General features: G+C 43.9%; 6 protein-coding genes across 6 annotated transcripts; 3 read left to right on the forward strand and 3 right to left on the reverse strand.

The window, feature by feature from the left end:
• Nucleotides 1-21008: 21008 nt before the first annotated feature.
• Nucleotides 21009-26254, reverse strand: LOC101782974 (putative disease resistance protein RGA3). Its single transcript, XM_022826135.1, has 4 exons — nucleotides 26206-26254; nucleotides 23766-25524; nucleotides 21174-22923; nucleotides 21009-21131 (listed from the first exon to the last, which is right to left on the reverse strand). Exons 1-4 carry the CDS (start codon nucleotides 26252-26254, stop codon nucleotides 21009-21011), a joined length of 3681 nt encoding a protein of 1226 aa, XP_022681870.1.
• Nucleotides 26255-33470: 7216 nt separating this feature from the next.
• LOC101769881 lies at nucleotides 33471-34749 on the forward strand. The gene has a single exon (XM_004965818.2). It carries the CDS (start codon nucleotides 33862-33864, stop codon nucleotides 34408-34410), a length of 549 nt encoding a protein of 182 aa, XP_004965875.1. The 5' UTR covers nucleotides 33471-33861; the 3' UTR covers nucleotides 34411-34749.
• A 3205-nt stretch (nucleotides 34750-37954) lies between these two features.
• LOC101770284 lies at nucleotides 37955-40646 on the reverse strand. Its single transcript, XM_004965819.3, has 3 exons — nucleotides 40407-40646; nucleotides 40158-40323; nucleotides 37955-38415 (listed from the first exon to the last, which is right to left on the reverse strand). Exons 1-2 carry the CDS (start codon nucleotides 40515-40517, stop codon nucleotides 40201-40203), a joined length of 234 nt encoding a protein of 77 aa, XP_004965876.1. The 5' UTR covers nucleotides 40518-40646; the 3' UTR covers nucleotides 37955-38415; nucleotides 40158-40200.
• A 3901-nt stretch (nucleotides 40647-44547) lies between these two features.
• On the forward strand, nucleotides 44548-48591 carry LOC101770691 (protein N-terminal asparagine amidohydrolase). Its single transcript, XM_004965820.4, has 9 exons — nucleotides 44548-44776; nucleotides 44872-45048; nucleotides 46002-46066; nucleotides 46203-46296; nucleotides 46379-46417; nucleotides 46526-46711; nucleotides 47043-47221; nucleotides 47781-47900; nucleotides 48129-48591. The coding sequence occupies exons 1-9, from the start codon at nucleotides 44717-44719 to the stop codon at nucleotides 48235-48237; spliced, it is 1029 nt and encodes a 342-aa protein (XP_004965877.1). The 5' UTR covers nucleotides 44548-44716; the 3' UTR covers nucleotides 48238-48591.
• Nucleotides 48592-50062: 1471 nt separating this feature from the next.
• On the forward strand, nucleotides 50063-52833 carry LOC101771089 (zinc finger CCCH domain-containing protein 44). Its single transcript, XM_004965821.2, has 3 exons — nucleotides 50063-50311; nucleotides 50974-51034; nucleotides 51721-52833. Exons 1-3 carry the CDS (start codon nucleotides 50239-50241, stop codon nucleotides 52493-52495), a joined length of 909 nt encoding a protein of 302 aa, XP_004965878.1. The 5' UTR covers nucleotides 50063-50238; the 3' UTR covers nucleotides 52496-52833.
• A 664-nt stretch (nucleotides 52834-53497) lies between these two features.
• On the reverse strand, nucleotides 53498-57331 carry LOC101783379 (non-structural maintenance of chromosomes element 4 homolog A). The gene is made up of 7 exons (XM_014805076.2): nucleotides 57040-57331; nucleotides 56866-56946; nucleotides 55781-56021; nucleotides 55603-55696; nucleotides 54750-54966; nucleotides 54557-54648; nucleotides 53498-54137 (listed from the first exon to the last, which is right to left on the reverse strand). The coding sequence occupies exons 1-7, from the start codon at nucleotides 57215-57217 to the stop codon at nucleotides 53736-53738; spliced, it is 1305 nt and encodes a 434-aa protein (XP_014660562.2). The 5' UTR covers nucleotides 57218-57331; the 3' UTR covers nucleotides 53498-53735.
• Between the last annotated feature and the right edge of the window lie 13649 nt (nucleotides 57332-70980).

Here is a 70980-nt window from a genome sequence, read left to right on the forward strand (position 1 = left end):
ATCCCTTTGTTGGAGGATTCTGCTTGACCATTGGCTTGGGCGTAATACGGAGAAGAATTTAACAATTTGATTCCCATATCGGTCGTAAACTCCTCAAATTCCCCCGATGTGAACATTGTTCCTTGATCGGTTGTTATAGTTTGAGGGATGCCGAATCGGTAGACGATGTGGTCCCTTACGAAGTCGGCCATGATAGCCGATGTCACGGCTCTCAACGGGATTGCCTCCACCCATTTGGTGAAGTAATCAGTAGCCACCAGAATAAATTTGTGCCCCTTGCTTGACGGTGGGTAAATTTGGCCGATAAGGTCTATTCCCCACCCCCTGAACGGCCATGGCTTGATGATGGGATTCATGGCCGATGCGGGTGCACGTTGGACATTTCCAAACTTTTGACACTCCTGACAACCTTTATAATATTTGAAACAGTCTTCGAGGATCGTAGGCCAATAGTACCCGTTGTTCCTGATCATCCACTTCATCTTATGTGCCGATTGGTGTGCTCCACATACCCCTTCATGGATTTCTCCCATTAGAGTCTTGGCCTCTTCTGTCCCAAGGCATTTGAGAAGGACTCCGTCAATCGTTCGGTAGAACAGATCATCTTCGAGCAGTACGTATTTGGTGGCATGAAAGCGTACTCGTCGCTCCACCTTTTTGGACGGATCCTTCAGGTAATCGGCAATCTCTTTACGCCAGTCGTCGGCTGCGAGTTCTAAAGCCATAGCGCCCAGAATCGGCCGATACCCAGATGCATGCTGGGCGAGTTTGTTTGCTTCTTCGTTGCGGTCCCTTGGAACATGTTCGATTACTGCCGATCTGAATTCTTTTAAGAGCTGTAAGCAATCTTCGTAATAAATTCTTAATACGTCATCTTTGCACTCAGCCCTTCCGGTCAGTTGATCCACAATAAGCATAGAATCTCCGAAGACCTCAACAGACTCGGCCTTGACTTCTCTCAATAATTGTAACCCTTTTAATACAGCTCTGTACTCCGCTTGATTGTTAGTAGCAGCGGTTTCTATCGGCAGAGAAAAATCATAGCTTGCCCCCCGAGGCGATATGAGAACGATGCCGATTCCCGATCCGACCCCGCATGACGACCCGTCGAAAAATAATCGCCAAGGTGCCAGTTCCACGAGGGCGATCTGTGATCCACAGTGCTGGGTGATGAAATCGGCCATGACTTGGCCCTTGACGGCTTTTGCCGATTCATACCGCAGGTCAAATTTTGATAGAGCTAATATCCATTTGCCGATTCGTCCTTTCAATATCGGCAGCGACAGCATGTATTTTACCACGTCGTCTTTGCATACGACTACACATTCTGCCGACAGTAGATAGTGCCTGAGTTTGGTGCATGAGAAGAAAAGACACAAGCACAAACGCTCTACTGGAGGATATCTTGTTTCAGCATCCAGGAGTCTTCTACTGACGTAATAAATTACCCGCTCTTTGCCTTCAAACTCCTGGACTAGAGCCGACCCAATAGCTTTTTCATCGGCTGATAAATACAGTTTAAACGGCTTACCAGTTTGAGGGGGAACCAAGACTGGTGGTGAGACCAAGTATTGCTTGATATCTTCTAACGCCTTGCGCTGTTCTTCTCCCCATACAAATTCCTGGTCTGGCTTTAACTTCAGAAGTGGTGTGAACGCTTGAATCCGTCCAGATAGATTAGATATAAATCTTCTGATGAAGTTCACCTTGCCGATTAGAGACTGCAGTTCGGTTTTGTTCTGTGGGGCCACGACTTTGTTGATGGCCGCTATGGTCTTCCGATTGACCTCTATGCCTCGTTCGTGTACCATGAATCCTAAGAACTGTCCGGCGGATACGCCAAAAGCACATTTATTGGGATTCATCTTAAGACCGTGCTTTTTGGTACACTCTAGCACTTTTCGCAAATCGGCCAGATGTTCTTCGTGACTTTTGGACTTGACCACAACATCATCGATGTAGATTTCTACCAGGAGGCCAATGAGTTTGTGAAAAATGTAGTTCATGGCTCTCTGATATGTAGCGCCAGCATTTTTCAAGCCGAAAGTCATCACCACCCACTCGAACAAACCAAGATGGCCTGGGCATCTGAAGGCCGTTTTGGGTATATCCTCTTCGGCCATAAGTATTTGATTGTATCCGGCGTTTCCGTCCATGAAGCTAATGATTTTATGTCCCGCGGCAGCGTCGATCAGTACATCGGCCGTTGGCATGGGGTAGCCATCCATCGGTGTGGCCTGATTAAGATTCCTGAAATCAACGCAAACGCGTAACTTCCCATTTTTCTTGTACACTGGTACGATGTTAGAAATCCACTCGGCATAACGACATTGTCGAATAAATTTTGCTTCGATTAGCCGAGTTATTTCAGCTTTTATGTCTGGTAAAATTTTAGGATTGCAACGCCGTGCGGGTTGTTGGTACGGCCGATACCCTGGTTTTATGGGTAGCCGATGTTCAACAATGGATTGGTCTAAACCTGGCATCTCGTGATACTCCCAAGCAAAACAATCCTTGAATTCTCTTAACAAATTTGTCAATTTACACTTGTATTCTGGATCTAAATTTGCACTAATAAAAGTCGGCCTTGGTTTGGTTCCATCACCTAAGTCTATCATCTCTAAAAAATCGGCCAACGTCAACCCGTGCCCTAGCTTCCCATCTTCTCGGGCGAACTGATCCATCTATTCTGAGTCCTCGGAGCCGACTGCTCGGATCGGCTGTAGGCCAAAATCGGTGACCTTCAGAAAATCGGTCTCCCATACCCTACCTGATATGCACCTGACGGTTTCGCAGCTCCACTGCTGCATGTCGGCTGCTGCAATGCTGTACGCGGAGTCGGCTTTGACCACCTCGATGTTATCGCCGACCCATTGTACGAGGCACTGATGCATAGTTGACGGGATGCAACAGTTTGCGTGTATCCAGTCTCGGCCAAGTAGCATATTGTAGGATCCCTTGCCATTAATAATGAAGAATGTGGTAGGGAGGGTCTTACTGCCGATGGTGAGGTCGACGCAGAGAGCACCGCGAGCGTTTGACACCTTGCCTTCGAAGTCCTTGAGCATCATGTCCGTCTTGGTCAGGTCGTCGTCGCTTTTCCCCAGCTTCCGGAGCATGGCATACGGCATGATGTTGACAGCAGCTCCTCCGTCGACCATTAATCTAGTAAGGGGGCGACCGTCAACATGCCCTTTAAGGAACAATGCCTTCATATGTTGTCGTTCGTCATCTTCGGGTTTTTCGAACGTGGCCATCATTGGCTCCAAAGCCAACTGCGCTGTCTGTTCTCCTATCGCCGATACGTCCTATTGATCGGCGGGAGTCATGAATTCCATCGGCAAAATGAAAACCATAACGATCTCGGCTGCCGATTCGTCACCCGCCGACTCACCGTCTCCTTTATCGTTTCTTTTGGGGCGCCACACCCGAGGCCTTCCTTCCTTCTTGTCCGTCGCGCTTTCCTCTTCGTGCTGTTCCCATTGGCGGAGACGTTAGATTCTTCGTTTTTGAGACTTGGTCAATCCATCGGGACACCACCTGGGGTTTATTGGTCTTCCCCCTGACCTGGCGCGTTCCCACTCTGGTTCGCGTCCTAACGGGTTTTCATCTATCACCCGAGCATCGGCCATCTCTTCGAGCCGGCTGTGGACGCTGGCCTTGTTATCTGATTGGTTATGCCGATCAGTCCTGCCCCCCTGCCTATCATGGCGTTTATCTTCCGACCGATCATATCGGTCACTTCTGCCCCCCAGCCGATCACGTACGGGAGGGCGCTGGTCATCTTGGTTGCGCCAATTCCTGCTGATCGGTTCTGGCTTTCTGTCTCTGGAGCGAGACCTGTTGAACGGCCGATTGCCACGATACGGACCGTTGCATTCTGGGCAAGTATCGGCCGAGGGTAGCCTGAGGTTATTTTCCCAACAATGAATGAAGAACGGGCATCTCCAGTGCTCCTCGTGCCGACGCATCGCTTCTTCTCGGGACCTTGAGCGTTCATGCTGACGTTGGTACTTCTGGAGCAGGAACTGGGAAGTGATGCGTGGTCCTTCTGACTCCCCATCATCGTCTTCCATCCGCCGCTTCCCCTTGACATCTTCAGGCGTAGCTTAATTTCTGGGATCAACGGCGCCACTCTTTTTGGCCGATTCAGACGTCAGCACTTTTGTTTGGAGTGAATTCTTCCCCGTATCAACCATGTTGGTAGGAAAGGGGTGTTGGTCGATCTTCATTGGTTTGGCCGATTTTGCCGGCACTTCAAATTTAAGTCTGCCTTGCTCAATGGCCGACTGTATCTGTTGCCTGAAGATCTTGCACTCGTTGGTATCGTGTGACGTGGCATTGTGCCACTTGCAATACTTCATCTTTTTTAATTGTTCGGCAGAAGGTATTGTATGGTATGGTGAGAGTTTAATCTGCCCTTCCTGGAGAAGAAGATCGAAGATTTTATCGGCCTTAGTTGTGTCAAAACCGAATGCTTCCGGCTCCTTTTTGCCGAATGGGCATGATATTGGCTTCTTCCCCTTGATCCACTCCGCAAGTCCGACTTCGACATCTTCTTCATCCTCTAACTCTTCCAGGAACGCCACTTTCTTTTGGAAATTCCTCCGCGGATCGAAAGAACGCACCTCCTGTCCTGACAATCGGTGAACAATCTGGCTCAGACTCTCAAACTCCTGTGAAGCATACCTTTCTTTGATGTGAGGCAGAAGGCCTTGGAAAGCTATATCGGCCAACTGCGCATCGGTTAGAGCCAGGGAGTAGCACTTGTTTCTGATTTCCCGAAACCTCTGTATATACGAGGGTATCGGCTCATCACTCCTCTGCCGGAGGCTGGTCAAATCGGACAGCTTCATCTCATGCACCCCGGCATAGAAGTACTTGTGGAACTGTCTTTCTAAATCGGCCCATGTGATAATTGAGTTTGGCGGCAAAGTCGTGAACCATTGAAAGGCCGAACCAGACAGAGATGACGAGAACAACCGTACCCGTAGGGCATCTTGCGTAGCTGCTTCTCTGCATTGGATGATGAATCTATTCACATGCTCCACGGTCGAAGTATCATCCATCCCCGAAAATTTAGTAAAATCCGGAACTTTATACCGATGGGGGAACGGCAATAGGTCATATGTGGGTGGGTATAGGTATAAGTTTGCATTTTCGGCTTCAAGCCGAATTGTTCTTGCATCACCTCCGCAATCCGTGCCGACCAATCTGGTTGTTGCTGATGAACTGTCGGCTGAGGTATCGGCACGTGCTGATAAATCGGAGGCTGAATAAAAGGAGACTGATGAAAAGGTGGTATCTGAGTGTAAGCCGGCGGTGTAGTAAAGGTCGGCTGTTTGAATGAACCACTCGTTTCATCATATAGCATGAGCTCTGCTGTCTTGTTGACCTCCGGAGCGACAGGCTGGTATGGTGGTATGATCGGCCGAATGGCCGCCTGGGAGGATGCCTGGAACGGAGGGTTTCCTTGACTGGCCGATTGATTCAGACCGGCCGTGGCTGAAGGTGCCCCCCAGGGTGATGGGCTGACTGGAGGGAATGGTGCACAAGAAAGCTGGATGGAACCATATCCCAAAGGAGTTGATGATGCAGACGCGCCTGCACTTCCGACAGGAAATTGAATCGACTGTGAAGCCGAATGCGGATAAGCCTGATTTGGTGGAATCGGCTGAAAATATGTCGGTCCCCTGTATCCTTGGGGTATGCCTCCGGTGAAGGAGTTGACAACGGCGTTGTGCACCATGTTTGAAAGCACCGGGGACTGGTCGATGAAGGCGTGATGAATAGATTGTTGAATCATATCGGACATTTTATCCGAATCTTCAGAAATCGTGATCTGGCGGGGAGCAGGGAATGGAGTCTTCTTGATGGTCTCCCCGCTTCTGGAGCGACTGAAAGACTTCAGGCAAGTTTTCCGGAACTGTGCCATATACTTGTCCAGATCTTCCTTCTGGTCGTCCTTCAGATCTGCTTCCGACACGGCGTGCCAAAAGTGTGTTGGCGCTAGAAATCGGTCAACCGAATCCCAGCGACCGACACACGACCCGGGAGAATCTGCTTAGTTCCTGTTCGGGTGAATGCCCTGGTGCGGTTCACGTGGCGTGCCAGCCAATCTGACCTGTTGATTGGCAAGGAAGAATACGTGTCAGGTTCAGAAATCGCGATCGGCTATGTTCCGATCTCGAGAGAGTTTATCAGCGAATCAGCCGATTTACTATGATAACGAAATCGGCTATGAGACAGCCCGATCTCTGTAGCCTTGTAGACAGGAGATTGCTAAAGTAATCGGTACAAAGCTATGATAACAACACTAGGAACAGGTCTAATCGGCAATAGATGAATTTAATAGCAAAATATGGAAAGAGCCGAGACTACCGATTCCTAGCTGGATAATTAGTGATAAAGACTAGAAAAAACAGGTAAAAACCTATGAATCTAGCAAATATCGATAACTGGTGAATAAATCTAAACGAAACAACAGCGATACGCCCGAAGTTAAAGCTTAGATATTACTCGATAAACGGAACTTACAGAATCGGCCGGAGATCAAGATGATGCAGCCCTGCCAACCCGCACGAACTCGTGAAAGGAGAAAAGTGATGGCGAAGTCGCCTGCTCGAAAGTAAGTACGAAGAAAAAGTAGCTTGTTGTATTGATTGGTTGATGATTACAGATTTACAAAGGTAGCTATTTATAGCCCCGTACAGATAACTTCTTAACCGACTAGAATTCTATCCCTAATTCAAACAGAAAACAAATATCTACAAGCACAATTCGTGCTAGGTTAGTTACTCCACGCTTCGTGGGCTGATTTCCACCTTATCCTTCTATCCCTCTCCAAGCCCATACAGGCCCAATTAGCCCATCTTCTGACTCGGCCGATTCCTTATCGGCAAAAGATCACCGATTGAGAACCCGGTGCATTCGACCCAAAGCGAGACAAAAGTCACCGGCCGATCTCGCACTACAGCACCATTTGGCCGATTCCCAACTGTGCTTCTCCGATTCCCCTTCTTCTTGGCGCCGATTCTTCTAGTGACGAAATCTGGCGTCAACATATACATAAATATGTGTGTTCTATTTATTATTTTGCTAACCGGATCAGAATTGAAATGAAATCAATTATTTGTCAAGCTCGATTGGTTAAATTTATGTTTGCCTCAAGTGGGCTTAGCCCACATATAATTGGGCCAAAAATTAATTTCATTATTAAATTGCGATTAAAAGGGCCGCAAATAATTTGCACAACTTTTGAGCTCAACCCAACAACAAATGGGCCTACCGGAATCAATTTTGGGCTATTTGAATAACATTAGCCTATCGGATTGGGCTTGACCCAATAACAAATGGACCTACCGGATTTAATTTTGGGTTATCTGAATAATATTGATCTGTGGGAACAATTTTGGGATCGACCCAACAACAAATGGGCCAATTTTGTCACAACTGTCATACCACATCGGATGCCATATCAAATTTTGTCCATCGTGGCAAAACAGTTAGCAACCAATTTATGATGTTTCTGTTTGACAATTCATAGGCGTCATAATCTTAGTGACCCAGCGAAATAAGGAACATCACTAGTCGCAGTTTATGACGCTCGACTAATGACGAAGGGTTTTCATCACTCCCGCGTCATAAATCATGGTTTATGATGCAAAAAACATGTTTATGACACTTTGGTTCATCATAGGTCAGAAGATTTCTTGTAGTGATAGTTCTACAGTGGAAGAATCTCATGCACCAAAAGATCCGATGGTGTATGTTTCATATGTGTTAGACTAACAGGCTTGCAATCCAGTTGATGAGATGAGAAAGAAGGAATTGGAAGATCTTAAAATTGCAAGCATTGGAGCAAGCACCAGATAAATGTTTAGATAGCATATTGGCTATCTTTGAAGACAAACAAGATCACTAAAAGATCCGACAAGGCATCAAACAAAGCATCATAGCTTTGAGAAGTAGTGGTTCCAACGGCTATATGGGAAAAAGGAGAACCAAAATATCCAATGCTACCAAAATGTGACCATTGGATATTTCAGTGCTCACTAACTTTTACTATCGTTGAAGCAATGACTTGTTTGATGTGTTGGAGTGAGTTGAACAACATTGGAGTGCAAGACACATCAAAAACACATCCTTGCCACCAAAGTGCTAAAGTGAAGCGTCCCACATAAGTAGAGACTAAATGTGATACAAATATCAGTCCCAGGAGGCTGATAACACATTTATTCAACAAATGGTTCAAAAACCGTACAACTCCCGAAGGAGCGGGCGGGCAAGCCACACCCAAATAAGAACTAAACCAACAATGATACAAATCCAAGTTGCAGTCCAGTCGGACTCTGGGCTGCAATCGGAACTAAGCATCAGCGGAAGCATCCTGCAAAGGCCAACACCACAGGCAGCGTTGGGTGTGAATACGACCTCCTACTCGAGATCCTCGGCGACGTAGTCCGGGTCTTCCTCTGAAGCAACAAAACAAGGGTGAGTACGAAAGTACTCAACAAGTCCAACCCCATCCACGGAGGGGGATACAAGCAAGAGTATGCACAAGATATAACAAGGATAAGGTTAGGGTTCATTTGCAACAAAGCTAGATTTTTAACACATGCAAGGGTCCATTTTCAAAAGAGTTTTCATAGAGCTTTTCCTTTAGTAACTGAACATTTAGTGGGGTTGATCATACACAAAGGATCCAGTTTTATTGCTATCGGACTCCCCATCCGTCATAGCTCACGGCACAACTGCCAGACACTTCCAAAATCCAACACATGCCATGAAAACCATCCATCTCCAAGTGCTAGTTATGTGACCAAGCCGTAACTCGTCCAATGCCGTGGACACGGCTACCCGGATAGGTTTTAACTCTGCAGAGGTTGTACACTTTCCCCACAAGTAGGGTACCGCAGCACGATCACCTTAGTGCCAGTGCGGATCCTAACAAAACCATTACCCACCTTAGCTAAGACTGACTAGTCCACACGGAAGCAACCAAGGGGTTAACGACCTACCAACAAGGTCTTAACCGGGACCTAAGTCACAAAGATCTTACTCCTTTTCCATGGGCTCCCGTTGCTCACCAGTTCACCCGAAGACTAACAGTTTAGCTAGTGGGATTTATGCTAAGCCGTTGCCGCATACAACGGTCGAGTGGTTGCATGAAGGTTGGGTTAGGCAAGATGACACATCAACTCAGTCCTTAACCATGACAAGATGGATATCTCCCAACCTTGCTCAACCACCAAGGTACGAGCCCAACATATTGGCATTTCACACATGAAACACCCATCCATCTCATCTAAGCATTTCTTTCCTTTACCTCCGAAAAACCCAATTTCCCTTTTTAAAGCACTCACACATTTATTCTTTAACAAAACACATTGTGGTCATGATTGAATTGAGTAACAAGGTCCTAAGCATTCTAGCAGTAGTTACCATCCAAACAGAGTAAGTCATATTTAGAGATAATTATAGGACAAGCAAGGAATAATCATAACAATCAAGGGGTGGCTATCCAACCATGTCTCAACAGTAAAACAATATGCAATTTTATAAAACAGACCAATAGGTTGTGTTTGAAAAACTAGGATAAGTATGCATCAAAGGGTGAGATTGGACTTGCCATTCTCAAAGCCTTCCGAGAGTTCTTGCTCGCGGTACTGGTCCTCGAGCTCGGGCTCGCTGTCAAATTCCTCCTCGCGCTCCTCCTCGGGTGCTCCACGATCTACGGCACACACAATCGAGAACACAATAAATAAAAGGAAATTAAACTTTTACCCGTTGAGCTACGAACAGAAAATACGAACGGAAAATTGAAGGAGTGAGTATTTTCATGAAATTTGGATATGCCTCAGCGGAAGTATATGGGAAGAGGCCGTGGTCAAATTTGGGATCAATTGGAGGAAGTTTGGCGCGTGAAATGACAAGTTAAAGGAGTGTTAGGGGCTTAAAATAAGGTTTAGGACTAAACTACGAGAATCAGGGACCTATTTGTAATTATTTCTAAAAGGTGGAAGGGTGTATCCGTGAGACTTCTTTGAGAGAGGTGGGAGGGCCGGTTTGCAAATATGGAAAAGGAGAGGGTTAGATCGAAATTGGAGGCTTTCTTCCTCCTTGAACCGTGACAGGGAGATGGGGAAGAGGGGGAAAACTGGTGGGGGTGCCGGCCGGCCAGGCCTCACCGGCGACGAGCCAAGTGGTGGGGGAGGTAGAGGAGGATGAGGGAATCCCATTTGAGGCCTCACCTCGGGCGGATGGTGACCGAAGATGGGGTGTCGGTGGTAGGCAAAGAGGCGGCTCGGGCGGATGTTTGGGGCAGTGCGCAGGGGAGTAGGGAGGGACGGCGAGCTTGTGGTGGGGGAGGAGGAGGAGGCCGGCCTCGGGCAGCTTTTATAGCTGGCGGGAGGGAGGGGAACGAGCAGTGCATAGGGGACGGCGGGACTCGGTGGCCGGCGGCCTTCAATGGGGGCCAAGAATCCCGGCCGATGGCGTGCCGGAGCGGAGCTCCGTGTGAATGGCATGGTGGGGGCCGGCTCGGTCGACGAGGAGTATAGGGACGACGACTGGCGGCCGGCGACGGGACACGGGCGGCCAGGCGAGTGGCTCGGCGTGGGCGGCGGTGCGCGGCATGGCGCGCGAGGTTGGGCGCGAGGGCGGCCAGGCGCGGCGCGGGGCCGAGCGCAGGCGCGGGCGGGCGGGCGGGGCCAGGCGCCAGGAAGGGTGTGTCAGGAAGGGACGAGAGAAGGAGAAAGGAGGAAGAAGAAAGAAAGAGAAGGAAGGAAGGGAGAAAAAGAAAAGGGAAAAAAGGAAAAAGAAAAAAGGGAGGGGAAAATTAGCAAAAATTGCAGAATTGGTCGGGCACGCGCGACGGATTTGATGGGCACGTGGTGAAATTTGCGGAGGATGGAAAAAGATGACTGTCGACGTTGGGTGCCGGGACGGTGGGGTCGCCGGGAAGGAAATGATTTTCGGGAGCTCAACGGTTGAAAGATTTTGAAGCAAATTTTTAGCAGGTGATTTGAGTTAGTAAATTTTATAAGCATTACATAAAGTCATCATCCAAAGCCAACCAGCACAAACATAGAGTGTGATTAGTTCTAAATTAGGCCTAGAGTGAGAGTGATCAAGGTGTCATCAGCAAGTCCTTGTTCTTCGCCTTGGTATGGAGCGGCAATGATGACCTCACAGGGGATGAGGAGACCGCTTCCTTCGTGGAGAAGATCTACAGTGGAAACGATGTCACGGTGACCAGAAGAGGTAGAGTGTTGAGCCTTGCCTTTATGGCAAGCTTCTCATCCGGCTTGGCGAGGTCCTTTCTATCAAGTCCAAGACCTTGAACATGAGAGACTTGGTGACTGGGAGGATATCATTGATGAAGTCCAACATGGACTAGGGGTGGTATTTGCCTACCGATACCACGGGATAAATCATCATGTTGAGTTTGCATATTTTATAACCTACTCCTTTACATTTTCACATTTCATACTTGCAACTTGAGTGCATTTCTTTCTTAAAGTAGTTCTTGCTAGGATTGGCTCTAGGTTGCAAAACACTTAATGGGTGGGAAGTTCCACAATAGATCCACCATGGATCCACATCTAGCTAGTATGATCTAGCTTATGTTCATGCAATTAGTGGAAGCCATAGGCTAAGGTTTTAAGTTTTCCTAATTCACCCCTCCCCCTCTTAGGCTATATATAGGAGCACAGATTCCTTCCACTCCTACACCGAACATGTTATTCTGACCACATAAGCCCTACAAGGTATCCCTTACTACAACCACAAAGTGGATACATGCGAACACAACTAATCATGTTTCTTGGCATCTCACAATGTCATATAGGATCCACACTACACAGGTACCTTGTTTCTTAGGAACTTTGTTGTTGTCAAGGTAAAGAGGTACATTGTCTACTTGGAATCCACTATGGAACTGTCTTCGTACTATAGGCATATCAATTGAATAATACATAATTATTTAGGAAAACACAAACAAAATTGAAAGGAAAGAGATCAATGCCATAACAAAAAAACTAAATGACACACATAATATTTTTTTATCATGAGCAACTTTATCTAATACATGGAAATATTATAACATAAGAAACAAAAAACATAAGGGGATGCATAAGCAACCATTTCCCTAGTATCTTTGACAATAAAAATGATAGTGAATCTAGGATACAAGCTCATTTTGAGGAATGTTTGATCTCATTTAGGATATCAGAAATCACAAGTCTAAGTTCACATCAAGGCCTGCACCAACATCAGAAATACTATGAGCTCATTTTGCACATTTGTTCGCCATCTCCTCCTCCAAAGTCCTCCTAAGCGCAGCAATTTCCTTCTTATGTGCATTTTGGTGCCCACCACGAGCCTGTGGACTTTTGAAAGTTTTAGTGCAAAATGAGCACTTGTAGAGTGTTTCCAAGTTTTTTGGCTGCATGGGAGGTACTCTGCTAGGCCTTACCGCATATCCTAGTGAGGATAAGGCATAGGGATAGCATTCTTTAGGGTTTGAGCTTGCCTTACCAGCCATAGAATCGTATTGCTAGGTCTCTTTTCTCTTGTTGTGGGATACCTCGAAAGGTAGAAGACACATATTTTATAGGCAACTTAAAGGATTAAAATAGGATACAAGTTTTTTGACCAAATAAAATAGGATACAAGTTAATGATGTACAATTAAAGTATTTTAAAATTTTGGAGATAATTTTAGCATAAGTTGCGCAAACACCACAAAACATAGAGCAATATGAATGTGTCCACAAAAAAGTAGAACAAGATATGCGTATATTTAAGAACTACCAAATTGAACACTATGTCCAATAGAAGATTCAAGTCATCAAGGATAGCATATCCCATTGCTACTAATATCGCATAGACTTCTTGAAGGGAAAATGAATTATTCACCTCCAAATTAAATATGTAACTATGTATAGATGAAGCAGCTTTTAATGTACCACTAGGGGTATATGAAGTAGTAACAATTGTCTCAAAAGGAATAGAGGCACTAGTGATCTCTGATACATTTGATACACCAGCGAGTGTTGAACCACGTGCTTTCAAGCTGGTTCTTTATTATGCATTGGTACACTAAGGAAGTGGCGTGTTTGTATTGATACATATAAAGTCATTGTGCAATATAGCTAAGATACATACTATAAGTGTTTTAGTCAACAAAATAAAACATTAAGAATTGTGTATTCATGAGTGAAGGATCGTTGGAGCTAATATGGACAGTGGCCCCTACGATTAGGCTGAAAGCGGTCGGGAAAAGCCTCTAATTAAGCATATTCATTTTTATATTAGGGATTAGGGATTCTTAGCCGTGTAGTCATTTGTGGCATAGGTATGTGAACCATAACTAGGTTGAGAAAACCTTATGGAAAATTCAAAAACTTGTGTCCTTATATGTAAATTGGGGATAGGTGCCCATTTGGCAGGGAATAGGTTTCTTCAAAAAAAACTTTCCTAAGGAGAAATTGATATGGTTTTCCTCAATTTCTAATGTATCTAAGAAATGTTTGTAATTCTATCTTGAAATCCTTGAATCGTTTTAGTAGGATTCTCCCCTATTTCTAGAGAGAAACTTTTTGGAGAATCCCTACCGAACAGGACAAAATGTGTATAGACCAAGTTTAGATTGATATATGTTAGTGAGCGCCATCTCACAAGTGGATAAGGGGATACTTTCCCGTGTCTTACAAGGGTTGGTATCATTTATCATAAACTAAGAAATATAGAGGGTGTTCAATTTGAGGAACCACCTTGTCCTAGATGAGGTGGTCTATCATGAATCTATCACATGAATTTTGGTGGGATAAACCTATTCTCATTATTAAGCTAATCATATGTTAGTGAGGGATGGGTTGGTGATGAATCAACCTATACCATTCCTCAAACTAGAAAAAAAATTGAATGAGAAGATGATGGACCATCTCATTCCTCAAACCAAACATCCCCATACTACAATAATAAGTGCTAGTATGGACGACGATCTTACCTTATTAATCTATTTAGTTCCACCCTTCCATCTTGAAGTAAGTAGTATATATAGGTGCGGGTGATCCATGGCGATGGACATACAAAGGGAACCCTTAACCAAAGTGTTGGTAGCCACACTTTCAGACATAATGAATTTGTACCAAATGGACAAGTAAGGCCCAATATAAAGGATGATTAGGATCTAGGATACTTAGTTTAAAAAGTAAAGGTGTGATAATGCCCTCATTACACACTTTGTGTCATGTGTAAGGTGAATGTCGCATGGGCAAGTGCCATAACAAGGAAATTCATCTCTTGAGGATAAAGCGCACACACTCTATACAGAGCTAAAACTATTTTAATAGTCATGCCCGCAATAATGAGCAGCTCGGGAATGGCTCCAAAGTTTATTGTGCATGCATTTTTTATGGAAATTTTGGTCTCACATATAAACACTTGGAACCGTTCCAAATAGAAGTCATGGCCTCTGGAAGACATGATGCATTATTGTCATGTTATCCTTTTATTTTCTAAATTTAAATTCTTGATCTTTAAATTGCATTATGATCTAATTGATAAGTTCTAGTAATATGCACAAAATGCCTTATACAATGGGAGAAAATAGTGAAAGGGTCTCTACCCTAGTGGTTAGAGCACCTAAGTAGCACCTACTAGGCCTAGGTTCGACTCCCCGTGGGAGCAAATTAAACGGATCTGGAATAAAAAAAATTATAAAAAAAATCAGTAGGGGCTTCCCCTGCTAACTTCGGTCAAAAAATGGGAGAAAATAAAGAGTCTATAAATGCATTTAACAACACCCCTCCCAAAGAAAAAGGTTATGCTAGGAATGCATATGCTCTTTTCTAGGTTTGATCTAGATTGTTATGCAATCTCTTACAAAGTTTCATCTAGATACAACTAACAACATCCCCCCAAGGCCCCAACCACCACCACCACCACCATTAAGCAAGGATAAATATATATAATCGCTTACAAAGTTTTGCAATCCCAATCTATAATTCCACCATTCCATGTCTCCTCTCAGCACAACAATTTTTAACAATCTAAGGATCATCAGTCCTCATTCACAATAGAAAGGAAATTTTAAATCTTAATTATGTAACAAGGAGCAACGTGTGGTGTCTGAAACAGGGAGAGTACCTCATTTGGATGTTTTCCCGAGCATTCCTATCATTCCATTAAGTACCTGTACTCCATTAGAAATATGATGTAACATCGGATCAAACAATGGAGCACGCGGCTGATTTTCGAAAGAGAAAAAAATTGCACATTTTAAGCAGCATTGACTTAGTGAAAAAAGAAGAGCCTAGAAAGAGGGAGGTTTGGGGGTTCTGAACATCCAAACTCAAAACGAGGCTTTGATTCTAAAACTTTTGCATAAGTTCTTTAATAGAGAAGACATTCCTTGGGTACACCTGATGTGGGAGAGAAATACTATTCTAATGGTAAGTTGCCAAATCATGTAAAGAAAGTTCCTTTTGGTGGAGGGATGTGTTGAAATTGCTAGACAAATTCAAAGGTCTCACAGTGGTTACCATTAATGATGGTCAAACATGTCTTCTCTGGAATGACTTATGGAAAGATAGAGTACCTGCTCAAGCATATCCTCATCTCTACTCCTACACCAAAAAGCAACATATCTTCATTCAGAAAGCTCAGGATATTGTGGAAATTCAGCAATTGTTCCATCTCCCTCTATCAGCTCAAGCTGTTGATCAACTGGTTCATCTTGCTCACAGTTTGGAAGACCTGGCTTTAAGTAATAATCTAGATGTATGGACATATATTTGGGGGGAACCCTTATTTCTCATCATCGAAAGTTTATCACCATCAAACTAGCCATAGACAAGTCCAATGAGTGTTTCAATGGCTATGGAAGTCACGTTGTCAGAACAAATATAAATTTTTTTTCTGGTTGGTTCTCAAAGACAAGCTTAGTACAAGGAACATTCTTAGAAGGAAGAATATGTTCCTTCCTTCATACGATTGTGTTCTATGTCAGCAGGAAGGTGAGGAAACTTTATATCATCTACTGTTTGGTTGCTCTTTTGCACAGGAATGCTAGATTCACCTTGGCCTATTCATAAATCTTTTTGATGAGCCGTATTCAATATCAGAAAGCTTCATAACTCAATTGCAGGTGCAGTTCTTTATGGAAATTATCACCATCATGAGTTGGATATTTGGATGGCCAGAAATGACTGGATCTTTAAAGGGGTCTCTCCCTCAGTACAATGTTGTTTGATTCACTTCAAAACAGTTTTTACTCAAGTTATTCTTAGAGTAAAAGAAGACTGGAAACTCCCTATGTCTTTATGGCTAGAGTAGATATTGTAATCTTCTTGATTTTCTTCCTTTCATTTTTTATTTTATAGTTTTTGTTTGTAAGTTGGGATCCTCCTTTTTAAATATAATATAACCAGTAGGAGATTTCCCCCTCCTGTTCCATAAAAAAAAGGAGCCTACTTTTTTTTAGATGGTGTCGTCAAAGTCCATTCATAGTCTATAATGTGTTTCTATCAATGTTACTAAGAAGATAATTAGGTATCCATCTTTTATTTAAACTAGGTGATTCCCTGCGAGTTGTTGTGGGATTTGAGAGAGCTTTTCGATAAACTATGAACCAATGTGGTTGTCTAATTGCTCGTATAAATGGTGCACTTGTAGAGATTACATTGAAAACTATTAACGACCTTTTGGATAAAAATCATAGACTTTTGAATTACTTTTTGGTTAATTAATGGATGGAGAAGAAAGAAACCAATAATACATGTATCTAATGGATAGAAAATGTGCATGAAGTTGATCGGATGGTTACAATAATCAAGATGATGTGGCTGTTTGAGAGAAGAGAGAAATAACAATAAATACTTCTTAGTGGTTTTGCTTCTATTATATATATATATATATATATATATGATATATAGATAAACTTTTGACCTTGTAGCATCCTTGAGCTCTTTCATTGCTTGGACACATCTATTCCATATCTTATTAGGAGAATTGATCAAAGAGTCAAGAAAAGGAGGGTTTGTATCCCATCCTAATCGAAACTAAATTAGTAATATTGCATCTACTTTGTCACTAAAACAGAGTAGTGATAGTATTTGTACTATTTGCTGTTTTTCTATTAGAAAAAACTGTTTATGAGGTATTAATGAAAAGCAAGTAAATAATTAAGAACCCTTAGTGGATTGTAGACGGTCAGGATGTGAAGCTTTTTAGATCGGACGGTGCAAATAATTAAGGTGATGTGGCTGCACCACATACGAGAGAATTAGCAATTCAATGCATCTTAGTGGGGTGCTTCTCTATATTATATATAGATTAAGAAACCGTATAACTACACAGAACAAATGCCTCCCAACGAAAAATTGTTGATGCCTTCCACAAATGATGCATCGAGGTCTAGGTTTCTTTAATCCACGGCTCCACTACTGTTTCAAGAGAAAGGTTTACTGTCTTCTTGAGAGTTGCAATATTCCAACCCATAAAACTGTTTTCGTTTTCGTGTTTGTCAGCTCCAGCATCTCTCTTTCCTTTAAAATCATATCTATGCCCATCCAGTAAGTAAGAAACATCGATTGAGACACTCAACAGTTCAAGTGCGACAAGATGACATCAAAGTAATATAGGCTCTCATTACACAGGAAATTTCGATCCTTCCTTGTTCAAGCTTCACATGCAGCTTGTACACATTTGACATAGAACTATATCATAACCAAGAAATTAACAATTCAGCCAACAATGGCTGCCTATAATTAATGGTCAGAGTCCCAGAACCATGCTAAAATTATTTTATGGTATGTCCAACTTCTGGTGGGCACGCACTTAAATAGAAAAGGAAAACGACACATCATCGCCTCAAAGTGGATCCACTATGCCCTCCACGGCACACACTGCTCGTTTTACCTCTCCAATTTTACTCTCACTTATCAACAGAAAATGGAATCATAGCAAGTATCGACAACATTTACAATAGAGTAAAATGCATGACAAGTCATTAAACTTGCACCAACTTTCACCCAAATCACTTAACTTGCAATTGGTACACACCGCATCATTAAATTTGCATCCTCGTTCACCGGAGATCTTTTTTCCAAATGGTACACACCACGTCATAAAACTTGCATCCTCATTCACTAAAAGTCTTTTTTTTATTGAACTGCAAATCGGAGGTCAAGACTTGAAATTCGGTAAGGCTCCGTTTGGGTGTGTTGATATTGGAAGGTCGTTGATTGAGTTCAATACCAAATCAGACTTGGTATTGTAATGAGTTACAATTCAATTGTATTGTTTGGATGACTATTACATTGACTTTTGGAATCCTACGAAGCATCCAATTCGATTGCCTGTTTGTACGTACACAACCATGGAATTGAAAGAGAACAACCACCGGCAAGAAGAGAAGAGAAGGGGGCGCCGGCAGAGAAGGCATCGCCGGCAAGATGAGAAGAGAAGGGCCGCCGGCAGAGCAGAAGAGCCATCGCCGCCGAGGATGACTAGATGAGCCGCCGCCGCCGGCCATGGAGAAAAGAAGGGCCGCCGAGGATGAGCCACCGCCGGCCTTGGCTCAACCTTGTTCTCCACCGCCGGCCGTCGCTCCGCCAGCCATGCTGCTGCTCCGCCCACCCCCCACGCGCATCTGCTCCGCCCAGCCGCGCGCGAACCGCCGCCGCCAGCTGCCGCTTCGCCCAACCCCGCACGCGCATCTGCTCCGTCGAGCCGCGCGCGGGCTGCCACTGCCGGCTACCGCTTCACCCAGCCACGAGCGGGCCGCTGCCAGTGGCCGTTTCCTCCGTCCAGCCGTGCAACGAATCTTAAGGAAGACCTTGGAGCTCGACGATGGGGGAGGGAGCTCGCCGGATCTTGGAGGGAGTTCGGCCGGCAATGGAACTTCTTTTTTATCCGAGGCGGCGGACGAGGGGAGGTGAGTCGTGACTCGTGCGAGGCCAATGCAGTACGGAGGGGGCAGGCTCTGAATTGGGGGAAGGTGCCCGCAAGTAAAAGGAATGCCGTGCCGTATTCGCCTCCATTTCCATTTCCAATTCCCTTGACATCCAAACGGCAGCATTGGTGGCCACAAATTCCAATTCCTAATTCCATGCTTCAATGTCGACATCTAAATGCAGTGTAATTGTTTTTTTAGTTTCATCTTGCAGTGCTGATGGTGATACATTCAGCATTGAGGATTTGAAGTCCATCACAACAGATTCTTTTGTGGGCTTGGACCAAAACTATGCTATCAGAACTCCAAGGTCGATTGGTGTTGTTGCAATTTTAATTATGTCGAAAGTTGTGTGAACCTACAAGTACTTTATATATTCAGTGCAAACTCAATTACAATAAGTTGTGAACTCAAATTTAGTAAAACTGTGAATTAATTATTTTCATGTATTATTGTGAGATATGAACTCAAAGCGAATCACAAATCTTCGTAACATACCCACAACCCTCACAAGTGTCATCCAATTCCATGTCTTCACCTCCAGAAAGGACCTTCGGTGAACGAGGATACAAGTTTTATGATGTGGTGTGTACCATTTGGAAAAAAGGACCTCCAGTGAACAAGGATGCAAGTTTTTTGATGATACGGTATGTACCAATTATAAGTTAAATGATTTGAGTGATAAGTTGGTGCAAGTATACTGGCTCGTCATACATTTTCCTCTTTACAGTATCAGGAGCAATACCATGCATTTTGGACTGATCAGTATCCCTGAATGGCGCTGACTTAATAATCCAGGGGAAAAAAAAGGATCAGCCTCGGTGAGTAAACCTGTTGTTCCGGAATCTGCTCGCACAATTGGCCGGGATCGGAAATTTTGCGGCACTGACGAAACAACCAGCTTGAAGCAACGCCACGGCCAACAAAATCGAGGGTCAGGCCACCAAGCGCCGTTGCCTCCTGAGCCTGGCACCACGGGCCCCCCAAAACTTAACCAAAAAGCCAAACAAATCGCAATAATCAATTACACGCGGGAAACTAAGAGAAGAGAGCAGCAATAGTTGGGCCACTCACTACGGGAAGACGTGGTGGCGTCCTGGAGAACGGGAGGGCATGAGGCTCTCGTCATCTCTGTCTCCAAACTCCCCGAGGCAATGCGGCGCGGCGGCCGGCGACGGCTGGGGGCGGTGTAGTGCAAGCGCGCGCTCACACGATGCTGCGGAATCCCAACGGCTTGCACACAATGAAGGAAGAGTTATGCTGGGCCTCAGAGTAATCAGTAATGTTAGAGCCCAGAATGCTAAATTTCTCTTTGCACCAGCTAGAGTGTGTATAAACGATCTCTTTGTCTTCGTTTCCGACTGAAGTACGACCATACTTGTACAGCATTTACCGTCTGACTTTGATCCTTTTATCTGTGCCCATTGTCTGTCCTTGGTCAAATGTCTCACAATGAAGCGGTCTACTTCTCTCGAGTGTGACCAGGCCTCGTACAAGGTTTGTATGTGCTTCATTGAGGAAGTCTAGAAAACCCTACAAACTAGATATTTGATCTATGGTTTTTTTTTTTTTGAAAGGCAACCGACATGAAACCCCGGGCATATATTGATAGAGAAGAAGTACCATACAAAACAACAACGCACACCAAACATAAGAAAAACACCCTCACGATGTTTTTCAGACACCGAAAACTTACTCCGTACAGCACTGAAAGATAAAATAAGAAAAGCATGGTTCTTCAGCCACCGAAAACTTCAGCCCACCCAGTCTGTCCCCAAAAGAAATATATAGGCGAACCTGACAAAGCCAAAAACAAAAAGAACTCTGAAATTCTGAACAGATCTACATTCAGAAAGTGACTAAATCGAAATGTATCCTGGTGGTTTAGGAACGCATACCTTCTCGTCAGAGAATATGAAACTTCTTCAGGAAGAATTGGATGGAAATATAGTCAACAAATCAATCAACCCTATCTGACCAGGTGGAAAAAAAATCTCAGTAGAAGCACATTTTACTAATTAAACTTTGTTAGGAAACAATAAGTATCAACGAGAAAATGCTGTGACTTTGTGGATGCTTGGTACACAGTACACACTCCGCCAAAGAACAATGAGTAGAAGTTTGCATATCGAAGTGGATGCAGGCATTGTAATAACATGAACAGCACCCTACATCGAAATCCAATGGAAGTGAATGCGAGAAGTATATACCTCTAGTTTCTTTTCAGGGATATGAAGAATCTTGTCCCACTCAGCACCTTCCTTCCTTTGAAGCTGGCTATCGAGCTCTGGATGGCACTTTGATAGCAAAATCGTTCGCATAGAAGCTGGCAGGCCATCTTCAGGGAGAAACCTCATCGATGGGCACCCACATAGAACTAATTTCTCAAGAGACCCCACTGTATTCAAGTCAGCTGGCAAGGAGCAGAAATTGTAACAATCCGCAACTACCAACTCTCGGAGAGCACTAAGATTTCTAAATCCATCCAATGAAGCTAGCTCGTTACAATCTTTAATGGTTATTGTTTCCAAATCAGTGAGGTGGTGGGGTTCAGAAGCAAATGACAATGAGCTCATCAAATGGCAGCTATTGAGCACCAATGCTGAGAGGCAAGTTAGGCCTTGCAAATACCTTGGTAATAAGCTGGAATGAACTTTGCTTTGAGCTATTTCAATGTGGCAAAGAGCTGGAGGAAGAAAATTTGCGTCCTGATTTTCAACTGCTTCTGTACTGATGGATGAAAGCAATTTTAAACAGTTGCTAATCCTGAACACCTGAAGAGAGCTAAGTCGGTGAAATCCACAAGCTGGCATCGGATCTGCGCAGTTCCTCAGATTTAACTCAACAACATGATTGAGCTGCTCAGTGGTTAGGTCACTCAAGAAGCTGTACGAACTGACAAGAAAGATCAACCGCGATGCTGTTGCAATTAGTGAATCAACTAAACACGAGACTGGTGGAGAACCAGATGCTATTTCCACTTCAACTCTTGGTGTTGAATTAAAGGTTGGCGTTTCTCGAAGCTTAGGACACTTTGATATGTGTAGTCTTTCAAGACATGGGAGCAAAGAGCTATCTTCGCTTCCAGACCACCCTTCCCAGTTGAGCATGCCATCAAATACAATGTCTTGTAACATTGGAAAGCCTTTTATCTCATCAATCCCATAGAATTCTTGGCCTATCTGCCTGACAGCGTGCATGCCTCTCAGTTCAAGATACTTGAGCAGTGGAAGCTGTCCAAGAGGGGGAAACTGTGACCAACCCATGCAGTTCTCAAGAACTACGGAACCCAATGCGATAAGCCAATTTGTCTCAAACCAAGTGGGTGACCCCGTTCCTCTGTATCCGATGATTTTTAGCCGTTCAAGATCAGGGTGAGGTCTAAGGGCATTGAGCACATCAAAATCTAGTTCAGAAGTTAGAGCCCTTGCATTGATGCTCCACTCGAGTTCCAAATATTCTATATGCTCTTTGCAATCTAGGCAGGCATTGATTGCCTCTTGTGGATGTTCAACATTCTCAAGAAACCGAATTTTTAATTGTCCTCTGATATTTTTAATCTCTTTTAGCTCACCCAATCTGTAGCCACTCTCCTTCTTGACGTGGAATTCCCCTTGGCCATGGAGAAGAGTGTCCCCTCCAAAACCAGATATCGTGGTACCACCAACATGGAAAAGGTAAGCTTTTCTCAAATTGAGCAGGTTCCTCTTCATGTTTGCGGGGAGATTGACGCGTTCACTTTCCCGGCAGGAATGTCCTACGGTGACCAACACCTCCAGGTGGTAGAGTCGAGTCAGTGATGTTTGCCATGGTCTCTCAGGAACCCGGAGAGCAAAATAGCGCAAATGTTTAAGAACTTGTACTGATGTAGGTAGCCTGTCCAAGCAACAACCACTCAAGTCCAGCACCCGGATGCTTTTCAACTTCTTGAATATATCATCTGGAAAGGAAAATTTTAGAGGTCTTTTACGGTACACAATACTACCTTATACTACTGTTTGAAAATGACTCGTATGTAAGGATCCGACGGTCGAGAATAATTATATACTACTAAAACGTTAAGCTGTAGTATAGGTAGTATGCATCAGTAGTATGGGTAGTATAGGGGTATGATTGAAAATATATTTAATGGCATTGTTGAAATATATCAAATCTTTCCTTATTCTCTTCATGGCGCCGACGATTCATTGGTGCCGGCAGATCACGATCAATAATCAATCTGCAAACTTCTATCAGACGCAGCCGGCGCCGTCGTTATCCATCCAACGTACACCGTCCCCATCGGACATGCGACGGGGCAAATTCACCGTGTCGGCCTGTGATGGCAAGTCATTAGCGTGAGATCCTTCTCGTCCAGTCATTAGTGCGAGACCCTTCTCATCCTCCTCGTTTCATACCAGGCGGCGGCGAAGGGTGCCGTGCTAGAGTAGACCAAGGAAGGGCGCTCCGGCCGTCCACAGGGCGGCGCGCACGACCAGCATTGCGCGTTATCTCCCTGCTCCTGATGACAAAGCTGGCAACAATGTCGGCTGCTCCTGATTTCTTTGCTCCATCGAATGTTGAATGCCTGCAATGCTGATGCGATGCAAGCAACGGACCTTCATGTTCAGAGTGTTGTCACAATTTCTATCGACGGGCGGCGCGGCGTGCTGTGAGATCGTGCGGAAAAAAATGGCGTGTGGAAAAAAAACCCGAATAATATATATTGTTCTAATTACAATTTTACCCATACCAAAAAACAGCTTATACTCTATACTACAACTTAGTAATATTGTGCACCGTAAAAGAGCTCAAATTTTATGCAAGGCCATGTTTTCATCCAAACAATCAAGGTACGCAAATTTCTCAACTCTGCTTTCTTCATGCTACTTAACAAATTTGCTGATATTGATAAATGGCGAATGTTTACTGGGATCTCCTTTTGCTTATCATTTTCAATCCTGATATATTCATCCTTTGAAACATTCCGAGCCAAGTCATTGATCAAATCATGCATGATATACTCAGTTGGAAGGTTCAACAATGAGCGCTCAAAGAATGATCTCTGCACAAGTTCGTCAAAGTAGCCCTTTGCTACATCCTCAATATTCGAATCAGTGTCGTATGAATCCTCCTTCTGTATGAAACCCTGTGCAATCCACATTTCAGTAAGCATTTTAGGCTCAAAACGCCAGTCCTTCGGAAAAAGGCTGCAGAAGCTGAAGCATAGCTTCAATTGGACAGGTAAGTGTTGGTAACTCAACCTCAGAACCTTCATGACATCATCAGATAAATCACTCTCCAGCACTTTCTTCCAGTGGCTGACATCTAAATCAGCATTCAATAGCCGACCGATTATCTTCGCAGCAAGAGGCAAACCATTCAATCTCTGACAAATCTGTATTCCTATTTCCTTAAGTTCTGGAAATTGTCCTGGATATTTCTCACCAAAGGCACAGTTTCTGAATAGCAACCAGTAATCATCTATGTCCAATCCTCTCAAACGTAAAGGGGCTATCCTAACCTGTAGGATACTGCAAGCTTTGTCAGCTCGAGTTGTCACCAAAATCTTTGACCCTTCCAGTCCAGTGTTTAAGGAAGACAAGACTTTGCTCCACAGTAATTCATTTTCCCATTGTGTCTTGTCCTCGTCATACCAAACATCATCCAGTATGAGAAGAAATTTCTTTCCCTCTAGCTTTTCACGAAGAGCATTCTGTAATTCTTCAAATTCAGTAACAGTGTGATAATTTGCATCAGTTAAAGATTCCAAAATAGCCCTTGTTAATCTAATCTCATCATAAGTATCAGATACAGAAACCCACATTCTGAGACTGAAGTTTGTGCGTATTTGTTCATCTCTGAATGCCATCTGTGCAAGGCTAGTCTTCCCAACCCCACCAACACCAACAATGGATATAACATTAATGCTTGAGTCACTAAGTACAGGTGCATTGCTGGGTCCAGGTGCATTACTGTCACTTATCTCAAACAACATATCTCTCAGCTTATCAAGCTCATCTCTTCGACCATATATATGGTGATTTTCTTTTAAAGGGGAAGTTACACGCAGCCGCGTTACTGGCAATAACCTTGCAGTAGAATTGTCAAAATTAACTACTTTCAATAAGGTATCTGCTGTCACTTTTACCTGATCTAGTTTCTCCAAAATATCTGCTAGCTTCTGCCGGAACTTGTTGATACCCATCAAACGTTTGCTCAAGTGAACACAGGATGAGTTGACTCGACTCACCACAGATTGTCTGTCGACCTTGGACTTCAGGACCATATATTGGAAGCTGTCCAGCACATCAACAGCACTGTAAATGGCATCTTTAAGTATGCTTAGCAGCCTCCTCTGGTTGCCATCCTTAATCTCCCGCTTCTCAATGACATCCACAACTGTCAGGATCTCCGTGAGAATGGTGTCCAGGCGTTCAAGGTCCTTCTCCTGATCCTTCTTCCAACTAAATTGCCCCCTTATGTAGGCCAAAGCGGTGTCTTGCATCTCCCTTATGATTGGCGACAAGAACCATCCCGTAACAGTTAGCTCAGCACCCATCTTGAGAAGAGGTATTGTTCCTGCAAATCACAAGATACTCAATTCCAAAGAAGAAAAGAAGTTAAACAAGAACGAACTTATGAAGAAAAGGAAGGTAGTAGAAACCTGAGGCAAGCTAAAAGGCTGATTGGCAGATGGCTTTAGGTGGATTTGATCTAGTCTTTCGCTCAAGAGTCAGCATTGGGAGAAGAAAGATGATTATGCTCAGTTGGTGTGGGGAGACGGAAAAAGAAAGCTGTGCATGTGGGGCAGTAGAAGACAAGTCACCTTTCAATACTTTGACCAAAGAGTACACTGAACCACAGTACGACCTTTTGGAAGTTTCAATGCAAACTCATATTCATTGGTTGGAGAAACTAAACCATCAGATGGTCATCCAAAGGGTGGATGTTCTCTAAGGACATGGCATCGATTAGGTATGTTGTTTAGGGCTCAGCTTTCTTATACATAAATTAAGTAGTCTGAAAAGTCAATGATGCTTCTATCCTTGCTACTGTCATCATCCAATGATGCCACCAACCGAGGTAATCTTATATGAAATGTTGACAAGTGGGTACATATCAGATATAATAATCATAGAATGACAACATACATATAGATCATCAGGGCGTTCGCGAACGGAGCCTAGCTCCATTAGTTGCCTCTCCCGGTGAGGAGCGCACCCGCCCGGGCTTGAACCCTAGCGCGAGCATGCTGGGCACCGTCCCAGGCCACCACGGTAGCATCGATGAGCCCCTCTGTGAGCCTCATCTAGTGAGAAAATAATAATAAACTAGGGTGCGGTTTTTTTTGTGAGCTTGAAATATTTTTTTTTATTATACATGATGACAAACTTAGATTGAAGTTTTGCTCCTTTTACACTTGCCAAGGAATAGGATACTACATAATAGTAATTATATAGAAGTGGTCCACATATCACCGTAGAAGTTTATAATATGGAAAAATGTCTAGGAACTGAATAGATACCTTGACAAAATCAAATGGAGAAAACCACTACATTTAAAAAACAATCTCCCATAATACAGTGTGGCTACTTAGCATTACTGTGACTTGAGAGGAAGTAAAAAAAAACAAAATATGAATTGAGGGAGCAGGATAACATCTAAGGGTCTGGTAGACCTAACTGATTTAGTTTAAGAAGTGATTGTCTGCAAGAAATGATTATGTTTCTAAAAATGATTCTATATGATTTTCTAGGTTAAATTTTAAATATGAAGTTATACTGAGCATGAGTGAATCAGGAGAAGCAACTTTTTTAAGCTAAACCCCCAGCCTCTTTGTTCATTCCAGAGAATCACTTTAAGAAATTAGTCTTGAATTACTTCTTTACAACAAATTGTTTACAGAGCTCCTTTTGGATTCAGCTTAGAAGCTGCTCTGTTAAAAGGATACCGAGTGTTGAAAATTTTTGGAAAATCGTATAGGTTAATGGGATACAATAAATAAATAAATAAACCAAGTAAAAGCCAGTGTGCTGAAGCAAACTTTGCACAGGAATAAGCCACAAAATAATCAAACACGTGGTATGCAAATCAAAAACCTTCCCATTCCTTCAATTCTCACAAAAAAAAGTACAAGACTAAGTATGGTGATGACAAGTAGCCCTTGAGTCCATAGTGTAAGGATATGTGAATTGCAGACATTTTCCCTATCACTTTAAGCCTTTTGGGTTAAACTAGTCGGTGCATGCAAACTCTACATGGTATCATGGCCAGATCTTGAGTTCGAATTCTAATGGGAGCCATTAAATAAAATAATAGCAATTGACCCCTATTTTCATGTTTGAGTCCTAAGGGAGCGTGGACGTGAGCTTAACCTTCGGGGTTCAACTGGCTAGTGCATGCAACATAATACCTATGAAGCATCTGACAGAAAATATATAGAACATACTATAACTCCAACTAAATATTAACATCTAAATTGTTCGAGTCTCAAAGTTAAAAAGTTGAATTTTATCTTTGACAGATCAGCTGCTACTACAAAAAACTGAAATTAAATGTCACAGTGAAATTAAATATAGCTAACATTTCAAATAGAGTCAAGATGATAAATAGCTTCCGCAACAGCTTTTGCTCTCCAGAAAGGCTTTCTGTGTCACGGCATGGTCTCCAAAAACTGCAATTAAGAATACTGCACCCCTTGGCAAGTACCATGTTTGAAACAAAAAAGACTGCTGGTATTGAGCAAGAATTAGTTCGTTGCTGCTATCACTATTAGACGATTAAGCAAGAATAAATAAATATACTCTCTTACAAAGTTATGCAATCCCATTCTATATTTCCACCATTCCATGTCTCCTCTCATCTCCACATTTTTTAACAATCTAAGGATCATCATTCATCATTCACAAACATAAAGTAAATTCGAAATCTTAATTATGTAACAACGAGCCATGTGTTGTGTCTGAAACAGGGAGAGTACCTCATTTGGTTGTTTTTCCGAGCATTCCACTAAGGACCTGTACTCCTGTAGAAATATGATGTAGCATCGAAAGAGAAAAACATTGCACAGGTTTGACTTAGCAAAAAAGAAGAGCATAGTTTTTCGATTTTCGTAGATGGTGTCATTAATGTCCATTTCGTAGTCTGTAATGTGTTTCTATCAATGTTACTCAGAAGATGCCTACTTATCTTAAATTAATTTTTCGTAGAACAGATGCTTCTTAACAAAAAAAAAATTGTTGATGCCTTCCACAAATGATGCCTCGAGGTCCAGATTTCTTTAATCCACGGTTCCACTATTGTTTCAAGAGAAAGGTTTATTGTCTTCTTGAAAGTTGCAATATTCCAACCCATAAAACTTTTCCTTTTTTGTGTTTGTCGATTCCAACATCTCTCTTTCCTTTAAATATATATGCACATCCAGTAAGTAAGAAACATGGATTGAGACAAAGATGACATCAAAGTAATATAGGCTCTCAATCCTCTCATTACACAGGAAATTTTCAATCCTTCCTTTTCAAGCTTCACCTGCAGCTTGTATACATTGGACACAGAACTATATCATAACCAAGAAACTAACCATTCGGCCAAAAATAGCTGCATCTAATGGTCAGAAGCCCAGAACCATGCTAAAATTATGTTATTATGTCCAACTTGTGATGAGGACTTTACTTAAATAGCAAAGGAAAACAACACATCATTAACTCAAAGTGGATCCACTTTGGCCACAGAAGGGAGCTAATTATCCAATAATTACACTGCTCGTTTACCTCTCCTATTTTACTCTCACTCTTCAACAGAAAATGAAATCATAACAAGTATCGACAACATTTACAATATCAGGGAGCAGAACAGATGGCGCTGACTTAATAATCCAGGGGAAAAAGGATCAAAATCGGTCAGCAAACTTGTTGTTCCGGAATCTGCTCGCACAATTGGCCGGGATCGGAAATTCCGCGCTCAATCCGTTGCTTGTTCTTTCGGTAGCCTTCTTTCATTTCCGAATTTGCTTGCGAGCAGTCCTGGCACAGTGGCACTGACAAAACAACCAGCTTGAAGCGACGCCACGGCCAACAAAATCGAGGGTCAGGCCACCAAGCGCCGTCGCCTCCGGAGCCTGGCGCCACGCGGCCCTCAAAACTAAACAAAAACGCCAAACAAATGGCAATATGCAATTGCACGCGGGGAAACTAAGAGAAGAGGACGCGCAGACGTGGTGGCGTCCTGGAGAACGTTAAGGACCATGAGGCGCTCGCCGTCTCCGTCTCCCCACTTCCCATGGCAATGCGGCGCGGCGGCGGCCGGCGGCGGGTGAGGCGGAATCCCAACGGCTTGAGTTACGCAGATGGGCATGGGCCCAGAGTACTGGGGGCTCTTGACCCGATAGAAGTTTGGGCTGATCAGCCCAATAAGAAGTAAAATCCGCCCAGAATGACAAATCTGTATTTGCACCTGCTAGAGTAAGCCCAGCCCTAAAGAATGTCAAATGAAGCTCAAGTAGTCCAAATGAAAAAAGAAAGAAAGATCTTTGGAAGCCGCCTCCTGCAAACAAGTGGGCGCATGTCCTAGTCCCAACGTCAACTTCCGTGCGTGTCCCCGCTTCGCTTCGGCTCTCATTTTCACCGGATGATCGATCGAGCCACCCCGGCCCTACCCCCGCGGTAGACAAAGACACACAGGGCGGCGAACCTAGTCTCATCCCTGTGGAGATTGAAGTTTTTTCTCACAGCACGGAGGACTGATCGTCCATGCATGTGGTGACTACAAATGGCAATTTGGTAGCAGTACTTAGTGTAGTAGTAGACTTAAAAAACTGCAGGCCTGGTAATACAGTAATGAACTGCGATCATGACGAGACCCAGTGGGCGCGCTGCAAAGTAATTAGGGAAATCGATAGCTTTCGTTCTCCGGACGGATGCTGATGGCTCGCGGCAATAAGAATGCCCAGCTTGCTGGGAACGTGGACGCCATCGAATTGACCATCCTCCGATCCTCCTCCACCGGAGGCGGGAAACGAAGCAGGCCGCGGCCACGGCCAGAGAGCAGCACATGATCCTGACGCTTCCGCACGGCCTCGCGCGTCGAATCCCCTGTCGTCCCAAACCAACGCCAAGTCGCGAACGAACCGAGGCCACCCACGCCACCAACAACCCTGGTAACCGCGGCCGCGCGCACGCCCCCCACGAAAACCGAGGCCGGCGCATCGCGGCAGCGCCAGCAAGCGCTGCGGGCGTCGGTTTCTGTAACTCCACCCACCCGACGGGAGAAGAGCGGCCGAGCCCGGCCGTTCGCCCGCTCGGCACCGTGGCGTGCGCGCGCGGCCGCCCTGGGACGACTTGATCGAGCCCGGAGGCGGGCGATCGCGGCTGCTTGTGTGGGCCTCCATCGCGACGACGTACTGTGCAGGCGCCGTGCTAGCTTGTGTTTCGATTCGTTCGATGCATGGGAGGCATTTCCGTACGGGCTCCTGCTACCGACATGCCCCGGTCCATTTGTTGTATATGACAACACATAATTTGACTGCCCAAGTTCAAATTTGTTTACACAAATTAGTTCAACAAAAATATATGAGTTATTTCCACAAAATGTATACCATTGGATCTGTATGCCTGCTAATGTTATGATTTTTGTAACTACTAGTACTCTATATCATTTGACAATTCCACACATAAAATTTGGTTTTCCACAGTCAAACTAGGTACAATCTTACAAGCAGGGTCGAAAACCTCGGTACATATATCATTTGACAATTCCACACATAATATAAGACACTGTAGTTACTCCAAGAGAGTTATACCAAACGTGATTTTCTGAAATAAATTAAGGCATTGGGAGTTGAGAAAAAACTACATTAATTTTGCTGACTCACCTCTCGCATAGGGAATTGCTTTCGGCTATATATAGGAGTTGTTTGGTTCTTCAGAACTCCTAAAATTCCTATCACATCGAATATTTATTTAGATACTAATTAGGAGTATTATATAGATTAATTATAAAACTAATTGCACAGATAGAGGCTAATTTGCGAGACGAATCTATTAAGCCTAATTATTCCATGATTTGACAATGTGATGCTATAGTAAACATGTGCTGAAGATGGATTAATTAGGCTTAATAGATTCGTCTCGCGAATTAGCCTCCGTCTGTGTAATTAGTTTTATAATTAGCTCATATTTAGTCTTTTTAATTAGTCTTCGAATATTCGATGTGATATGAATTTTAGTCCGGACTAAAGATCCAAACACCCCCATAGAATGGCTTCTCATTTCTTATGGAGAAAAACTTTCAGCTCTACTAAATGGACCCTAAACATGAACGGAAGGTGTACTTACCTTTCCATTAATGGTTTGCATGAATATTCCAACACATATTTATCTATGTCTACTTGTACACATGTTACAGTGAGTAGCCGGCCTGTAGTGACATCCATTCCTCTAAAAGTCGCACCACGGCTACACTACACGCATTGTACCGGTGCGGTGCTTTGTGTTCGATTCGTTCAGTAGAGCGATTTTCCGTGCTTCCATGGCAGCATTATTGCCTCACTCGCTCGCATGTTCTACAGTGACAGCATAAAAGTCAATCGATCGCATGGAACAACTAGAATGCACACGACAACAATCAGGACAGGTAGCTAGCAGCTAATAAGTACATGACAGTACAACAATGCTGCTAGAACCTCAAAATCTTAACTAATTAACTATACAAGAAAAGTACGCCCACTTCTGCTGCCTTTCTGGGAGGTGTACGTGTTCTAATACAACAAAAGTCCTAGGTGTGCCCCTACCATCTGTGAGACTTTGCTTCACTCGTGACGTCCCTCTTAGCTTCCGACAAAAGTCAACCATTCCTCTAAGAAAGGTATATACATGCCTTTTCTTTTTACTATGTACATTTTCTTTATTGATGCCCGATTGTGAGTGTGTACTGTGTGTCATTATTTAAACACATAGTCGCTTAGGACAAGTACATTGGTGTTGTCTAATAGGCGGTCTCATGCATTGACACGTAATCTTGAGACGATTCAACAGGCAACCCATACAATGGGTTGTCCTATAAGTTGTCTGGTGGTGGTATATAATTCCTTAATTTGTGCATAAGAAAAATAAAATATTATGAGTTGCATGGCAACAATAACTCGTACAATGGTTGTTAAGTTGTCTCGTAGTCCTACAATTTAGCTCATGAGGTGGTTGTTTCACGAAGCAACGACCTCTTTCTCTCTCCTCGCTCTCTCTCCTCCACATCATCAAAAATCCTACGTGGCACTGCATGAGACGACCTATGAGACCGTTGTCGTGTAGCAATGTACTTGCCCTTAGCCTGAACTAATTAGTTTGTCTTTAATGTCAGGTAATGGCCATACACTTGACACTTCTCCGGGAGAAAGATGATCTGCCTCGGTTAGTTTCGCCTACATGCAAGCTGCGCAACGCATGTCATCGTGTCCAGTACTCCTGGGCTCCTGGCTAATGTCAACTTGCGCGTGAATATTGTTGTGTGGCTCCGTTCAGTTCTCCTTTTCACCAGACGAGAGAAATTTCTTTGTGCAACTAGTAGTATCAGTCGGCACACTGAAGCGACTGGCGATAAATGCAGGGTCAGAATGGGTGATAGTTCCCTCACGGATGGATCGCTCCTGCCTCGCTTTCACCTCTCTCACTACTCCACCAGACCAGAGAGCGGGGATTATTCAGCAAATGCTTACAGTTGTTTATCGCCTAGCATGCCGCGCGTGGGGAAAGCCGGAAACCACCCTCCCAAAACCAGCGGAATGCCGCGCGCCGCCGTCGAGACGAAACCGAAGGAGGCCGCCGCGGGGGAAGATGGAGCCGCCGCCGCCCGTGCGCACGCCGGGACGTTTGCTAGCTGCCGGCGGCCGTGCGTGAGACTCTGACAGAGAGGTGCCTATATTCTCGCGCACGCGAGAGGCCGGGAGCTCGATCGGAAACTAAACTATTCCTCGCAACTAGCGTTTCCGTGCGGGCCGGCCGACCTCGCGGCGAGACCTACGCACCTGCCGGTACTCTCCGGTCAGTGCCGAGTGCTCGGTTTGATCGGAACGAACGAGATATTTCTGTGCTTATTTTTTTTAACATTCACAAGTGAATGTCGACGACCATTTCTGTGCTTATTACTACTGCACCTTACCAGTTACCGATTGTACGGTGTTTTAGACGAAGGAAGTAGAAGTCTAATCTCTCTGGCGTCTGCACCAACTAGAACAGGTGGTCACGGCCATGCTAAGTGAGGCAAGAATAGATCATGCTACAAGATATGTAATTGCTGATTAAGTATAAATGTAAGCATGTGTACAAAGTCAATCAACTACCTAAATCCCACATGGCAATCAAGTGCTACATACCTATCTCAGCAAAGTACATGCATGCTACAGCAACGCACACCACATCATGTTAAACTAATCACCCCCCTTCCATGCGGGCATATGCTATTTGAAAAGTGCACCCACACCTGCTGTCCTTTCTGGACGTGTACATATTCTAACGCAACCCCTGACCCCCTCACTAAAACAACACGAACGATGTTACCGTAACATCTTTCCTCTAAAAGTCTCTCAAAGGGTATACGCCTTTTTGTACGTATCCCCTGAGGCACACTTGCGCTGACGCTCATCCTTTGTATTTCAAAACTTGAAAATTGGTTCTCCTCCCCTCTCCCCCTTCTACGATTCCAAACTTGTATATAAACAACCTAGCTCCCCCCATCCTACTCCCCCCAAACACCATAGCATCTTCGTCTTCATCGTCTCTCTGCGCCATCTTCATCTCCGCTTCACTTTCTCCCTCCTTGTCCTTGCCTTCGCCGTTCGAGCGAGCTCTAGCATCCCTCTCTCTGCCTCTCTATCCACGCCCGCATCAGTGGGGGAGCACCACGTACGGCTTGAGCACATCAGCCATGCCGGCGGCGGCGCGTGGGGGCTCGCACACGGCGACGCCGACGACGCGGCCCAAGATAAAGATCATCCACATCATTGCGCCGGAGATCATCAAGACCGACGTCGCCAACTTCCGGGACCTCGTGCAGCGGCTCACCGGCAAGCCCGTCCCGTCTGCCAGCGTGGCGGTCGGCATGGCAACAACGACATCACCGCCGGTACAGGAGGAGGAGAAGGGGACGACCAAGAAGAGGCCGGCGCCGGCTGCGGTGACGACGACAACGACGGAGAGGAGCGATTTCACGGCGCAGCAGGAGCCCAGCAAGAAGACGAAGATCAAATGCGAGGTGAAGGTGGAGGAAGGAGGTTTCGGTGACTATTACGACCTTGCTGATCGCAGTAGCGACCTGTGGATGGATCTCAACCCGGGAGGCTTCCTGAGCTTCTTGGAGGAGGAGGCCGACGTCTTCCAAGGTCTGGCTGCCGCCGATGACTTCCTTCTGCCTCTCGGTTCATCAAGGCTGGATTTGGTTGGTGAAATGTACGCGTCAGGATTCATACAGGCCTAGAGCTTTGAATTCTTGCGTATTTGTTCCTTTTTGTGCCGTGATGGATTTTTTGCACTTTGGTCGAGAGAGTTCGGCCGGTTGAATTGTTTTGTATTTCTTTTTGTTTAGATGAACACGTTAGTGTTGGAAGTTCTTGCACCCCCAATGATGTGAGCGTAAGGGGATTGGTGTATGGAAGGATTGGTCATTTGCGTGCTCACATTTCTGATAGTGAATGGAAGGAAACGTAAGCACCCAAATGACCAATGTAGGTGGATGAAATCAGAACGGTGATGCGAATAATGATGTGTATGTAAGGGTGACTGGATGGTGAAATCATACAAGGATTGATCAATTTGAGGAGGGTGCTTCAATTTTCTTTTTTCTTTTGAAAAAAGAAAATAAAAGAAGATAATTGTCTGGCTGTGTACTGATCAATACGTAACTAAGTTGTGAAAGTGACCCACCAGGAAATTAAATAAGAACAGGGACCCTTGCAACTGGATCATATATAATGATAATTGACCTACTACTTGCACATTGTTGCAAACTTGCAATCCTGCTTGATCGTCATTCTACCATCGAGGGAACTGAAAAGCTGGTCTATCCTGCATAAGATCGACCTCCATATGGTTCCACAAATTAGATCGCTGATCTTTCGTGGGTACCGATTTATTTAAGTGTTCCTTTCAGTGGAGCCTGGACCAAATAATACTCTGATTCACTTTTTTAAGTTTATCTATCGCAAAGGATGTGAACAAACAAGTGGTTATAAATGTATGCGAAGATGATAATTTCCTTGGTGGGATTTTTTTTCGTCATTCTTCTATTTAAAGTCTTTGTTAGTATTGATGGGTGTTGTGATTAACAATATGCAGAGGTGTGTAAGCTGGCTGGCAGAAAATGACACTTCTATAAGGTAATGTGTCCCTAGGCCCTTAGGTTGCCTATTTTATTAGTACTCTATGTTCTGCTATCTTAAACAAGATCCAGTGGTGTTCTTTTATTGAGTCTAAATTAGGAAATATTTTAGGGGTCCTGAAGGATAATATATAAATTCATTAGCAAAAGAAAGTTATGTATGAATAAATTTAATTATCTACTTATTTCCACTTAGCACCATGTCAGACAATACACAAGAAAAAACATGGTTCTTTTATGACGCATCTTATCCCCAGAAAAAGAGCCTAGCTTGGATATTATGTGCAATGACCAGGTTCCCATCTCACTTTCTGCCTTTAAATGCGTGGAAAAACTGCTTTCAGCATTAAGTAAGAGTGCTCAACTTACCTCTCTGAAAGTCCCATATTCATCGCCTTTGTCTGCAAATATGTTACTTTTGTCTAGCTGCCAGTTTCATGGTTTAATTCGGTGTGGTGTCAAATACATGCATCTCCCATATTTCATATGGATCTTTAAAAATTTTTAACTTGAGGCTCTTTTGCACCATTCCCATTATCCATATCCCTCTCAACCCAAGAGTCCAAGATGTTGGATATCCATCACAGTCCCACCTTTTAGAAACTCCAAATATCAAATGCAGGTATCAACTATGTGCCATGCATGTATCAACTATGTGTCCAAAAAGGGTCTTTTGGGCTGGTGTTTCTTTGTTTTGTAGTAAACAGTTGTCTCCACCCAACCACCAGGCAGAAAGGTTAGCTTTAGAAAATTGTACTAGTGGATTCTTTTTAGTCCATTTCAGAAGTCAGACACACAGAATGCTAAATCAGCTGTCCTTGTTCTAAAAGGAGAATTTGTGTGTGGTTTCTGAACATTTTAGGGGCAGTTATTTCCTCTGTGAACTACAAGATGCGGTACTAACAATTTGCAATGCCATCGTCTTCAAAGAAGTCAGACACACTAGATGCAGTAGTTAATTTAGCAATTTACATTGTACAGTTCTTTGTCTGCTTTTGGGTATGAAGTACGAGATTGATAAAAGTTTTCTGGCAACTAGGTAACAACTACATTCATCATTAATTAAGGCAAGATAAGTGCTAAGAAAAGAAAAGTTAGTCAACTAGATGATATTTTAGAGCCATCTATTTTACTATTAAAACACTAGTTGGAGCACCCCAAGTTGTTGTCCTTGAGGCTGTACCAACAGGCGGCTAACCACTGAATAATTTCCTTATCAAATTTATTGTCAAAAGAGATGCGCTAATGAAGTAGCGTGTTGCTATCGGTTGGATCCAAGCCCATGAACGAGAAATTTCTAAAAGAACAGCAATTATTCAACCATCGTGCCCTCAAGTTGTGATGTCATGTAGTGAACATCATCATCAAGGGCAATACGACACTTTAACATCAAGTGGAGAGTATTTCTTTTTGTTCTTGTGAGTGTTACATCTTTCTTTCTTTGCCATGTAACAATGATATGCACTTAATAAATTGTTGAAGGAATTCTACAATAAAAGGCTGTCAACTGGATTTGTAGGTTGTTGTTTTCTGGAGACATTAAGTTATAACCGAAAACAGGAACAAGTATACAAAAAGGTTAATAGCAAAGTAGAATTACCTTGTGTTTGCTTCGCCGTGTTGCCATGGTCATAAACTTATAATTCTTCTCCATAAATAAACAAATGTTCCTTATGGAAAGAAAACTACTGAAGAAACCTTTTCTCTGAAGAATGAAATGAAGTGCCTTCTATGCTGAACTGGGTTGATGCATATGTGCTTGACCCTATTGTCAACTCATAATTAAAGGTGACATCTAAATATCAGAGTACTAAATAGCAAGTTGGCAGCACCAGACAGCGATAGGTGCAACCCTTCTGAATCCTGATCCTTCCTCCTGGCTTCCCTCTAATCCACACAGGTAGGTGCAGCCCACCCCTCTAAACCACTTTCCACTAGGGTTATGGCAGTGGCTGGCAGCGCCGACTAGGGTGGCGGCACTTGTTTCGGTGTCTCCAGTCCCCATCAAGGAAGCAGAACAACTTGTCCAAAAAAATAACACTAAAGCAATCAGCTTATCAGCAGTTGAGTGTCCTAAAAGATCAGTGCAGTGTGGCAAGGTGACAGGGCAGATAACGTAGCTAGTTGTGCTAGATGCAGGCAATAGTCGTTGCAAGAGCACGTGACCTATATGCAGAGAACGAAAACCACCAGCGGTTTGGACATCGGCAGCCAGGGCTTCCCTGGGATATGGGTTTCACTGCAGTTGATGTGGACAGACAACTGAATACTGCTGTACTGCAGCTGAAAATTAGTAATAGTAGCTGGTTAGTGGTGATGCTTGGCCTGCTTGATGCCACATGTTTAGATGTACCAACGCTGATGCTCGCATGATTGCAGAGACAGAGAGCAAGAGTAATCAACACAATATGTTGTGAGAAAACACTGTTGGTTGTCAATGTGAATCCATGCTTTTCCAGCGGAAGTAACTGAGCAATATAGATTGAAAAGCTAATGCCTGGAGTATAGGACCAAAGATCCTGACATGGCTGAATTTGACGCCCTATACACTTTTATTCAATCACTGTCAGGAAGCCTGCGGAGGAAACGTCGTGAGAATTTAAAAGGAAATGGCTCAATTCACACAGCATTGAAAGAACAAAAATTACAGGACCAAAGCTATTGCTTATACATTTGAAGATTGCTATCCATGTTAGTTTGATGAAATATTTTGTTTTTACACCCACTTGTTGCTTCAGATGGCGACATACAAAAAGGAGCAAAAGAATTTGGCCTGAGATTTTTTTTTCAAAGAGAAAGGTACATGGAACTGCAGGCAGGATAAAAGGATCATGATAAAATGTTGGGTAGGACAAAACCATCAATTGTTCGATCCTTCCTTCATTGCACAGATATTGTTGATGAGATCAACATTTTTATAGCAGTAGGTGCAGATGGGCATCGAATCATATTCATATTTGACTTCCACACAAATGACCTCAACCTTACACTCCAGCAGTGTGCTTTTCTTGTAAACAGAAAGGATCGCAGCAAACCAAAAGGTACATGTCGATCTTATGTCTTCTGAAGAGAGTGGATTCCTGTGCCCTGGTGCACTATGTTATTCTGCAAAAGGGCATGTGTAAAAGGTTGGTTCAATTCCATCTGATATAAGTTAAACTGGTGTGCATTCAGGATGTAATGAGAAAAGCTATCGAGGATGATTAGGGATGAAACAAAAAATGAAGAAAATGAACTATCATCAGCACTATGTAGAGGAAAGATCAAGTGCACAAATGCACATGATTATATCAGTGAACATGTGCACAAACTCAATCTAGTCCATTGGATTTAATCTGAGTGGCTCAAATGAGAGGTGGGAATCCATCGTCCTAAGCCAGCCCAAATGGGACGAGGTAACACCCACCCCTCATTTCGTGCATTTAGATTACAATACAATGAGTTATATTGAGCCTGTAAATATGCTCGCCTATAGTTTTGTGCACCTAATACTTTTGTGAGGATTTTCAGGTATTGTAGTATCCTAGAGATTCCTAGAGAACCTTTTATACTCACAAACCGTAGTATTAGGACAATGATACAATCAGAAAGAAGGCAATTTCACAGATGAGCCATAAGAGGAATTGCGCAAATAGAAAGAGTCCCTTTTCAGAACTACAGTCACAAACCATGGTAGTCTTAAATTGACAGATAAAAAAGTTGGATATGTGTTGAAATGCATAGTTCAGGTCCTCATCATTAGCTTTTGGCATTTATCTACATCTTCTGATGAGCATGCATAGGATTAATCAGTTAGGAACTTAACTAACTGTCATTTACAATAGGGGAAATGCATGTTGCCAGAGAGTAATAGCACTTCCTATCTCAATTATATCCTCAGTTGTTACTCTGTCCGCAAAATATATAGACTAGTAGTGACCATTTAAAGTCCAAGAGTTGAAGAGCAGAACTCTCTTCAACAATTCCAACCTCCCATTGAGCAACCAAGTGCCATGAAAGAAAAGATCATATCCTTTCAGGTTTTACACGCCTACTCATTACAGGTTCATTCCTTGGGAAAGACCTTCAGCAATTTTACTCTATTCGATCTGTGTATTGTCTTGTCAGCAGATTGAGGCCTGAAAATTGTATTAACCTTTTATGCCATTACCATGCTCACTCTTTCAAGATGTGTTATGTTCTTGAATGATCCAGGTCCAGGAAAGACAGATTTTGTGTTGCTGTTGAGTGGCCCAATCAAGCACACTACAAAGATTTAGGCAAAATGTTTAACCTAACTATAGCACATCCATGGGATGATCCAAAAAATGATTTTGACAATTCAATAGTACCAAGGCCACTGGCATTACCAGGCTTGACCATTTGTTGATTTGCTCCATGCACATTACAGTAGTTTGGGCTAGGAGGTTATTAAGGGCTGGTTCCGGCACAAACCAAACACACCCGCTAATGCCAATACTACTCAAGTACTAGATTATGCCACACTTATTGACTATCCTCAAACAGGATAGCTCGTTCTACAACCTATCCTTAATTGTTTACACTTTAATCCATATATAAGAACCAGAGTACTATGCCCTGTCAGGGATCAACAATACTATCTGCGGAGTTGTTAATTAGCAAGGCACACATCGGATTCTTTTGGCTGCATCACATGAATATGTGTGCCCGAACAAAATGTACAGACTAAAGCCATCGAACCAGATCACAATGCAATGAGCTTAAACTGAGAAATGCAGGCTAAATGGAGACCGAAATGGCCGAAATTCCCCCCATCAAATTGAATTTTACCTCCCACACAAGACCCTCAGAAAAGCAAAGCTAGTACTAGTAGAAGCAGCTTGTACCTAACAATTCAGGGAAGCGAGCGCGCGCAAGAGGAGGAGGACGTCACGAATCGGGCAGGAGCTGGGCCTTATCCTCCCGCTGCGCCTCGTCCTGCAGCTGCTGCGCCTCCTGGGCCTTGGCGAGCATGTGCGCCTCGTACCTCCGCAGCCTCTCCTCCATCCTCTCCTGCAAGAGAAACGCGGAGTGAGCAATCGAGGAAGCGGAGGCGGCGCGAGACACAGGATAGGGCAGGGCGAGATCCGGCGTGCCTTGTAGGAGGTCTCGATGCGGTGCATGACGTAGAACCCAAGCACGCCGCCGAGGATGGTCCCGGCCATGAGACGCACGTACGCCCAACGCCGCGACCCCGGCGGCGCCATCGCTCGCCAGTCACCGACCTGCCACCGCGCCGCCTTCCGCCGCCGCCGCCGCCGTCGTGAGTAGAAGGGTGCGAGAGGAGCGGAGATCGGGGAGACGTCGGGCAGCACAGATGATGCGTCGGGCCGAGACGAGGGCAAGGTGGGCCGGAGAGAACTGGGGGAAAAGTTCCGTCCGGTCCCAGGGCACTTGCTGCTGGGCCTCTCAAGCAAGCCCAACCATATGCTCCGGCTCCGCCCGCAGCGGGTCGGGGGAGATGATTCGAGGTGGGCTAGAGTGGCATGACACGGGCTGCATGGTGGTTGCATTTTATTTTTGTTAGGCAATAATCATTCAATCAGCTACTTGTCAAGTGGAAGTGGGACAAGTAGGAGTTATCATAGAAGAACTACTTGTCAAGGATGGAAGAGCGTCAAGGTTTAGGATTCAAGGATCTCTATCCCTCGTGCTATAAAATCCAAGAGAAAGAACAGTCCGTGAGCAAGGTGAGGCAACAATACTGCCGCCTGGCCGGATATGGTGGGCAAAGTAGGGAATTTCGAAAAATACTGATTCTGGTATGGTTAAAGGTAGGCATGAACGAGAAGGTAGGGGCATCGATAAGATGACACAGTGGCCAGGCATTTATCACAATTGGTGTTGCTGGGGAAGATGGGCATAGAGTAGCAGTATACGCGTATCCAGTCATCGAAACGTCGCGAGTTGCCAAGTTTCTGATAAACTTCCGCGAGTGCTCGTTCTCCCCTTACCGCCGTACGTGATCCCGTGACTCCGATTCCGTGGACTGCGCAGGACGACGGCCGGTGACTCCTTCGTCCATCGCGGCATCGGCTCATTGCAGCCACGCAGCCGCCGGCTAGAAAATAGAGATGGGGCAGCCACTCCTGCTTTGCGTGCGAGGCCGAGAACGGATGCTGATCACCGCCACAATTATTCCGCTATCCACGTCTTCCACGATTGCCAGACTCCAAATCGCCAATCACGGACCAGGTATCTCTCGTATAGCTAGATTGTAGTCTATGTGTACAGAAATACACGACGAATTGATATTACAGCAGTCCATTAACAATCGATGGATTGGGCATTGCTTAGAGATAGATAATACTCCGATTTGCCACTTCTTTGATGAAGTAAAGTTTAGTGTTTTTGTAGCTTTGCACTAGCATTCAATTGCTAATCATTTTTTAATTATTAGGATTATGATCGTCTTGTCATCTAAAAATATGCATCAGACGATGAGAAAAGGAAAAACATACAAGTAGATGATTTATTTAAAGTTTTTCGAGCGTAATATAAGCATTTCGACAAACTCTTACATGCGGTTATTTGTAAACGTAAGTGAATGTTTATATTAAAAGGCTCCTTATTTTTTTTTTCAACCCGCCCTCAGAACCTCAGGACTGGGCCTGCTTGCTATGCCGACAAAAACTGACAAAATAAGTATCTATACATGTCTCCTAAATTTTAGATAAGTTTGCATTGATTTCATGGCAACCAACGAGCCTCTTTGGATTTGCAGAGCCTACATGTTGCTAAGGCGTGAGGTTGAATTCTCACGCATAGAATGGGTTTCTAGGAGGCGGTTGGCACGGCAGAGATGGCGTGTGAAATGGCGAGACGACGCACCAACAGTGGTGGGCCTTGTGGCAGTGGCCAGTGGATGGCTAGTGGGTTGGTAAAAAAAAATTAGACGAAGAGACTATTTCATTAAGGATGTGAAAGATGCCCGTGCCTCTGTAGCATCCAATACATTTGGCTATTTATCATTACAACTCCAAAGAACTTCATTGTAGACTCCATCTACGAGGAAGCAGCACATATAATCTCTGCGATCGAAATTTAACAAATGCCAGACCGAAGAGGGAGATTCACCCCCAAGTTCTCTGAAATGCTCGATATTCAAACCTGACCCACATGGAGGAAGAAGCAGCGAGAGACTGGAATGCCTCAGCTGCTCTGCAGCTCTGGTCATAACAGAACGCTGGCCCGGCCCCATTGATTAGCATCAACATCAGGCTCATCCTAATCCTATCAAAACAGGCCATGCAATACAGCAAGAAGCGGAGGGGTGTGGTCGTCTCCATCCATCAATCTGCAGGGCAATCCGACTAAAAGGAATGTTCAGGTGCTGCTGTGAAGAGTCCAGATGCTTCGTTTGGCTCCATCTTGGGATTCTTGGCAGAATGAACCATCAGCATCGATCACCGTCATCATCCGAATCAGCTTCGTACCGCGTGATGTTTATGCTTGGGCGGGTGACGTGCCTATGCAATCCAGTCGAATCGGATCCGTGATGCGTCTATGTTATGAGCAGCAAATAAACCCTCCGATGTAAACTTCGTTCAGTAAAAGCGAACGCACAAACTTTCCACGACATTGCTCTCCACTAAGGCCACATCCAGTGCACAATGTTATTGTACAGTTAACAAGATTGAAAATTCTTTCCCTCTCCTCATAAATATCCTGCCAAGTTAGCAAAATTAGTTATGTGGTATGAAAATTAATGCTCATGAAACTCTCCGTAAAACTCCCACTAAGACTAGCCTAATAATCATAAGTTGAAAACACGTGTTAGAGAAAGGCACGAGCTGATCAAGTTCAGGTCCTATTTGGATCGTCTAAAACTAATTTTTAGTTAGGAGTACACTTTTAGATGGCTAAACTTTAGCTGTCATGTTTGGATCCCAGGACTAGAAGGCAACAAGGAGATACATAGAATTTATTTTACCTTTGGATGGGAAAGGAGAGAGAGAGAGGGGGGGGGGAGAATGGGTTGGTGGTGTGGGCAAAAATGACTTTTGCTACATGTTTACTTTTAGCTGTTAGTTGTAGTTGGTAGTTTACCTTTTAGTCCACCCGTTTGGAGCTACTAAAACTAATGTTTAGTCAACTAAAATTTAGTTGGGGTCTTCAAATGAGACCTTAGACCCCATTTAGAGCCTCCGAACTAAACATGAGCTAATTACAAAATTAATTGCATAAGTAACAGTTAATTGATGAGTAGAACACATTGATCCTAATTAGACCAGGATTAGTCCATGTTTACTGTAGCACAATTTTAACTAATCATGAACGATCAATGGATTCTACTCATTAATTAGACATAACTTATGCAATTATTTTCACAATTAGTTCATATTTAGTTGTCCTATTAGAGTAATTTTTAGTCTGTGTGCTTGAACGGGACCTTAGTAGCTCAACCGCGTAGCTACATTTTTCTAAAACAAGAAAAGTTCATATCACAGTCGTTGACTGATATGATGGTCTTCTTGCAAAGTAAAAACGCGTATGATTGCTCTCCGAATAATGAAAATAAAAGGGAAACTAGGAATGCACACGTATTATCCTTGACATATGTAATGGAAATCAAGAGGAACACCTTTGTAAACAACACATGTAATGGAAAATCGTATCACACATAGTTATCCTTGATGTAGTCACAAATGTAACGGAAATCAAGCAGAACACCTGTGTAAACAATCACACATGTAAATGAAAAATCACAAGAGCACCAAACTCACATCGTTCTTTTTTTTTCTTTTGCATGCAAAACCATATTTTTAGTACAGACACCTATATACACGCGAATATGCATTCAATCATCCAATACTAACCTTAAAGTTTGTCGTGGTTATGAAAAACTTATTTTATCTTTCCTTTTATTTTAATTTTATTGTGGATTTGTAGTGATAGACTAAAATCTAGCATCGTGATTTGATTAACTAAAACCTTTGCTGTAGTTTCTTTTAGTCCGTTTGGTAGAGTTCCGGATTCATTTATGGAAACGTTTCTTCAGTATATCACTGAAATCATTTGGATCACTTGAAATCACTCGAAAGATTCTAATTCTGATAAACGATGATAGTTGAAATGAGAAGGAAGTGAATCAGAAGCAGGTGAAACGCCTTTTGCCTGTAGTGTCTCTTAAAAACACCGTTTGGTAAGGAGAAATTGAAACGTTTCTCGCAGCTCTTTTGACTACATTACTGCGATCCTTACTTGCGCAAGCTAAAATCTACTCCCTCCGTCCCAATCCCTCCGTCCCAATCTGCAGGTGGTTTACATGTAATTTGGGACGGAGGAGCAGAAAGGACCCCTGAAAAACGTGCGCGACAAAGCTTGGAATTTCGTTCCCTGCACGACTTTTCGAGTCTGAACCACCCTTTCCAGCTCTCCTCCGACTCAGACGGTCGCCGGCGCCATGCTCCTCATCGACGGCGAGCCCGTCCTCTCCTCCTCCGCCGGCGCCGCCTCCCGCGCGGTGCGTACTGCTGCCCACTTCTGATGCGCTCGTCTGCAGGCGCTTCCGTTCCGTCTCTCTGATCCTACGGCGCCCGGTCTGTCTGTCCCCTGCAGGGGGCCATCGGGATGGAGCTCGTGGCGGCGCTCACGGGGCACCCCGGGCTCCGCGACGCGGCCGACCGGCTCAAGGCCACGCCGGAGAGGCGGATCTCCGCGGAGCAGGAGGGGGCGCCCAGGCACGTCTACGTCTTCCAGCGGGAGTACGCCACGGTGGATCCGGCGCGCGTCGAGGTAAGCGTAGAGGGAGGGTCTCAACTCTCAAGGTCGTCGCTTTCTTATCTCCCCAGGCTTTCGCGGGTTGATCGAGTAGAACAGGGCAATTTGTGTGGCTCGTTTTTCTTTATCGGCTTTTGGGTGAGAAAAATGAGGATCTTGGGAGGTTATGGAGGGAGTTTCTTGTGTAGCTCATGATGCGTGGCTAAGTAACGATTTGAGCCGTAAAGGTGAATTTTGTTTTCCTGGGCCAAATCATGTGCGTTGCTGTCGAGAGAAAGGTGTGAGGTTCTGAAGCGGTGGAGGGGCAGTTCTTGGGTAGTTTCACTTCACACGATTTGGGAATTGGTTTGGGACAAAGCAGAGACCTTTTGGGGGCGAATGATAAAGCGAGGATTCTTGTGCTGGGAGCTTTGGGGACATTGTTAGTGCTTCCTGTTGCTTTCTGTAAAATCGGGGTTTGGCAGTCATCTTAGGTACCCCTTTTTACTTTGGCACTTTTTATTATTCATTTTGTAGGTTTTAATGTGTATTGTGAACAATTTCCTGAATTGTGATGTTCTACTATTTGAACCGGACCTTTTGGCAACCTTGGAGCAGTCTGTTTGATGTATTGTTCCTTTGTCTGCCTGATTCAGTCTAACACAATCCGTTCTGAAAAATGATTATACGATAGTGTGCATGCTGTCTTTAGCTGTAATTGTTTGATGAGTAAGGATAGCTGCATTGGATTAGAGTGCCAATATGTGGATTCCAATCTTAATTTCCCGTTGCATTTAGAGTAGAGCTTGTTCATGAACAGTTTCTAACTTGTTGTAGCTAGTTGCTGCTGCCTGTTTTTTTAATTCTGTATCGCTGCAAAGTTGACATCTTCTCGGAACTTGTTCTGTAAAGTGATTTGAAGTTTCTATGTTATGCATGTCATTCAAATTCCAACAATACATGAGTTGATATGTTCTTTGTATATATAGTTAGTGGGCACAGACGAGGCTACTACATGCATCGGTGTAGTAATTCGCAACAACAGGACTGGAATGTAAGTGAAAAGGAAGTGAGCATTTATTTGATCCTGTAAGACTGTTTCTATTGAAATTCATCACTCTTTTTATTTCCTAAGGCACTGAAACTTAGGACATTTGATGATGCCTTTGATCTTCTGTTGTTTGATCCAGGACCTCCGTTAGCCATATGGATTTCCCAAAAATTGTGGAGGGAGGGCTCAAACAGATGTTGGAATTACTTGGTGATGACAATGCACCATTTGATGTTTGTACCTTTAACTATAATTTCTCCTTGGGGTATATAGTAAGCACCTTTTTTAGCCATTCTCACTAGCATTTAATTGCAGGTTCACCTTATTGGTGGCTTTTCTGATGCTTCGACAAAGGTTGTGTTCAGAACTTATTGACTGTTCACCAGTTTGTTGAATATTTATTTCTCCTTTTTTGCATGATACAAGAAACTGTGAAACCAACTTCCACTATTCACTCTGCAGGTAGTCCGTTCCTCTGGAAAGAAGCACATCAAACAGGAAGGGTATTCCTATCCACTATGTTGCAAAATAGTTGAAGTGCTGCATAAGTCCCAGCAACAATTCCATCTCCGGTCGTTCTGTGTCCTTGGGAATAACACAACGACTGATTCACTTGGGAATGCGCTGCCAGTAATTGGTGGATTTGTGGTTAGTGATTTCCTCTCCTCAGAATCCGTTACAGTGTTAGTTGATAATTTCTGGTGCCAATTGACACCAGTACACCACGCTAGTTAAAAATAGAGCATAACAGTCTTCATGTTGTTTACATAACGGCCCTAGAAGGTTGATCCAAAGTGATGTAGCTCTCCCACATTTGTTTCTGCAATCCACACATTTGTTTCCATCCCCCCCTGAAATTCATTTCTGGATTTGGTGTGTACCGAAAGTATTAATACATACAATACGGGTTAAGAACCATGAATTCGGAAATGCTCCTCTTGGGATTAATTGTTCTTATAAGCCCACCTACCACCTTCAGGTTCAAACCTCTTCTGGAGTTGTCATGCCAGCAAGCTTTGACATGAACTCAAGATGTCCAGATGAAGTTGTCAGGAGAATTCGTGTGAGTGTTTGTTCTTATGATCCAACTTGGCAAGGAAGGTTACTGGAGACTTATGATACTCAGTGTGATGTTTTTCGAATTGCACCTGCCTGCTGGTATCTTAAATTCTCCTACCCATTACATTTTAACTTAAAGCAATGTTTGATGTCTTTATTTACATGTTTCAAACTCTTTGTATTCGAGACTAAGTGCCCCTGAACTTTGAGCTATCGATTAGTAGTTACATAAACAAATGGTTTTCGCCCAGTTAAATCCAAAATTCTACATGATAAACAGTACAAGTTTATGACTACTATTTGAAAAAAAGGGCAAAAGCTTCTGTTAGTGCCATATGACAATTCTAAATGGTTGTTCCAACAATGGTAATCCCCCTTTGTTTAGTGCATCTTCACATGAAAAGTTCCGTTGTAGCTTTGTCATGTTCTTGTTGATCATTTGTATTTGAATCCCGTTTGGAACTACAGAGTTACATTTTTGCTTTGCTATTTTAAGTATTTTGGTTCTTGTTATCAAGTATACAAATTGCAACTAGAAAACGTTGCAGGAAATAGCCTGAGAACACATGTTATCACTACTAAAAGTACTTCACTTTCATACCTAATTTCTTTACAGTTTTTCCTGATGATAAATGTATCTCTCGTTTTTGTCATATAGGATGCCAGATTGGGCCGATATAGCATCCTCACTTAACCAGCTTTCGGATTCTGAAGTCCTGATGCAATGCTCCACCTCTCCAGCTGCAGAACCACCTCATTTTGTGGAAAATGAAAGAAGGTTCATATCTCCACAAACTAGATTCCCCTCTACTTTTCAGGATCCTAAATTGGATATTTCTAGCTGCTACCCTTCTATTTATAATTTAACCAGCTTGTGACTTGCAATTAGCTAACCATCATCTTGAATTAAGCCATGCGATATATTACAGGAAAAAGAGTCTCGCTGTGTGGTTGATGGTTCCATTGTCTTCAGTCTCTGAAGCTACTGTACTTTTTCTTGATGTAGGATATGGAAATACTTGATCAATAACCCAGACTGGGAAGAGACGTTCCCCAAGCACAAGTCCCGGGTCTTCCACAGGGCCAGTGACGGAAGCTGGTCAAGGTACTCATAGTGCAAGCCAAGGTGCTTCACCGAACGTCCGAACCAGAAGAGAATCCTCCTCCTCTCTTGATTGGAACAGCAACAGATTATGTTCAAGCACGAAGTTTTCTTCACACTGGGACCAGCACCTCCGCGATCGCTGCCAATTTCTTCATAGCACCATTTTTCTTCAGCTAGTTACCCCCATGAGTCCATGGTAGGGGATTGAGTGAGGGTTTTATGTGAACTTTCCAAAAGATGTGTGGAATACAGTCTGAACTCCGACTCTCTGAACTTCATGTGTTAAGCTTGTCTGGTCGGTACAGTACAAATGATGGCATTGTTTTATGGAGTCTGACATATATGTCGCCGATCAGGTTGATTATCTTGGATCCAAAAACTGTGTCGCGATGAACAGCTCTGCATTAGCTGGGGTCTGAGGCCGGTATCTGCTCGGTTGCCTCTGCAGGAAGAGAAGTAGAGAACCAAGGCGAGAAGAGGCTGCTTGCGGCGGCGCCGCGGCGGCACCTGCGCCTGCTCTGAGGTAACCGTCTGCGCATTAACCGAACTTGCGTCGCTCACTCTGCCGGTGGTGTGCGCGCCAACCTCCAAATGAGAAAATGAAGAGAGAAAAGAAATTTGTAAAAAAAAAAGAAAAAAGAAAATTTCTTCAGAATGCCACCTACATTTCTGTTTGTTACAGTAAAACACCTGCAGTTTACAAGTTTTCAACTTCAAACAGACTCAGACTCTGTATTCCGTGGAGGCTTTCGTCTGTATTTCATTGTGGCTCCGGATGCTCCGCTTTTCGTTGGGTACCTTGGGTCACTATAATTTCAATTGAGGAAGAATGTACACCTCTTGATTTAGTCACTACAATTCCAATTTAGAAAGATGGACGAGCGATTTCTAATTTGGGCCACTAAAAGTTTCATTGATGAGGGAAGAATATGGAAACAAATACAGTGAAAATGCTATGGAGGAGGTGAGAAGAAGAGGGAAGGATTGCGACACTGTTGTGATCCCTGACAATGGAGGATCCAAATCCACAAAGGATAGAAAAAGATCCATGTCATAAGGTTCAAGTCTTCACCAGAATGTAAAAAGGTCATGAAAGTTGCACACATTACATTGTAAAATAAAATAAAATTAAAAAACACCACAGAAACAACAATTTCTTCAAAAGTTATTGCAATTCTTGGTTTGCCGCCAAAAGAGTTGTAGGCCCTCTTATGCCACATACGGAGTAGCCTCCAAGTCCATGCACACTGAGCATTTTTTGCCTAGCACATGGTACTTGTAGGGTCTGGCTAGGACAGAGAACCACACAAGTCCGAAAATTTTCAAGACATCATGAATGATTTATTTTTATTATTTTCATTGAAAAGGAATGCAAATGTCCATACCCGGCCAGAAAAACATGTATGACTGGGATTGTAGAGGGTACAAATTCTAGGCTCGAGATAATCGGAATTTTTTTACCCGATCCGAGTTTTGCTCAGGGTTCATCACGCGTGATGCCTGTCAAAAAATTTTTATCTCTTTTGTGTTTTAGGTTCTGTTATGCGGCAACGGGAATGAATTTGAAGTTAGAGACTTTTCTATTTCGAAGGTTTTTATTTTTTCAAAAAAAGATAGGTAGGTACCTAGGTTGAACCCCGATCTCGAGGTGAATCCTACGCGCGGCGCACAGACTCCTAGACCGCCAGCCAGCAGAGCCGCCACGGCACCGCGGACGGAAACAGATCCTCGATGACGTTGCCGCTGACGTGTGGGTCCGTCTATCGTGACCCCACATGTCAGCGGACCCAACCCGATTTAACCCAGCCCAGGATCTGAACCCTACTCCCCGACCCATCAGGTTTGCGCCCGCGCGTCTCTGGTTCGTTCGGGCCTCCCGCTGCGGCCTCCCCACCTATCTCTCTCCCCTCCGCCCGCCGCCCCCGCGAGGGCGAAACCCTAGCTAGGGTTCTACCCGCCGCCACCGCCGCTGCCGTCGACCAGTACTGCGCGCTCTTACCCCGAGCTCGCCATGGACGCCGCCGGCCGCAAGCGGGCCGCGCCGGAGGGCGCCAACGGCGCGGGCGGCCCCAAGCGCGCGAGAGGTGAGCGGCTTCCCGACCTCTCTCTCGATTTGGTTGCTGCTCTACGGAAGGTTCCGCTCGGTACGGTTTTTAGCTGCTCGCCGTTGGTCGGATCTGAGGTCCGCCGCTCGCGGCTTGGCTGCGAACTGCAGGGGTCCGTGGTTTTTGCTGCCGTTGCTGGAGGGAGGGATCTGGGGTGTTTGGAGCTTGGAGTGGCCTAGATTTGTTTGGATTTTTCTTTTCGGTTGGTTTCGGGGGGAGCTGAAGGCTGCGCACCGTGTAGGATTTAGCAGCAATTTTGCTTCTACAAATTTATTAGGCGTGAATAGTGCCGTAATGGGTGTGCCAGATTGCTTTTGCTACTGTGCTGTATACATGGATCCTTTAGCCTTCGGTGTCTAGAACTTTTGATGCTTCGTGCGCTAGCTAGAATTGCTACATGTAATGCTTCCGGTGCTGTAAGCAATTGCCAAAAAGGAAATCATTGGGGGCATTGCTTGCATACCGGACAAGCGGAAGTTATAGCAGCAGCATTGATGTTCTTCCTTAACCTTTAAATGTAGTGTCCTGTGTTTATTTAATGAATTTATTTATTTATTTATTCGTATTACTTTACCAAGCCAAATATATCTAGTAAAGCAACACATGATTAATTGGCGCAAGTAATAAATTTGGTGTAACAGAAGGCGAGACAACTCAAATGGGTGTAGGAAGCAAATCCAAGCCGTGCACCAAATTTTTCAGGTTCTAATCTAACCTAAAATCAACTCCCACCTGGTAACATCTATTGTTTTTATATTATTTGTTCCATAAATTAAAATTTTGCTATTTTGCTAAATGTTTTGATTGTGGCTAACAAATGGTTCAACCAAGATTCTGCTACAGGTTATTTTTGTCTAATCATTGCTTAAGAACACTGAATGGAGTAAAATTTGGAACCTACTGCTGTATATCACTCTGAAAATATGAATGATGCAACAATGGTTGTGAGGACATGAAACTTACTCTCGGATGAACAATCAGTCAGTAGCACCATGGAACAGGTTTAATTGAAGAAATCAAGATAAGAAGATTAAGATTGAATATATTGCTGGGGACTTGCTTTCTGCCAGTCACTTCTTCAATTGCGGTTTCTTATTATTATGATGCAGGAGTGGTCAAACCACTAATACACCTTCAAAGCTTGATTATCAATGGCATTTTATACCAAACATAACTTGCCATAGAATTTCTAGTAACATCTACTTATCTTTTTCATTCATTGGATATCAATGTTAGGAATCATCTAGTATATTTGCATTACTCAGCATGTGACATAATCTCTTTCATCAGCATTGGCTGCATTTGTGGATCATCAATTCATATTGTAGTTCTTAGGTATCAAATATATTTGCATATTCAGTTGCTTATATGGTGTTTTCATTATGCAGCACTGCTGGCTGCCCCTTTGGTGCAAGTTGCCACTTTCTCCATAACTTCCCTGGTGGTTACCAGGCTGTTGCAAAGATGACCAACTTGGGTGGACCGCCTGTTCCGGCTCCTCCAGCGAGAATGCCTATGGGACATGGTGCTCCTGATGGTCCACCTTCACCTGCTGTGAAGACTCGCATGTGTAACAAGTACAACACTGCAGAAGGATGTAAATGGGGGAGCAAATGCCACTTTGCTCATGGAGAGAGGGAGCTTGGAAAGCCCATGCAGATGGACAACTCAATGGGAGCTCCTCCAATGGGACCAGGGCCCAACGGTCACTTTATGGCCCCGCCAATGCCTGTCCCAGACATGGTTCCTCCATCAACATTTGGTGCTTCAGCCACAGCCAAGATCAGTGTTGATGCATCACTTGCTGGTGGTATCATTGGGAAGGGTGGTACCAACACAAAGCATATATCCCGTGTGACTGGCGCCAAGCTAGCCATCCGGGACAATGAGGCTGATCCCAACCTTAAAAACATTGAGCTTGAGGGAACATTCGACCAGATCAAGCATGCTAGCGCAATGGTCACGGATTTGATTGTCCGCATCAGTGGTAAGGCCCCTCCACAAGCCAAGAACAACCCAGGCAGGGGTCCTCACGCCGGGGGGGCTGGAAGCAACTTCAAGACCAAACTGTGCGAGAATTTCAATAAAGGCTCCTGCACGTTTGGTGATAGGTGCCACTTTGCTCATGGCGAAAGTGAGCTTCGCAAACCTGCTGCTGCCTGATAGATGTGCTTGTTGTTGCCAATGGTGGTTATTTTGCCTATAGATGGCTGAATAACGCCAGAACTGAGGACAGTTGCCCATTTTGTAATGTGCTGCGCAAGCCTGATTCTGAATGAGAGATTCTTACTGTGGCTTGTATTGATCGTGCCTGCTGTAACTGTGCAATAGAGTTTCGGAATGACCATCCTCTAGGATTGTAGGATTACTGTATTTGCTCTCTTTACCCCTGTCGCTCATCCTATTTTTGTACCTTTTGTTAGGCACTTTTTGCTGGCATATTATTGTGATTCTGTTGAGTTGAAGTTTCTTCTTTGATAATACCAGTATGTGAAAATTTAGTTCGTTTGATTTACACAGCCAAAGTGGCATTATTGTGATGTTCCGTAGCTGTTTTGCGATTGATCGTAGTTTGTTCCCGTCTGTTATTGATGTTACGTAGCTGTTTCGCCTCCTATTCTGGATCAGGTTTTAAATGCCACATGCTCGACGGAGAACTGTAGGATTCTCACTAGACAGCACAAATTGCTATCATCGAATTCCTTATGTTTAGAACAAGAGCACAAGCCCGCTACAGTCATAGTTCCAATTTCCAAGCTTCCAAGTTCAGGCCGCCCGGCCACCTGAATCAGCTTTAGTTCAGAGCAAGAGCACCAGACTAAGGCCCCGTTTGGTAGAGCTTCGGCTTCTCATAAAACGGCTTCAGCTTCGGCTTTTTCGGTGGAGTGGCTTTTTTAGTGAAGCTGAAGCCGTTTTGCAAAACATTTGGTAAAACAGCTTCTCAATGGCAATATATGTAATTTTATGATCACTTAATGCTTGGAGAGGGAGGAGAAGCCGGTGAAGCCACTTTTTTCGACTTCTCCTCTCTAGTGTAAGCCGTTTTGCGGCTTCTCCCCGACTTTGGTGGTGAAGCCGTTTTGAAATTGACCCTTTGGTAGGACTTCACCAAAAGCCGGTGAAGAAGCACTTTGAGAAGCCCTACCAAACGGGGCCTAAGCAAACTTTTCAACCATCATCAAACTAAGCATTAGCGTTGCAACAGGCATCTAACATTAACTACAACTACCTCAGCTTAAATACACCAGAAACTGGAGAGCAACTCCAAAAGGTGACATACCCAACCATTCCAAAAGCCCACTACCCACGCCACGCCACCGTGCTTTCCCTAAGCGCATATAAGCTACGCTAAGTGAGCGTGGCTGCATCTCTACCTAAACATGTACAGCCAGGGTCAGGGCCATCAGCCGTCCTGGAAGAGGCGCCTGCGCTTGTACGTCAGATTGACCTCCTTCCTGTACTTGGCCACCATCTTGTCTTCCATGACTTCCTTCGCGCCTGTCGCTGCGCCCGTCTCGTCCTCCATGACTTCCTTCGCGCCCATGGCTGCTGGCATCTCATCTTCCACGACTTGCTGCGCACCTGTGGCTACCGTCCTGTTTGCCATGATTTCCTGCACCCCCGTTGCAACCGTCTCATCTTGCGAGATCAGGCCACGGTTCCTGCACCGCTTCCTGATCGGTGCGCTTTGTGTGGGCACGGTCAGCTCAGGCTCAGGATGACTGTTTCCTGCTGCGCCAGGTGCATCCTGAGAAGACCTGTGCGGCATAAGCTCTTCCCCCTCTGGAACGACCCCTTTCATGAGCTGCAAACAAATGTAAGGCAGGATCACATCAGATAAACAATGCAAGTTTCCTTTCAATAAAAAACATGGCAAGTCATACACATTAACATAAAGTCAACCAGGCATATAAACCAAAATTACTTCTCTAGAGAAAGAGAAAGATAAAGATCAAATCTCATCTTAGTATTCCTCCCAAATGGAAGTCCTAATATATCACTATCATGTTTACCTTATATACAAGGTTTGAACTATGTTGAAACTGTAATGCAAATTTGCTATTAGTTTGCAACCTTTGCCACAGAAACTTTAGCAAAAACATACTTGCATGAGCACACTAGATGAAATATTTAAATCAAATGTATGCTGAGTATGCAGGATTTTATTCTGATAGTTTAATTATTATTTTGAAACAACATGGCAATTATTTACTGAAACAGTACCTTCCAGTCTTTGAAATCAAATCGGAAGACAAAGTGGTTGTAGACAACTTCTCCTGAAGCAACAGCACTAGCGGCAGGTGCGTTCCTTGGATCTGTTCAGTCAATAGAATTATATCAGACATACCAATAACAAACTACAGAATATCCATGATATTACAGCAACAAAGCAGTGGCCATGCAACAGAGTCCTTACAGATAATATGATGCCCCTCATCATTCACATTGATTTCAACTCTGCCATCTTTCACTAGAAACGACAAGGCAAAGACATTCTCCACTGTTTGGGCGAATGATGTCCTGTTTAAAACAAGGTGTTCCAGCCTGGCATTTTTCTTTCTCCTCAGAAGGTTAAATATAGCAGACATATTCTTATCAGTATCACTCTTTGTTTTCACTGTGGGGTCCACAAGCTGCAGATTAAGAGTGAGTAGATTGTAAGAAGTTGGTAATGATCTGTAGAAAAGTTGGAAAGAATTTTGAATGTTACAAACATCTATGTCCAAAATAATAACTATGGTCTCCATCTTAATGCATCCATCACAAAATGATAGCAAAATAAAACTGATAATGATCTTGTGGTTCCAATATAGTTCACAGCTATTTTGTGCAATATAATCATATTGTGATAAAGAGTTTGTTGGTACAAGTAGAAACACCAAACCTGAGATTAGCTATTTACTTAACAGATACATGTGGAACGCCAGAATACAAACATAAAGATGAAGAAATTTGACGGGGCTCTAGAATTTGCAGTCATGTCAAAGGAAATATGGATTTGATTGTAGACCTCGCTAAATTCATCCCTGTATCAGCATGACATTCGTAGTGCAGTAAATAAACAGACCTGTATTTTTTTGACAGAAATTACCCACAGTGCTATGGTGGCAATGTTTTGATATTTTTGACTACATGTGAGCCATGGTAGCAATGCTATGCTACCCATCTTACTGTGAAGAAAATATGATGCCTACCACATCAGCATACCCAGTAAACCAGTGCAAAGTTCTGCTCATTACTGCCATTAAATTAACCACACAGAAGTGCACCTGTTCAGGACGAGCACTTCCACGAGGTCTTGCAGTCCTCTTTTTTCTAATACAAACCCTTCGCGGCTTCACTTCTGTCTTCATAGGGCCAACCCTATCAAAACAGAAACAATATTTCAAGTCCTTGGAAATTGCAACCATCAAAGGTAAACTCAAAAAAACAGTGGATTCCCATTACATGGTGGCACATCCAGCAGCGTTCATGAAAACATGAGAGGCAGCACGCCCAACACGAGCCCAGTCCAACGAGGCATGCTCATCATCAGGACCCCTTTGCTTTCCAAACTTCTTCAGCAGTCCAGCAACGAAATCAGAAGGCGTGATTCCCAGAACTGAATGGGACCTTACTGATGTTACCAAACTGGTGGCAAGGTCCAGCAGGGCTTCTGCATCAGCTATCTGCTCCCTTGGCCTCTGGACTGGAGCACAGAGACACCACTGTTGCTGTTAGTAATTAAGTTGGAACCTGCCCCTAGCATCAGCAATCGGTAGAATAGTACCCTCTGATGCCAAAGGCAGTGAAAGTTCAACGAGAAATAAACTTGATATTATCATAACTGAACATCTTGGCATGGCAGAAGACTATGTGTATTATCCAACATGTTTCAAGTTTCAATTCCATGCTTCTTAAAAACCTACTGATAAGATGGCATGTGCTAGTACTGCATTGAAACAGGTCAACTGGCCAGCAACAATGGCATAATGTTCCCCTCTGTTACCTAATATTTTCCAAATTACAGTTGCATATTTCTTCTTCTAAATAAAAATGTAGCATCCATCTCAGCGACTCATTGACAAACCATGCAGCCATTAAACAACATCAACGCAAAAATAGATGATTGCAGGCCATTGGAGCGAATTTTCACGTAATAAAAAGCAACATATTTAAAATTCGTTACTGAAATAAACCATCCACACACATGTTGACTGGCAGAACTTGATGCCTTAAACAGTACGACCATCTCAGCGACTCATTGACAAAGGATGCAGTGGTCATGCAACATTAATGCAAAATAGATTAACTTTGTAGAAGAGTACATTAATAAAACGCAGACATGAGACATTGGAGCGAGCTTTCGCGCAATAAAAAGCACCACATGCAAAATTCACTGCTGAGATAAACCATCCAACGGACAGCTCAGGAAAACACACGCACACATGTTAACTGACAGAAAAATTGGTGCCTTCCGAAACTGCAGGGGACGAAATCGCCACCCAAAACCAAAAATTGCCCGGCGGGCCAGCGAAAGGGGATGTCCTTACCTTGCTGGTGCAGGCTCTCCACCTTGTTGATGATGGAGAGGAAATTTTCGGAGTCCGCGCTCGCCATATCATCCTTCTCATCTGCGCACGACACAAACATACCCCCAAAATCAAACTCAACCAAACAACCAAACCGCGATCAGGAACCAATGCCGCGAGTTTCGCGCCCCCTACCGCTGATGAGGCACTTCACGGCGAGGTACTGTGACCGCAGCAGCCGCCGATCGTCCACCGCCTGGGGGCCCTCCTGCTGCTGCTGCTGCTGCGGCTGCGGCTGCGGCTGCGGCTGCGGCGTCACCGGCTCCGCCTCCTCGCCGCGGCCCCCCGCTCCCACCGCCTCCGCCTCCGGCATTGCGAGGGAAGCCCTTCGAATTCCCAAACCCTAGCGACCCCAACGAGAGCGAGAGGGGAAGAAAGCTGTTGGTGGGGGGCTTGGAGGATACGGAGGCGGGTGGGGTGCTGAGGAAGGAAGGGGAACGGCGAAGGCGGAGGAGGTGGGGCGGGGGTATTTGAAACCACCGCTCCCTCTCCGAAACCGCCAGAAATATCTACGCGGCTCGCTCAACTGATCTGTGGGTCCCGTATGCGAGGTCTCCGGTTTGGGCCCAGTGTCAGTGGGTCTACAGGTGGATTTGGTGGGTGGGCTTCTCGTAGGGGAAGCCCCGCTCGGATTCGAAAAGGTAGGAGAGTTTCGGGAGAGAATTGCGTGAGCCGCGTGGGCAGCGTGGGCGCGGTCTAGGTGGGCAAGGGTCTCGAGACCCGTGGGGTAGAGCGGTGGACCAGGTTGTCAGTGGGTTTTCGGTCTATGGACGCGGTCTGCTTTCTCGGACTGGCCTGGCTTCTAGGTTCCCGACGGCGCCTCTGCCGCCGTGCTGCGTCTGTTCGTGTTTTACCGTTGCCGCCCGGCGCGGCGCTCGCGGTAAAAATTTGGGGCGAGTTAGAATTTTTGTCGCCGCTGCTGATGCTTCGTTTGCTTGGTGACCTTTTGCCGCAGTTGTTTCTTTGCCCCCGGTAGAATACGAAAGTAAGAAGAGTGGAGAAACAAAAGGCGAAATTCGATGGGTCGAGGACTTAAAAGAGGCGAAAACAAAAATCACGACACAATCAATCGAGCTGCTCGGCGGGGTTCGATTTGACCAATGTTTGACACCCCGACCCGACTAGAGTGTTGGCAATCGATAAGGACCATAGTTTCAAAAGTGTTCATACTATTTTTTTAAAAAAAATCCATACTCCTATCTCACAATTAAATGGAATTATGTGAATTATATCCGCTGGCTGCACACTTGTGTTAACGAAATGAATCTAGCTTCCAAGAAATCGTTGTGAGCATGGAAAGTTTTATCGAGGTAGCTGTCGTGCTCTGCCAAATATTTGACTACTGGGTGGTAGAACCCAAGTCCTTTCATATGTAAGGGGGTGTTTGGGAGGTATGGGTTAAATTTTAGCCCCTATCATATCGGATGTTTTGACACTAATTAGGAGTATTAAATATAGACTAATTACAAAACTAATTGCATAACCCCTAGGCTAAATCGCGAGACGAATCTATTAAGCCTAATTAGTCCATAATTTGATAATGTGGTGCTACAGTAGCCATTCGCTAATGATGGATTAATTAGGTTTAATAGATTCGTCTCGCGATTTAGCCTAGGATTCTGCTATTATTTTTATAATTAGCTCATATTTAGTCCTCCTAATTAGCATCCGAACATCCGACGTGACAGGACTAAACTTTAACCCCTCTTATCCAAACACCTCCTAAAACGAGCCAAGCATGCCAAATTTTGAGTGCGCGCTTGGTTGCTGGCCTCAAGCTGCCACGCCGAACCTGCGGCGTCGAAAATCAGCGCCACGCCCATAACGTCAAAAACAACTGCGAAATACCATGGCAGCCAAAGGATAGCAGTGAACCAAGCAGTGACCTCCAATTAATGTGACTGTTGCACCGGTGGCGTGACGCGTTGCGGCTGGCAACCAAACATTTCCTGAGTCGTATGGCATTGTTTGGACTCGAAAAAAATGCAATTACTAGCACTCAATTAGTGGCAACTAAAAATTAGGCAGTGGACAACTGAGCTAAGTCCATCATGATTCATGAGGTCCCATATTTTTGTTAGGAACAGGAGGGGCAGAGCCCCAACAGCCTCATAATCTGCATTGCGTCTCGCAACTAATGAAATTACATGAGTTTCTACGGCAGATGCCGGTCGAGATGGCACGACAAGCAACTAAAGACCGTGGCCTCAGAGTGTTTGGATCCTGAAGCTAAAGTTTAGTCCGTGTCATATTGGATATTCGGATGCTAATTAGGAGGAATAAATCTGAGCTAATTACAAAACTAATTGCAGAACTCCTAGGCTAAATCGCGAGACGAAGCTATTAAGCCTAATTAATCCATCATTAGCGAAGGTTTACTGTAGCACCATATTGTTAAATCATGGACTAATTAGATTTAATAGATTCGTCTCGCGATTTAGCCTAGGGGTTGTGAAATTGGTTTTGTAATTAGCATATATTTAATACTCCTAATTAGTGTCCAAACATTCGATGTGACAGGGGCTAAAATTTAGCCCGGGATCCAAACACGCCATTAAAGTTGATCACACGCATCATGTTTTAAACAAGTTCTGAGGGGAATGTTCTAGACAAGTTGGCACAAGCATGGACGGTCTGACAACTGACATATATATAGCCACATCGTTCTGCGCCGAAAGATTTGATGGCTCCATAGCCAGCCACGAAACGTGAATGTACTACCAGTGGGTTTACCGGTTTATTAGACTAATAGGTGGTAGCGTTATGTCCCCTGGTGGATGTGCATCTGCCACAGGCACGTGTATAATTAGAACATGACAAATAATTGTTACTAATAAAATAGAATTAACAATTGTGTGGATTTAAACAATTGCATCGGCTATGCATAAGTTATTCAGCAGCGGGGCTAATATCCAAATGTATGGATTCAATCGTATTTATATACGAGATACGGTAGCACGGCAACCATTTAGTTAATTTAGTAGTCCAAGTCACATTAGATGTTGGATGCTAATTAGGAGTACTAAATATAGGCTAATGATAAAAATAATTGCATGAATGAGAACTAATTCACGAGATGAATCCATTAATCCTAATCAATCCATGATTAGAACATGTGATGCTACAGTAAACCTGTGCTAATTATGGATTAATTAGGCTTAATAGATTCGTCTCGTGAATTAACCCTCATTTATATAATTATTTTTACCATTAGCCTATGTTTAATACTCCTAATTAGCATCAAACATCTTATGTGACTCGGGCTAAATTTTAGCCCAAGGATCCAAACACCCCCTTATATGTTAATGGCAAGAGTATACGAGGATTCAATCACAATACATAAGTGCATAATGCTTTTATCATGATTCCTAAAAAATGATTTTATCATGACCCATTGCTGCACGTATGTAATTTTCTCAAAGGTATAAATAGTAGCTTGTTTGCAGCTCAGCTAGAAAATACAACACAAATATTTGCTCCCAAATACAAGCTGTCCCATGACATGCCCAGAAACCGTCCACATACATATATGCAATCTAAATTGTCTCATGCATTTCCTACATTATCCCTGTACCATAAGCTATTCACAACCTTGAAGCATAGAAGTTGCAGGAAAAGTATATACGGTTATGAGAATGAACACCAGAACATGTACATCATAATAAATCAAGAATTACAAAACTAACATACCTCATGACTCCAAGACATCCCTGTAGATAATATTATTTGTTCCTTTTCCAGTAGGATCTATATCCTTATTTTTTCTAGCAAGAACCCACGTTGTCTCACAAGAAACACCTCTAGATAGCGCTACATACAACTGCCCATGAGAAAAGACAGTCTCGGGGAGGTATATACCTACATTTGGTATTGTCTGACCTGCGCCTTGTTAATGGTCATTGCGAAGCTCAAGCAGATGGAAAACTGCTTGCGCTTAAACTTGAACGGTAGGGATAGATCTTCGGAAGGAGACATTGGTATCCTGGGTATGAATACCCTTTCTCCTGCATGTTGGCCATTAACAATCTCAGCATCGATAGAATTTTTCTAAAATCCTTTCACAATTAGTCGGGTGCCATTACAACGGCCATTGTGAGGATCAAGGTTTCGAAGAGGATAACAGAGCAGTTCTTCTTTATCACAAGCTCATGTGGAGGCAACCCATTTGGTGTGATTGAATTGAGAAAGTCTAAGGGGTAATTATTCCGTGGGTCATCCTCTACCAAGTCAAAATTGTAGTACACCATTTTACTACCGGAGAACCTTTCCATCATTAGTGCATTCACTACATCCACATGCTCATTCCTAGTGGAAAGGATTGCACGCTCGCGCATCTAGGCTGCAGATGTACAATTAACATCAAGGTTCGGGAATACGTGGTCAATAAGCGTATTAATACAGATGTCTTCTGAAGGGCTATCAATCAGAATGTCATCGGGCAACTGCACATAGTCATCACCAAATGTTTCCTCAGTGTCGTTACCGATCCTCAGCAGATAATCTACAAACCATGTGTCTGATTGTGCTCTCATGTTCTGGGTCAGTCGTATACGTCGAACACTTTCCCATATGTATGACCTGAGCAAAGTAACATATGCGATTTGTGCTCTTGTACCATGCGCCACGACGGGAAGAAACTGTCTGAAGTCACCTCCAAACAACATGACCTTACCACCAAATGGCTACGTACACTCCATTATATCCTGTAGTGTCCAGTCTAGTGCCTCAACCGCCTGTCTCTTAGTCATTGCTACCTCATCCCAAATTATCATAGATGCTCTCCTAAGCAATTTGGTGTCCCACTCTACTTAGTAAAACTACACATAGTGCTATCGCTCAACTTGATTGGAATCTTGAATCGAGAGTGGGCAATGTGTCCACCAGGCATGATGGATGCTGCTATACCAGATGTTACTGTAGCAATGGCAATAAGATCTAGAGAGCGCACCTTTGCAAGCAATGCTTTATATAGATAGGTTTTATCGGTGCCTTTGGGACCATCCACAAAGAAAACCTGTCCCTTGCCCTTCATAACATGGTCAAGTATGTCCTCGAAACTTGCCCTTTATTCTGCATTAAGCGTATCTATGATCTCCAGGTGTTTCTCTTCATAACTGAGATTCTGCTCCTCTGTAAGCTCTCTGTAATGGTCTCTAGAGCGTTGATTGTCTGCACACACAAGGAAATTTTGGAATGTTATAACCAATTGTACAAATGACGTGCAAAATTCAAAGACAATTAATTTTTTTCCATACAAATATTAGAACAAACTAACCTGACTCATGTAGTTTTGGAAGACCATAGTGCCTAATGTCTTTCCCCAAGGACGTCAGATGGTATGAAATATCACGGAGCACCATCTGCTCAACCATAGTGTAGTTGTCATTAGTATGTCGGAAATCCTCAGCCAATGATTCATAATGCTTGTCCTAAAGATGTCATATGTCGGCACACTCACACAAAACCATAATAGTGGCAAAAAGCCTGTGGAAAGAAGAAGGAAACCTGACCATGGCACATTCAGTCAGACACTCATCTAATGACTTATTAGTATCTACAAACTCTGTGGCTTCGGCAGCTGCTCTAAAAGTCTCATATGTAATACCACACCATGTTTTGAGGTTCTCATATGAGGTTGCACCCCTCACATGGTTCAGCAGCACCCAAAGGTAGTATCTATCACCTTCACATGGATTTGCATATACCAATCTACCAATCTGAAGCCTGTTTTTTGCAACTCTAGATTTCCAAAATTTTCCAGATTTGTTCCACGTGAAGTACTCTGGAAACTCTTTGTATAGGTATTGGCAGGCCTTAGGATTGGACGTGTTCATCTTGAAGTACTCAGTTAGCATTGACCTTTGGGATTTCTGACACTCCACAACATCTTTCAGGTTGTTTGTTGACTTGTAGGCAACAATGTGCATACCAGGAAGGTGTACTTGCATCTGTAGGATAGGCGGCTACATTGAATACAACTTAAAACCAAACAACCTGTAGACCGCTTCTATAGTTGTTATCATCCTTGCATCACGGTACTACTTGATCTCATTGATTACCACATGCTCATTTCCTTTTGCATCAATAGTAAACGATGCTCGATCATGACCTTTATAAATGTATTTGTATAGATATTTAACTGATGCTGCTACAAATCTCAATATTGATATGGCAGTTATACCTCATAAGGAGGACTGGGTTATAAGGAACCACCCATCTGTTATCCAATTCCTCTCCCCTAACCTTCACTTTTGACCCATCTTCCCGCCTTCTATACATTGGATATGTGTCCTTTCCTAGTTGTGTCGTTTCACTGAACTGCCAAGGATAGCGAAAATGACACTGCCCATCGACCATGCATGGACAATCTTTATTGAGAGTTGCACAAGGACCGTGCATCATATGCTTGGCTACAAGCGGGTGCAACTTAGGATATTTCTTTGGGTCAGGAATTTCTATTGATATGTACCTATCATAATCATCAGGGCTCTTTAACTTGCTTCCAGCCTCCATAACTAATATAAAGTGCTCGTGTGGTAGACCCCTCTTCTGGAACTCTGTTACATGTGCCCATGCAGCAATAGTGCCGAGATGCCCCTTCTTGATCAAGAAATCATGGAGATCTAATAGTTTAGCATGGTACACTTTAGCAACAATATCAGGACGGTCCTATGGCGTTTGCCCAGGCAACAACTATGCCATTATTTCATCCCAATATGGACTACATGTCATTGTCACGAAATAATCAGGCTTGCCATACCATGAGACCAAAGTCATTGCATCCATAAACCTGCACAGAACATCGCGATCGCTTCCAGGGAAATCTTTGCTCAGAACAATCCTAAGCCCTGCCTTGAGAGCATCAGCTTCTCCAGTGGCAAGAGTGTCAAGCAACCCCTGGTCATCACAGAGTATATAATATATTTGTTAATTTGACAATATTTATGGACATTTGTATAGTATAGCAATGGGAAGCGAACAAATCTCACCTAGTATAGATCTGCACAAATCAACGACTGGTGTTCTAGCTTCGAATACCAATCTAGACGCATTGACTCAATCTTAACATACCAATCAACCAACAATAGTTGGAAAAGACGCCTGGCATGAAAGAATATGTTGAATTGGCCTTCATGAATCTACAGCTTGTAGCACTTGTATTCCCTCGCACTAACATAAAGATGTGATCCTCTGGTGTCTAAAACAAATATATATGTTAACACGTTAGGTAAAACAATCTATTTTCCATCTTTTCAACATTTTTCTATTAGATGCGGATGATTTGAAACTATACCTAGCCCGTCAACATCACCGTACATGTTTTCCTCATTATCATTATCATGCTCACCTCCTGTAAAAGTATGGAAAACTGAATCGTCATCTTACCTTTCAATCTTAGATTTTTTTGAACTATATAATATGGCCTATCAGCATAACACACCTTCCTCTTTCATGAAGTCACCATATGCAGTGTCATCTGCTTCATCAATAGGCAGATCTATGAAACAAAAAAATGTTTACAAACACAATGAGTGAAGTGTGTATGAAAGCACATGAAAAATGTTGCATACCATGAGCAACTCCTTTTTTATGTCCTTGAACAATACAGTGGTTATTGTTTGGTCGATCACCCACATCGACTTCAGTTCCATCTATGCTATAACATATTTCATGAAATTTCATATATTGGGAGCAATGAATTTATGGATTAAGTAAGAAACAAATGTTAAATGTGCATACCTTTCCTCTTACGCTTTGTATACTTCCGCTTTAGCTTTGATGGTGGTGGATCTCGAAACTCTATCGTCTTGTCCTCCCAGCCAATCTCACCACCAGGAAAAAACAAAGGATATGCCAATGGGTCATAACAGCCATGGTATACCCTAATATAGTGTGGATCATCTGATTTCCCATATATCACTATGCCCCACGAGAACCTATGCTGAGAGTCATTGCCATCGACCCAAATAGCCGCAATCTGCTCCATTTAGAGTGCATTATACCTCCTTTGATCAACAGAAATCTTGGTATTCAGCTCAATTGTGTACTCTTGGATATTTGCAAGAGTACCTAGGCTCATGAACACTTGGACATACGAATTGTCTCGGAAAAAACCACGGATCAAGCGGATCAGGTTCTCATCAAGTTAGGGGACCTCTTAACACGATGAGCAACACTATCATCCGTGTCATAAATGTAGAGCTGCATATGGCATGGCTCTTTCCCACCCGACACAAGTGGATCCAGCTTATGGTAAATTTGGCCATGTGCCTTAAATTAATGTATACACACTAGTACCTCTTGTGAACGTGAGATGGCGATCAATGGAACCCCCAAAGCTGGTGAAAGAAAAATGTGAGTTGAAGTACCATATGTGCTTTTTGAAATACCTTGCATCCGTATCTGTTTGACCCGTAAATAACCAACGTAGCTCAGAGGGAACTTTTGGGATATATATATGTACACCTCCTATTCTTGCAGCAGAAAGCAGGCCCTTCACCGAGGAACCTCTTCGCATTGCAGAACTCACAATTTTTGGCCTTCTTCAACACGTGGTGCTTCTTAGGAAGGTTAATGTACACTCCATCATATGGGTCAGGACCCGTTGGAATGAACCTAGGTTTTCTATAGTACTCATATACAACATCTGCATGAGATAATAAAATTTGGATTAGATGACATACAAAGAGGAATTACTTTTGATGCAGTTAATTAAAAAACTTACCTCTGTGGTAAAACACCCTTGTTTCATCATCCTCCATGATGCCTGGTCCATCCTCATCCGGATCCATTTGGTCTAAATCATTCTCTGGTGAATTTGAAAATATACTGCATTAGTTACACATTAACTCAAATGTTCTAGCATGTTAATTATGTTAATGTTTTTGAAAAATCCTTCTATACCATGCATTGGATCATTCAGTTCCCATATGTCTGAGCTAGGTGGTCTATCACCATGAGTATTATTATTGCTGCCCACTTGTGTTTGAATGTCCAATGTTGGGATGAAGGTTCTACCTATAGTACGAAGCAAAGTATTGTATTAAAAAATTACTACATAAAGTGACCTTTTTGCCATGATTGCAAGAAATACAATTTTGTAAGTAGAACCAACCTTTAACAGATGCCCTAGTCCTTGGACCCGAATTCAACTATGTTAATGTAGACTCTATGGTTTCGATAGGGGGTGAATTTAACACAACACCTACATTAACACCAAAAACATGAGAACAATTTCAATAGCATAGATAATTTATAAGCCACGTTGTAATGTACCTTGGCCTGACATGTCCCTCTTCTTTCGAGACTCCATAATCTTGAATACCTTCTCAAGTTTCTCCAAGTCCGACATTTTAGAATATCGTGTCCTTTCTATCACCCTCTTATGTGCTTCAGGAGATACATCCTCAACACCGACTTCATTGAACAATGATAATTTTTGTCTCTTGTGGAAAAAAATGAGTATTTAGTTTATACACAAACCTGTCCTCGACAATGGAGATTTCCCCATCAATGATTGTTCATTAAAAGAACCATGCATAGTCCTTTCTTTGAAGCTAGCTTTGGACAACATCATCAAGCTCAATCTCTTAGAATAATTATGTGCATACAAACACAAACATATATAAAGGCTCATTCACATAACATATAGACTTTGCAAAAATACATATCATAGACAAACATGCTCCAGGGGTTGGATTCGTGTCAGTTATTGCACATTGTGCCATTTCAAATTGGTGACCATGATATGAACTAGAATTGACAACATTGGATTTGCCATGAAATGCCCCGGAATCCAATGAAACACCTATACTTGAAATTATTGTTAAACTAGTGAGGTATGTTATGAATAGCACTTGTATTAATACAAGAAAACATATATATCTAACACCCCCCCTCAAACTCAAGGTGGATCTAGAACACTGAGTTTGGAGAGATAGAACCTGTGCTGAACTCTTGTCTGTGCCTTAGTGAAGAAGTCTGCCAACTGAAGTTCTAAAGGCACATACTGAAGAGTAATAACATCATCATGTACATGGGCTCATGTGTAAGAAGCATCAACACTAATGTGCTTGGTAAGCTCATGCTTCACCAGATCATGAGCAATACTAATAGCTCTGGTACTGTCAGACAAAAGCAGAGTCGGCATAGAAACAAAAACACCAAAATCCTCAAGAAGCCATCGTAGCCAAGTAACCTCCGTTGTCACAAGAGCCATAGTCCGTAACTCAGCCTCTGCACTCGAACGAGAAACTGTTGTCTGCTTCTTAGTCTTCCAAGCAATGAGAGAAACACCAAGAAAAACACAATAAGCAGAAAGAGATCAACGATCAGAGGAATCACTAGCCCAAGTCGCATCAAAATAAGCCTGGAGTTGTAAGGAGCTAGAGCGAGGAAAGAACAGACGACGAGATATAGTTCCACGAAGATATCACAGAACACGAAGAAGATGACTATAATGGAGTGGAGTAGGTGCCGAAACAAACTGACTAAGAATATGTACGGAGTAAGAAATGTCAGGTCGAGTAAAACCAAGGTAGAGAAGGCTCCCAACAATGTGGCGATAACAAGTGGGACCTGAAATAGGCTCACCATCAGTAGCACGAAGATGAACATTAAGTTCCATGGGAGTCTCAACTGTGCGATGATCAGTAAGAGAAGCACGATCAAGAAGATCCTGAATGTACTTTTCTTGGGATAGGTAGAAGCCCACAGGTGTGAAAGAAACCTCATTCCCAAGAAAATAACGTAGGGGACCTAGATCGGACATAAGAAACTGCTCACTGAGACGTGCCTTCACAAAGGCAATATATTGGGAGTCATCTCCAGTAATGATCATATCATGAACATAAAGAAGGAGAAGAGTCTGACCACAAGAGGAAGTATGAACACAGAGCATAGAATCATGGGCACTTGCAGAAAAGCCAACAGTAGTGACTACAGAAGCAAAGCGCTGGAACCAAGCACGGGGAGCTTGCTTGAGGCCACAAAGAGAGCGGCGAAGATGACATACCATACCCTCAGAAACAGAATAGCCAGGTGGTGGTGTCATATAAACCTCCTCATGAAGTTCACCATTAAGAAAAGCATTCTTCACATCAAGCTGAGATATGAACCACTCACAAATAGAAGCCATAGAAAATAGTAGTTATGACCATGCTCCCGCTGAAAACCATGTGCCACAAGGTGAGCCTTATAGCGCTCAAGAGAACCATCCGAATGGGTCTTAACCTTATAAACCCACTTACATGTGGTGTGCTCGAGCGGTAGTGCGCGTGGATGGCGTGGCCGGGAGCTGGCAGCGAGTGGTTGGCGCGGCCCGGCAATGGGATGCGGCAGCGGCACGGCATGGGCACTGGGGCGAGCAGCATCGCAAGGGGCCAAGCGGTGTAGCAGTGTTGCGGTGCGGGCAGGCGCAGGGTGCGTGGTGGGAGGGCGCGACGCTAGGGAGTGGTGACCGCGCGCGGGTGAGGCAAGGGCGTGCGCGGCGCGTCGTGGGGCTAGAGCCGGGGTGCAGCAGCGCTTACGCATCGGGCCAGGCGTGGCGTAGCGGTGCGAGCCAGGTGCGGGGTTGCAGCGTTGTGTGGGCGCGTGCGCTGGCGGGCCCAGGAAGCAGGGCCAGGCGTAGGAGGTGGCCAGGCGAGGCGCTGCGCGGTGCATTGGTCGCGAGTGTGCAGGAGGGGGCCAGGGGGCAGGCGCCAGGCGCAGGTGGCGTGCGGCAGTGGGCTTGCGCGGGCCAGGGGCATGTGTGCGCGAGCGAGGGAGCGGTAGAGGAGCACGCATGCTGCCAGGAAAGAAGAAAGGAAAAAGAAAAAGGAAGGGGAAAATGAAGGGAAAAAGGAAGAGAAGGAAAGGGAGAAAAAGGAAGGGAAAAAAGAAAAGGAGTTAAGGTAAAAACGATTGGAGTGAAAAGATAGGATTAAATTGGCTGAGAAGTTAAAGAGATAGAGAGGAAGACAATGGAGATTGCAGAAATGGTCAAGACACGAGCGTGGCGGTCTTCCGACCGGCACGCGGCGTGACTTGCGGAGAGGAAAAGGGAGAAAATGGAGGGTGGTCGGCAGAGATTTGCGGAAGCGGTCAGACCAGCAACGAGGCGCGACGCGCGGGTGAAAAAGAAGGAAAATGGACGGTGGTCGGCTATGGTGCCGGGACGGCAGAATCGTCGGGAAGATGGGGTTTGCGAGCTCAAATGGTAAAAAGATTTTGGAAATAATTTTTAGCGAGTGATTTAACTTGGTGAATTTTTCCTGGACATTATATTGGTGTCATAAATAGTGCCCATAGGAACCTGTGGAGTGGAATCAGAAGAAGGCTCCACAGATGAAGGGGACACAGAAGGAGGCACTATAGGAGGCTCATCAGGAGCCACAGAAGCAGGCACTAGGTGTGGAAAATGCATAGGAGCAATAGGAGTATCAGGAAATGTCAGAAAAGAAAGGGGCTCAACGAAAGATGAATGAGAAGCATCAGGAGAAGGACGAGAGTAGAAAGGACGAGACTCATCAAAAGTAACATCCTGAGAAATCCTCATCTGGCGACCAACAAGATCCCAACAACGATATCCCTTATGCTCTGCACTATATCCTAGAAAAACACACTCAACAGATTGAGCGGTCAGCTTTGTGCACTCACGAGGTGCAAGAAGCACATAGCACACACATCCAAAGAGACAAAGGCTAGTATAGTTAGGCAGCTTGCCACAAAGACGCTCATATGGAATCCCACCCTAAAGAGCAGAAGAAGGAATAGTATGTTAATCAAATAAGTAGTTTTAGAAATAGTTTCAACCCAAAAATACGGTGGAATAGTAGAGCAATCATCAGAGCATGAGTAGTCTCAAGCAAATGATGATGCTTGCGCTCCGCAACACCATTTTGAGCATGAGCACCAGGAAAAGAGAACTGAGCAAGGGTGCCCTGCTTAGAAAGAAATTGAAGAAGAGCTCTAGATAAATACTCCTCAGCAAAATCAGCACGAAAAACCTTAGTAGCAGTGTCAAACTGAGTACGGATCATGGTGGCAAAATTTTTATAGATAGATAAAGCCTCACTACGATGTTTCATAAAATAGATCCATGTGTGGTGAGAAAAATCATCTATAAATATGATATAATATTGATGACCCCCTTTCGAAACGAAGGGAGCCGAACCCCATACATCAGAATGGACAAGATCAAAAGGATGTTTTGACACCGACTCACTAGACTAATAAGAAAGTTGTAGCTGTTTTCCTAGCCGACAACCCTGACACTGATCCAAAGATACATCACTAGAAACTGACCCTAAAAGACCATGACGAACTAGCGTAGACAAACGCGAGCCACAAAGATGTCCTAGACGATGATGCCACCGAGCAAACGACGATGTAGATGACATAGAAGAAGCGATTGAGCCCACAAAATTGGTGCAGGCAGCGGAAGGAAGATGAAGCCATTCAAGGTCCCAAAGACGCTGAGAATCACGTTGACGAGGGCTAGTACCAACTAGGAAACCCGTGCTGCGATCCTGAATACAACAAGAGTTAGAATCAAGGATAACACGACAACCATGATCAGTGAACTGGCTAGCTGAGATAAGCTACATGGTCAGTTTGGGAACATAAGAAACAACAGGAACATGAAAAGAGGAAGACAAAAGAGTGCCTCATCCTGCAATAGAGAGAGTTGATCCATCTGCGGTTTAAACAGTGATAGGAAGAGATGGAGTACTAATGGAAGAAAGATTGGTACGATTAGAAGTCATATGAAAAGAGGCACCAGAATCTAGAATCCATGGAAAAGTACCTGAAGGGGAAGACTGAGAAGCAGCAGCAGAACCTGGCGGTGCAGAAGCCTAAGTAACAGAACCAGTAGCTTCTACGGGTGTAGAGGCAGCTAGGCGACGAAGCAACATGAGCATCTCCTGTGTCTCAGAACCAGCAGAACTCCGCTGAGAACCTCCGGTACCAAAACCACCAGCATCACTAGTACCCTGTGAAGAACGACCACCTCGGCAAGACTGAGCCTTCTTCTTCCTATAACAATATGCCTCCACATGGTACTAGTCACATTTAAGACCACCACCACCACCCCCT

The sequence above is a fragment of the Setaria italica genome, chromosome IV, assembly GCF_000263155.2.
Source record: "Setaria italica strain Yugu1 chromosome IV, Setaria_italica_v2.0, whole genome shotgun sequence".
In the NCBI taxonomy this organism is placed as follows: Eukaryota; Viridiplantae; Streptophyta; class Magnoliopsida; order Poales; family Poaceae; genus Setaria; species Setaria italica.

Bases quoted from the DNA above. Each gene is read 5' to 3' on its own strand.
- LOC101782974 (XM_022826135.1), bottom strand. From the start codon at position 26,254: ATGAGGCTCACAGAGGGGCTCATCGATGCTACCGTGGTGGCCTGGGAC. The intron at 25,525-26,205 runs GTGCCCAGCATG...TGTGATTTGCAG, and splicing joins TACCGTGGTGGCCTGGGACG to GAACAATACCTCTTCTCAAG. The intron at 21,132-21,173 runs GTATATACTTCT...ATTTCGATGTAG, and splicing joins TCCCTGAAAAGAAACTAGAG to GGTGCTGTTCATGTTATTAC.
- LOC101769881 (XM_004965818.2), top strand. From the start codon at position 33,862: ATGCCGGCGGCGGCGCGTGGGGGCTCGCACACGGCGACGCCGACGACG.
- LOC101770284 (XM_004965819.3), bottom strand. From the start codon at position 40,517: ATGGCGCCGCCGGGGTCGCGGCGTTGGGCGTACGTGCGTCTCATGGCC. The intron at 40,324-40,406 runs GCACGCCGGATC...TTTCTCTTGCAG, and splicing joins GCATCGAGACCTCCTACAAG to GAGAGGATGGAGGAGAGGCT.
- LOC101770691 (XM_004965820.4), top strand. From the start codon at position 44,717: ATGCTCCTCATCGACGGCGAGCCCGTCCTCTCCTCCTCCGCCGGCGCC. The intron at 46,297-46,378 runs GTTTGTACCTTT...ATTTAATTGCAG, and splicing joins ATGACAATGCACCATTTGAT to GTTCACCTTATTGGTGGCTT. The intron at 47,901-48,128 runs GTTCATATCTCC...TTCTTGATGTAG, and splicing joins TTTGTGGAAAATGAAAGAAG to GATATGGAAATACTTGATCA.
- LOC101771089 (XM_004965821.2), top strand. From the start codon at position 50,239: ATGGACGCCGCCGGCCGCAAGCGGGCCGCGCCGGAGGGCGCCAACGGC. The intron at 50,312-50,973 runs GTGAGCGGCTTC...TTGGTGTAACAG, and splicing joins CGGCCCCAAGCGCGCGAGAG to AAGGCGAGACAACTCAAATG. The intron at 51,035-51,720 runs GTTCTAATCTAA...TTCATTATGCAG, and splicing joins CCGTGCACCAAATTTTTCAG to CACTGCTGGCTGCCCCTTTG.
- LOC101783379 (XM_014805076.2), bottom strand. From the start codon at position 57,217: ATGCCGGAGGCGGAGGCGGTGGGAGCGGGGGGCCGCGGCGAGGAGGCG. The intron at 56,947-57,039 runs GTAGGGGGCGCG...TGTCGTGCGCAG, and splicing joins CGTGAAGTGCCTCATCAGCG to ATGAGAAGGATGATATGGCG. The intron at 54,649-54,749 runs GTAAGGACTCTG...TTGACTGAACAG, and splicing joins TGAGGGGCATCATATTATCT to ATCCAAGGAACGCACCTGCC.